We start from the raw sequence: 72,089 nt of genomic DNA, 5'->3' as shown, positions 1-72,089 counted from the left end.
TCAATTGTAAAAGTGGTGAAACATTAGGGGAAAATTTATAAATGTGCTTAAATGTGTGTTTTGGATTAAATTGAATAGAGAGATTATTAAATAAGTTAATATTGAATATATTTAGATCAAGAAAAGTGGAATTCGAATCTAGATCGGGGGAAACTAAAGTTATCAACTAATCGACTTATTTCATCATTTTCACATCCGAGGTAAGCTCGTATGTGATAAATTCCATTATAAGTGTATTTTAAATGCTTTGATATTGTATAGGTTATGAATACGAGACTTCGAATAAGTTCGACAATGACTCGATGGTAATTCAAAATTTGAAATCCCGGTTGAACCTTAGGAATTGTTTAGGATACTAGTTACATGTCATTAGGGAACATTGATTTGGCTTCAGGGCATGGTCTTCGCACTTTGGGTGCAGTTATACTGATTTGGATTTGGGCCATGAATATCGGCTGATTTGGCTTCGGGCCATGATGTCAGTAGTTCAGATATAAGTTACCTTGATTTGGCTTTGGACCAAGGTATAGGTACTTAGTGTGCGAGACTCCTAAGTATCCGACTTCTATTCCGAATGGTTCAATGGGTTAATGAATGATGTGGTTGAGAATGGAATTTGTAATAGATGGTAAAGGTATGTGCGTAAACCATATTAGCTTAAGAATCAAAGAATTGGTAGAGAAAGTAAATAGTTTTGTGAAAGAGTAATTGAAAGGTTGTTAGTTGATGTGAATTCATGTACTTATGATCAATTGTTGAATTATGTGTTTATGATTATATCGAGTCTATTTCATACGAGCTTACTAAGCTATAAAGCTTATTTTGTTTATTTCTTTCTATGTTTTATAGTGAATTCAAAGCTAGCTCAGATTCGAAGATTCGTCAGAGTCCGCTTCACACTATCCATCTAACACTTGGAACCTATGAACTTTGGTATTTTAATTATATGGCATGTACAGGGACTTGGTCTTTTTGGTATATATCTTTTGGCCATTTGTATTGGCTTGTAAATATTAGGTTTGGCATGTAAATTTATAGCCATGTGAGTTGGATTATAATGGTGAATTTGATGATGTATATTAAGTGTGAAAATAACATTTTTTTTAGTTTAGTAATTGCCTTATAATTGTTAGTTACGATGGTATCTGGTGCTTGTTGAAAATGGATATGGTGAATATCAAATGGTTGATGAATTGGTAATTAGTATGCTTATGAGTTTAGGTAATTTGATACATGTTTGAAAATAACCATATTGATGAATGAAAAGGGTAAAATTTGATATGTATTTGAATTGTATATTGTGGTATGGTGAGTCTTTTAATTGTTGATATTGAAATGGAATAAATGATGCTTGGTTGAAGTAGATTGAATGCTTATTTATGCCTTGTATTGGTACCAATTGGTTTGATGTAGGAATGCACAAATTTGGGTGGCAAATTGGCTTGGTAAATAGCCTATTTTCGTTCACACGGGTGTGAGTCTCATCCACGTGTGACACAGGGTTATGTTACACGGCCGTGTGTCCCCTAGTGTTGAAATTAAAATCAAGTCAGTATGCTCCACACGGCCTTACACACGGGCGTATGACTTGGCCATGTGGCATAAGTTAGTATGCCCTACATTTTTGGCACGGCCTAGCACACTGCCTCGGACACGGGTGTTTATGGCCATTTTTAGGGCACACAGCTAGCCACACGAGCGTGTATATTGGTCGTGTGACCCAAGTCAGAGAGTTACACGGGGTTGGACATGGGCTGGGACACAGTCATGTGCTGTCATTTTGAATGTCCACACGACCAGTGACACCGGTGTCTCTATTGGCCGTGTGAGAGACACAGCCGGGCCATACGAATGTGTGTCCCCTATTTCGAGAAAAAAATTCTAAGTTTCTTAAAAATCTCATGAGCTATCAGTTTAGTCCTGAACCACTTCCAAAGCATGTTTAGGGCCTCGTAGGCTTGTTATGGGGACGTTATGCTTGAGTTTGAGTAATGTTTGCATGAAATGTGAAATTATATGTGAATTGGATGTTTAAATGTTTTATAAGTTCGGTAGTACTCTGTAACCCTATTCCAGCGCTGAATATGGGTGAAGGGTGTTACATTTATTGGTATCAGAACTACAGTTTAGTCAATTCTAGGACTAACGTAGTGTTTGTGAGAGTCTAGCTATATATGCCATATATAAACTGTGATAGTGTGATGACTCCTAACATTTTAAATTGTGTTTTCATATAGTAAATGGATCCCAATCAACCTATAGCTAATATGGTTAAAAGTAATGTGCTCGCTCTCGTTCAAGGGACAGCGCCGTCTGATTCTAAACTTGTGTCGAGTAGCCAGGACGGAGAGGCTAAAGAAGCCTTCATCCAAATGATGAACGAGTAGTTCACTCAATATGTTTGGACTAATCCGGTTGCTCAATAACCTCCACCCCCACCTAATCCCCAATCGGTTCTCATAACTCCTTTTGGTTTGGAACCTCTACTATTGAATAAGCCACCTATTGATAGAATTATAAAGTATGAAGCTGAAGAATTTAGAGCTATTGTTGATGATGATCCTAAGAGAGCCGAGTTTTGGCTTGAAAAAATGATTCGAGTGTTTGATAAGCTTTCTTGCACACCAGCTGAGTGTTTAAAATGTGTTGTATCAATTCTGAGGGACAGTGCATACTAGTGGTGGAATACATTAGTATCAGTGGTACCGAGAGAGAGAGTCACCTGGGAGTTCTTTTAGACCGAGTTCCGAAAGAAATACATAATTCAACAATTTCTGGATCAAAAGCACAAAGAGTTTTCAGAACTAAAACAAGGTCGTATGATCGTAACCGAGGGGGATGAAAATCCCTAAGGGGGAGAGTTGTAACGGCTCGATTTTAGTCAAATTAGAATAGTGGTTTCGACACCACAAATTTGGATTCAAAATAATTATTTTATTATTTTGAGGTCTACTGTATGATAATATGATTGTGTGAAATTTTCATTAAGAAATTTTATCATTTGAGTACTTAATTTGATAAAAAGGACTAAATCGCGTAAAGTGCAAAAGTAGTGTTCTATTAGTTAAAGGTGTCTAATAGCTATAGAACCTTAAATTTAAGATCCTTAAGTGGTAATTAATCCATTTGAGAGTTAATGGATGATAGTGGCTTGGTTTATGGTGTGAATATTAACTATTTTAAAGGTTAAATATGTAAATTGTTTAATAAAGGATTTATTAATAAAACAAAATCAAAATTTTTTCATTCATCTTCAACCTTAACTGATTTTTAAAGAATAAAATAAGCTATATAGGGTTCTAAACATTTGGCCACTTCAAGGTTCAATTGTAAGTCTATTTTTGTCCCGTTTTTAATTATTTCTATGTTAGTGAGATTGTTGCAGCTAGGTCTAGCTAGTCTAGAGACTATTTTGCAAAATTGGTAAAGATTTTAAATGTTTACATTGATTAATAAGCATGTATTTTGAAGTTTTTTGATAGATTATGAATGTTTGTTGTGAGTTATACAAGTTTTATAAAGTGATTTTTAGTGAAAATGCAAATTAGGGATTAAATTATGAAATGTTGAAACTTTGTAGTTAAAATGTGAAATAATGGAAAGTAGGAGTTGCACGGGACTAATGTGTAAATTGGCTAGCATGGGTTAGCATTAAATTTCATTAAATTTGTGTTTTTATGAAATAAGGACTCAATTGTAAAAGTGGTGAAACATTAGGGGCAAATGTGTAAATGTGCTTAAATGTGTGTTTTTCATTAAATTGAATAGAGAGATTATTAAATAAGTTAATTTTGAATATATTTAGATCAAGACCGGCAGAATTTGGATCTAGATCGGGGGAAAACTATAGTTATCGACTAATCGACTTATGTCGTCGTTTTCACATCTGAGGTAAGTTCGTATGTGATATATTCCATTATAAGTGTATTTTAAATGCTTTGATATTGTATAAGCTATGAATACGAGACTTCAGATAAGTTCACAATGACTCGATGGTAATTCGGCATTTGAAATCCCGGTTGAACCTTAGGAATAATTTAAGATACTACTGACATGTCATTAACGAACATTGATTTTGCTTTGGGTCATGATCTTAGCACTATGGGTTCGAGTTATACAATTTGGCTTCAGGCCATAAATATCAATTGATTTGGCTTCGGGCCATGATATCAGTAGTTTCAATATAAGTTACCTTGATTTGGCTTTGGACCAAGGTATAGGTACTTAGTGTGCGAGACTCCTAAGTATCCGACTTCTATTCCGAATGGTTCAATGGGTTAATGAATGATGTGGTTGAGAATGGAATTTGTAATAGATGGTAAAGGTATGTGCGTAAACCATATTAGCTTAAGAATCAAAGAATTGGTGGAGAAAGTAAATAGTTTTGTGAAAGAGTAATTGAAAGGTTGTTAGTTGATGTGAATTCATGTACTTATGATCAATTGTTTAATTATGTGTTTATGATTATATCGAGTCTATTTCATACGAGCTTACTAAGCTATAAAGCTTATTTTGTTTATTTCTTTCTATGTTTTATAGTGAATTCAAAGCTAGCTCAGATTCGGAGATTCATCGGAGTCCGCTTCACAGTATCCATCTATCACTTGGTACCTATGAACTTTGGTATTTTAAGTATATGGCATGTATAGGGACTTGATCTTTTTGGAATATATCCTTTGGCCATTTGTGTTGTCTTGTAAATATTAGGTTTGGCATGTAAATATATAGCCATGTGAGTTGGCTTATAATGGTGAATTTGATGATGTATATAAGTGTGTAAATAACCTTTGTTTGAGTTTAGTAATTGCCTTATAAATGTTAGTTATGATGGTATTTGGTGCTTGTTGAAAATGGATATGGTGAATATCAAATGGTTGATGAATTGGTAATTAGTTTGCTTATGAGTTTAGTTAATTTGATTCACATTTGAAAATGACCATATTGATGAATGAAAAGGGTAAAATTTGATATGTATTTGAATTGTATATTGTGGTATGGTAAGTCTTTTAATTTTTGATATTGAAATAGAATAAATGATGCTTGGTTGAAGTAGAATGAATGCTTATTTATGCCTTGTATTGGTACCAATTGGTTTGAGATAGGAATGTACAAATTCGGGTGGCAAATTGGCTTGGTAAATAGTCTAGTTTTTATTCACTCGGGCGTCAGTCCCAACCATGTGTGACACACAATTATTTGCACGGCCGTTTGTCCCCTAGTGTTGAAATTAAAATCAAGTCAGTGTGCTCTACATGGCCTCACACACGGGCATGTCACTTGGCCGTGTGGTATAAGTCAGTATGCCCTACTTGTTTGGCACAGGCTAGCACATGACCTAGCACACAGTCTGGCACACTGGCGTGTATGGCCATTTTTAGGGCACACGGGCTAGCCACGTGGTCGTGTGTGTTGGCCGTGTGACCTAATTTAGAGAGTTACACAGGGTCTAACGCGGGCTAGGACACGGCCATGTGCTCCCATTTTGAATGTCTATAGAACCTGTGACATCGGTGTCTCTGTTGGCCATGTAAGAGACACGGCCGGGCCACACGGACGTGTGTCCCCTATTTTGAGAAAAAATTTCTAAGTTTCGTAAAAACCTCATGAGCTATTGGTTTGTCCCGAACCACTTCCAAAGCATGTTTAGGGCCTCATAGGCTTGTTATAGGGACGTTATGCCTGAGTTTGAATAATGTTTGCATGAAATGTGAAATTATATGTGAATTGAATGTTTAAATGTATTATAAGTTCGGTAGTACTCCGTAACCCTATTCGAGCGTTGAATACGGTTGAGGGGTGTTACATCTACTGAATTTGTGATTAAAGTATCGAACCCCTTTAGCAAGTATGTTCTAGTTGATTAAGTTTGCAAGAACTATCCTTTAATGACTTAGGGTTACTGTTTTTCGGTTGATTTGATATTATTACTATTTGATGAGTTAGATGTTATTCTGGGTATGGATTGGTTGACGTCCCATGCTGCTATTGTGAATTGTGGACAAAGGACTATTGAATTGAAATGTCAAAATAGTGAAATTATTAGAATTGAATCAGATGAGTCGAATGGGTTGCATGTTGTGATTTTGCTTATGTCAGCTCAGAGATATGTAAGAAAAGGTTGAGAAGCTTATCTTGCTTATGTACTGGATATAAAAGTGTCTAAATCAAAGATTGAATTAGTTCCAGTAGTTTGTAAGTATCCAAATGTGTTTCCTGAAGAGTTACCAGGGTTGCCACCATTTAGAGAGGTTGAGTCTGCTATTGAGTTGGTACCGGGAACATAACCAATATCTATAGTTCCGTATAGAGTGGCTCCGACAGAGTTGAAAGAGTTGAAAGCTCAGTTGCAAGAGTTAACAGATAGAGTCTTTGCATGACCTAGTTTTTCACCCTGGGGTGCGCCAGTGTTATTCGTAAAGAAGAAAGACAGATCAATGAGAATGTGTATTGACTATTGTTAGCTCAATAAGGTTACTATAAAGAACAAATATCCATTGTTGAGAATAGATGATTTATTTCATCAGTTGAAAGGAGCAACAGTGTTTCCAAAGATTGATCTGCAGTCTGGTTACTATCAATTGCGAGTGAAAGATTCGGATGTGCCTAAAATTGCATTCAGATCAAGGTACAGACATTATGAATTTCCTGTTATGCACTTCGGATTAACTAATGCTCCTGCTGTAACATCCCGAATTAGGGCTAGTCGGAACAGTGGTTTCAGGACCACAAATCTATCGTAATAAAGTTTATTTTTAATATATTTTTATGGTCTACAATTTCACGGGATGATTTCGTGAAAATTTTGTTCAAAAATTTCGACGTTTGGGCACTCAATTTGGTCAAAAGGACTAAATTTTAAAAAAAATGTAAAAGCTGAGTTCTACATGTTAGAGGTGTCAAATTGTTATGAAATTTTAAATTGGAGGTCCTTAAATGGTAATTAGACCATTGGTTAATTTTTGGACAAAAATAGACATGAAATGGGTGAAATAGAATATTTTAAAGTTAGGGGCATTTTGGTAATCTAATAATGAAAAGAATTAAAAAGGGAAAATAAGCCAAAATTGCTCATCTTCTTCCCCATCCAGCCGAATCTACCATGGAAGCCATGGCTAGGGTTTGGCTCAAGCTTCCAAGCTCATTTGTAAGTGATCCCGAGCCTCGTACTTAATGTTCTTTAAATTTTTAAAGTCCCGGTAACTCGATTTACCTATTTTTACCATTATTTTGAGTTAGGGTTCATGTTTAAAAATTTACCCATGAGTGATATGCTGGTATTTTGAGGTTTAATGGTAGATTATGCATGTTTATGGTTAGAGGAACGACTTTTACTAAGTGATTTTTGATGAAAACGTCCGAAAGAACCGTTTTGTAAAACTTACAAAATTGATCATAAAAGGGTGATTTAGTGGAAACTAGGCATTGCTATAGTTATGAAAATGATTTGGCTTCGCTTAAAATGCAAGGAAATTGAATAAAAATCACTTTACGAGCCTAGGGGAAAAAGTGTAATTTTGACAATATTTAGGGGCAAAAACATAATTTTTCCAAAATATGATTTTTGGATCACATTAAATAATGTGACTAATAATTAGACTAAATGTGATATTATAGATCAAGGAAAACGAGGATTGGACCTAGATCAGGTGAAAAATGGAAAATCGACGGTTAGGTTCCTTTTTGCTATTTTGGTGCCGATGTAAGTTCATATGATTTAATAAGCATGTTATTCATGTTATTGTGTGTTTATTGGACATGGGAAAATTGATGGAACAAGAGATTCCATTGAAACAAGTAAGTTTGTATGTAAATAATTCATTATTATGTTATTATGAAATTAATGCTTTGATATGGTATAAAATGTATACTTGTGTATGTATGAGTTGTTAGGCTTGGTTATGTGATTGATAATACCTGACGAGTTACGAGGTGATGAAAACCCTGGTTGGACCTTTGGAAATACTTAAGATATGGGTATCGAAACACCGTTGTGATGTGTGCTAGTGTAAGACCATATCTGGGATATGGCATCGGCATCAGTGTGAGGACCTATGTAAGACCATGTCTGGGACATAGCATTGGCACCCTATCATGTGTGTGAGATTTCCTGAACATCCATTGGTGTTTCAAGTGGTTCAACGAGTAGTTCAAAGCTTGTGACGGAAACGAGAATGTAAGCGTATGAGCTAGTTAGAAAGGTACAAATATGTACTTGAAGCTCAAGTGTTATTACGATCATGAAAATGATGAATGCACCTCTGGGAAGGACACAAATAAGTAAGTTATGTATATGAGAATGAAATGGTGATGACCTTGTGAGTTTGGGTCTATGATTATGATGTACAAATATGCATTTGTACCATGAAGGTGAAATGGTTTGTAAAAGCATTATAAGTATAATTACCATTACATTGCACTGAAACAATTTGGACAGCAGTAGTAGTCCAACTTTGAAAATCCACCAAAAATCATAAAAGTCTAATTAAAGGCTAAATAAAATATGGAATTAGATATTATTGAGTCTAGTTTCATGTGACAGCCCTAAATTGACCCTAGTCGGGAAGTGGTTTCGGGACCACAAAACCGAGTTAAGAAAATAATTAATTGTTATATTCTATGCTTATTATGTGTGTACATGCATATGTGGAAATTTCATTCCCTAATTTTGCCAATAGTATGAGGAATTATTAATTAGGGATCAACATGAGACATGGTGAAATATGATAGGCTAATTTTAAAGGGCTTATTAGTGCATGTCAACACAAAGGTGGACTTGCATGTCAAATTTGCCCAATTCCCTTATAGTGGCCGGCCAAGATGGATTGATGATGGGCAATTTATTTGTTGAATTAGATTTTATAATAGGAAATTGGGGTATTGGAGACATAATGAATAATAGAAAGAATGGGAAGAAAACAAAGTCTTAACTTTGTTCTTCTTAGCCGAACCAAGAGGGAGAGAAGGGGGAGCAAACATTCGGCCATTGAAACCTAAGGAAGGTTAGTGAATCAAATTAGATTTTTTTTGAAATTCTAGTTTGTTTTAGGTTACTCATCATGCTACTTACTTAGCCCATGCCAAAACTTTGAATTTGGATGGTTGAATTGAACATTCGGTTATGGTAGATAAGGAAGGAATTTGATTTTTATCTTTAAGTTTTGATGAAGAAATTGTTGATGAAAGAAGTTGATCTTGTTAAAAACTATAATTTCTAATACTCATGTGTGTAATAGCCGAACCTAGACCTTGCTTAATGCCTTGAGCAAATGCCGATTGGGTGTATTGAAATGGATGAATTAGGTGCTTGATTTCCTAAAGGTTCGGCATAGTACATGATATTTTGTTAGTATGCTTTCGAAGAATTTGAGTAGTGTTATGTATAAGTAAGATTATTACGTACGGTCTTGGCGGTATATATGTACAATTGATCAATAGGCATTAAAAGGCTAAATGTGTGAATTTAAGGTATAAGAACCTATAGGTAATTACATAGATAATGTTGGAAATTAATATAGTGTATTCGGCCATGTAGAGTATATCCTAGAGATATTATGTTTAATTCTCTATAATCGGCTAAATGAGTGATAATGGGTTATAATGTTGAATGGAATTATATGTATAAGTGGTTAGCAAAGTGATTAAACTACCGAATTTAATTAGTAAATGTGTTCTAAGCTTGATGAATTTTGAGATGCGATTGGGAGTAAATTTGTCATGAGCATACTTTGTTAATAATAAAAATGATAAATGTACATATATATATAGCTGAATGTGATATGTGTGAATTATATGTTAAATCAAGGCTTGGTAAGCTAGCTATTAAGGTGAAATGCTAATGTTAGTATTTGATTTGGTAATAATCTGTTTGGGGACAGCAGCAGTAAGGTGATTTTGGAAAATCGCCATAAATTGTAGGAGTTGAATTAGAAGCTGAGTGAATTATGTCATTAAAGCTTGAAGAGTCTATTTTCTTACAAAAGAAACTATAAAAAACAAAAGAGTTACCGATCTTGAGATATTTGAAGTATTGTGGGGCTGAGTCATAATGACTGCTGGATTCCCTGTTCTGTTTTTAGAAAATCATTATAAATTGTACAAAAATGATTATAAGATAAAATTTATATGCTTAGACTCCTTAATGAGTCTAGTTTCTAATGAGATCAAATACAACACATTTTGAATTCTGTAGAGTGAGAAATTGGATTCGTAGTGAAGAGTGGTCAGAATAGTCAAACAGTGAACAGGGGAAATTTTAAGAAAAATCTGGTATTGATTGGCCAAGCCTAAAATTCTGAAAATTTTATGGATGGAAGATATACGAGTCTATATTCAGGGAAAATTAACGGCAAGTGATTTGGAGTTTAGTAGCTCCAGTTATAAATAATTTAGTAACTACTGCTCAGGAAAACAGCTCGTAGTGAATATGTGATTTTGTTGTAAACATTAATGAAAGTTTGCCAATGAATTAATTATTGATTATTATAAAGCTTACTATAATCTATGTGTGTGAAAGTCGGATCAATATATATTATTCTGAAAGTAATACTTGAATAGTCGATTAATGACTATTTTAAATTTTGTTGAACTTAAGCTCAAGAGCAAAGGGGAACTAGATCCGATAAAGGGAAGGAAAAAGTAATTGAATAGCCGTTGAAGTCGTTCGACGACATTTGAGGTAAGTCTTCGAGTAATGACCCTACTTGAATTATATTGAAATGATTAGTCATATTATGACGGATAGTCGAATGTGCTTAGAGACTATGTTATAAAGCCAATTGAAATCATGCTCTTTGTGTGTGGCTATTGAGCCGAAATTTGAAAGGTTTAATAAATGTTTGTGTTTGAGCCTTAGTAACGAAGAAATGATATGGATGTGTAATGATTATTGGTATATGTGTGCATGAGCATTGGATTATATCCGGGCTAAGACCCGAAGGCAATTATGCGAGTTGATATATCCGGGCTAAGACCCGAAGGCAATTATGCGAGTTGATATATCCGGGCTATGACCCGAAGGCAATTATGCGAGTTGATATATCCGGGCTATGACCCGAAGGCAATTATGCGAGATGATATATCCGGGCTAAGACCCGAAGGCAATTATGCGAGATGATATATCCGGGCTAAGACCCGAAGGCAATTATGCGAGTTGATATGTCCGGGTTAAGACCCGAAGGCAAATGTGTTTGCGGCTGCATTCGGTTAAATACCGAAGAAACTTGGGTTTGAATGTGAGCGTTTTGTGCTGTAACTAATTTAATAATTATGCTTGACCAACCCGAATGATAAGGTATGTTTGCATGTGCATTGGAAAGTCGGTTCGTTTTAAATGGTATTCGTGCGATCGGCTAACGAATTTTCGGCTTTTAGAAAGGTTGATACTTTGTGTATATATGTTGATGGAGTGTGAAGTAAGTATGATTGTGAGAATGTGTGTTAATAAAGTGACTTAGTTAGTTATGTGAATGTAATACTGTAGTCAAAGCCGATATCATTACTTGAGACTTACTAAGCTTAAAATGCTTACCCGGTTGCTTTGGCTCTCTGTTTTATAGATTTTGTTCGTTAGCTATCGGATTCGGGATCAGCGAAGTCGAAGTCATCTACACTATCAAGCTCTTTTGGTACTCTTTTAGTTGAACTCTGGATATGGCATGTATAGGACTACCCCCTGTTGTTTAAGTTCTTTTGTGATGTATGTGTGTAAAGCCATGCGAAAATGGCTTGTAGATGTGGAGTTTGGCATTAGACCATTTGTGTTTATGTATGTATATATATATGGTTTCACGATGTGACTATGGATTGAAATGGAAGTGTTGGGCTAATGATCAGCCATTGGAATGGCTAAATATGATCACATGTGGACCTATGTATGGCAAAACCCTAGTTGGTCCATGGTAACCACCAAATAGGTAAAGTTTATCTTGAAAACAGATTTTGGCAGCAACAGTGGTGTAGAATTGAAAAATCACATAAATTCGTAGGAGTGGAATTAAACAGTGAATAAATTATGTAATCGAACCTTGATGAATCTACTTTCATATGGAAGTAACGAAACAATTATAGGAACAGTACAGAAAGAGATATTCAGGTTCTTGTGGAACAGGGCCAGAACAGTTTCTGGATTCACTGTTCCGCCTTTGGAAATTCACTATAAATTGACCAGAGATAATTAGGGGTCATACCATATATGTATGGACTCCTCTCTGAGTCTAGTTTCCATAGAAGCAAACGACACTAGTATTGAAGCTCTGTGCAGAGAGATATCCCAGTCGTAATGGGAAAAGGTCAGTGTAGTCGACCCCTGTAACATGAGAGACTTTGACTAATAAACTGTACTAATTGACCCGACCAAAAATTCTAGAAAAAAATATATAGGTGGGGACATGAGTCTAGTTTCAGGGAAAAATCACAAAACTTATTTTCGAGTTGTGAAACTCAAGATATGATTTTTGAAGCGACTAGTACTCAGACTGGATAGTGTCTGGAAAAAAAAAATTTTAAAAGTCTGTCAACACCTCGTATTCGACTCCGGTGACGGTCTCGGGTTCGGGGTGTTACATTTCAGATAAAGGAAACAATATAAACAAAGGAATCTCATATTATGAAATATTTGAAATTTTGTGAAACAAAGTTAGAATGAGTTCATAATCCCCTGTTTTGACTTGGGAAAATCACTAGAAATTGTAAAAAAAATATCCATGGGTTATAATTTCTATGCTTAAAATAATTAATGAGTCTATTTTGAAGATAAATAGATGGGAACTTCATCCGAGTTTTGTACTATGAGATAATTAAGTTTTAGTGATGAGAGGTTGGAACTGTCAGACAGTGAAATAGGGGAGACTTTAAAGAATAAACTGTACTTATTGGCTAGACCAAAAATTCTGAAAATTTTATGGTAATAAGATATGTAAGTCTAGTTTTAGGGAAAATTAGCGGATTTACATTTGGAGTTTTGTATCTCCAGATATAAATAAATTAGTAACTATGACTCGAGAAAATAGCGTGACCAAAATATAAGGAAAAGTGTAATTATAGTTGTATTACTTTGAGAAGCATGTTGGCATATTGCTTATTATTTTTCATGCGAGCTTACTAAGTGTAAAGCTTACTCCCTCCTTTCCATTTCTTTTAGTGTTGTTAGGTCGGCTCGGGGTTGGAGATCATCGGAGACAGCATCACACTATCAAGATATCACCTTTGGAGTGTTAGCCTGTATAAGTTAAGCGTACACAAGTGAGTGGAATGTATAGGGATTTGGTTTTATGTTAGATGTTGTTATGATTAGCCAAATATATTGGCTTATATTGATTTATTGTATATAGCCATGAGATGTGGCTTATAATGGTTATGGCTTGTAAGCCTATTTATCCATGCTATGTGTTAATACCTCGTGATGTGATTATGTGAATTACTATGAATGGGTAGTGTATGCCACATGTACATGATGAATGCCTTAGGACCATTCGAGGTAGTCATGGCTATGGAATAAATGCGTAAATTGGCATTAAGTTGTTAATGATTGAATGTAGACATTTGAAGAATAAGTAGAGATTAATTATTGGGTAATATGTTATGGTTGGTTGTTAAAAACGTGGCCTTAGTGAGGCATGCTAAATCATTAATTGATGCTATAATATGTGTCTTTAAAGTGGTTAAGTTTGTGACAGATTAAGGCAACAAAAAGGCTTGGAAAATAGCCTAAGTGTTGGCCACACGGGCAGAGACATGGCCGTGTGTCTTAGCCGTGTGAGGGACACAGTCTGGCCATGCGAGCGTGTGGTACTGCCGTGTGACCTTACTTTGATGATGATGTCATAGTCAGAGAGTTACACGGCCTGATGACATGGGCGTGTCCCTTAGCTCACACGGGCATGTGACTCTGTACTTGGGAAATTTTCTCAAACCTCTTTAACATTTTCGATTTAGTCCCAAACCTTTTCTAATGTATGTTTTAGGCCTCGTAGGCCCGTTCAAGGGACATCATTCATGTGTTTGAAAATTTTTAATTTGTACAAAATTTTATGTCCTACTTTTATGAAATGGTGTACGTTTAAGCCCGATAACGCCTCAAACCCTGTCCCGACATCAGATACGGCTAAGAGGTGTTACACTTGCAGTTTTTATGGATTTGATGAATCAGATTTTTAGACCATATTTAGATAGATTTGTTGTTGTATTCATTTGCGGCATTCTGATCTATTCACGAGATGAATCTGAGCGCTGAGCATTTTAGAATTGTGCTACAAACCTTAAGAGATAAGCAATTGTTTGCTAGCTTCAGTAAATGTGAGTTTTGGCTTCGAGAAGTCAGATTTTTGGGACATATTGTTTCAGGTGAATGCATACGAGTTGGTCCGAGTAAGATTTCTTCAGTTGTTGACTGGAAACCACATAGAAATGTATATGAAATTAGAAGCTTTTTGGGGTTAGCTGGTTATTATCGACATTTTTTCAAAGGATTTTCGATGATTGCTACACTGATGACTAGATTTCTACAAAAAGATGTGAAGTTCGAGTGGTCTGAAAAATGTCAGAAGAGTTTCGAACAGTTGGAAGCATTGTTATCTGAGGCACCAGTTTTGGTTCAACCCAAGTTGGGTAAAGAATTTGTTATTTTTAGTGATGTGTCATTGAACAGTTTGGGTTATGTTTTGATACAAGAAGGAAAAGTGGTAGCTTATGCCTCGAGACAGTTCAAGTCGCATGAAAAGAATTATCTGATGCACGATTTAGAGTTGGCCGCTATTGTCTTCGCATTGAAAATTTGGCGACATCATTTATACGATGAACAATGTCATATTTTTACTGATCATAAGATTTGAAGTAATGACTCAAAAAAGGTTTGAATTTGCGACAACGAAAATGGCTCGAGTTGTTGAAAGACTACGAGTTAGTGATTGATTATCATCAGGGGAAAGCGAATGTAGTTGCAGATGCTCTAAGTAGAAAATCATTATTTGTTTTGCGGCAATGAATACTCAAGTAACCTTACCTGATGATGATTCAGTTCTAGCAAAGTTGAAAGCTAAACTGGTATTTCTTCAACGGATTTGTGAAGCTTAGAAGTGTGATAATGAATTGCAAGCCAAAAAAAGTGTAATGTGAATCAACTAGTGATTCAGACTATCAGATCAGATCTGACAATTGTTTAATGTTCTAAGATGGAGTTTGTGTACCAAAGAATTCTGAGCTCATTCAAAAAATTCTACACAAAGCACACAGTAGTTGTTTATATGTTCACCCAGGGAATACTAAAATGCACAATGATTTTAAATAGTTGTATTGGTGGTCGAGTATGAAACGAGATGTTTAGTTTGTTAGCAAGTTAAAGCTAAACATCAGGTGCCTTCGGGATTGCTACAATAGGTGATGATACCAGAATAGAAATGGGATAGAGTTACGATAGATTTCGTATCGGGATTACCCTTGTCTCCGATAAAGAAAGATGCTATTTGGGTTGTCGTTGATCGATTGACAAAATCTGGACATTTTATTGCGGTACGTACAGACTATTCACTTGATAAATTGGCCGAATTCTACATTTCTGAGATTGTTAGATTGCATGGGGTGCCAATTTCAATTATTTCAGATAGAGATCCGAGGTTTACGTCGCGATTTTGGAAGAAATTGCGAGAAGCTCTAGGAACAAGGTTGAATTTTAGTACCACTTTTCATTCTCAAACTGACAGTCAGTCTGAGAGAGTAATACATATTATCGAAGACATGCTTCGTTATTGTGTTTTAGAATTTGAAGGCAACTGGGAGAAATATTTTCCATTAATTGAATTCACTTATAATAATAGTTTCCAATCGAGCATAAAGATGGCACCGTATGAAGCTTTGTATGGTCACAAATGCCAAACTCCATTGTATTGGACTGAGCTGAGTGAGAAAAAGATTCACGGGGTTGATTTGATCGAGAGACTAAAGATAAAGTGAAAGTAATTTGCGATAGTTTGAAACAAGCTTCAGATCAACAGAAATCGTATGCGGATTTGAAACGTAAAGACATTGAATATCATATTGGTGATAGAGTATTTCTGAAAGTATCTTTGTGGAAGAAAATACTTAGTTTTGGATGCAAAGGCAAACTGAGTCCACGATTCATCAGGTCGTATGAGATTATCGAAAGAATAGAGCCAGTAGCATATTGGCTAGCTTTACCATTAGAATTAGAGAAGATTCATAACGTATTTCATGTATCAATGTTACGCCAATATAGATCTGATCCATCACATGTAATTTCCCCGTTAGAGATTGAAATTCAACCTAACATGACATATAACGTAACAAAAAACCGATTAGAATTCTAGCTCGAGAGGTTAAACAGTTGAGAAATAAACTCATAGATTTTTTGACAGTTTTGTGGCAACGTCATGAGGTTGAAGAGGCTATGTGGGAGCCCAAGGAAGCTATGAGAAAACAGTACCCTAACCTCTTTTCTGGTAAGATTTTCGGGGACGAAAATCCCTAAGGGGGAGAGTTGTAACAACTGTTTTTAGTCAAATCAGAATAGTGGTTTCGAAACCACAAATTTAAAGTTAAAATAATTATTTTATTATTATTTTAATGTTTATAGCATGATATTATGTTTGTGTGAAAGTTTCGTTCAGAAATTTTATCGTTTGAATGCTCAATTCAGTAAAAAGGACTAAATCGTGTAAAGTACAAAAGTGATGTTCCAATAGCTAAAGTTATTAAATAGCTATAGAACCTTAAAGTAAAGGTCCTTAAGTAGTAATTAAACCATTATAATGGTGAGTGGACACTTATGGACACATTATTAGGTGTTTTAGATGTTTAATTAAAGGTTAATTTTGTAATTTGGTAAATAAAGTAAATTAAAATAAAAGAAACAAAAGCATCATCTTTAATGTTGTCTTCTACCACCGGAAATTGAAGAGAGGATTAGCCAAAGTTAGGGTTCTTCATTCGGCCATCTCTTTTTCTTCAATTAGGTATGAATTTTGTCTCATTTTTAATGATTTCTATGTTTTTGAGAACGTTGCAACAAGGTCTAGCTAGCCTAGGGACTATTTTGCAAAACTGTTAAAGATTTAGAAAGTTTCCATTGATGAATAAGCATGTATTTTAATGATTGATGATAGATTATGAATGTTTAATGATAGTTATACAAATTTTGTTAAGTGATTTTTAGTGAAAATGCAAATTAGGGATTTTAATTGAGAAATATTAAAAGTTTGTGGGTAAATTGTGGAATAAATGAAAAATATGGGCTAATATGTGTTCTAGAAAAATTCGGCTAGCATGGGTTGGTATTAAATTGTATGAATTTGTGATTTTATGAAATAAGGACTAAATTGTAGAAGTTGTGAAATACTTGGGGCAAAAGTGAAAATGTGCTTTAATGAGTGTTTTGGATTAAATTGAAGAGAGTTATAATTAAATAAGTTAAATTTGATTACATATAGATCAAGAAAAGCAAAATTCAGATCTATATCGGGGGAAAATAAAGTACTCGACTAATCAACCTATTTCATCGTTTTTGTGAACTGAGGTAAGTTTGTATGATTAATAAGCTTAATGTTATATGTGTTTATATGCTTAAACATTATAAACGTGATATTACGACACTGTAAAATCTATCGACAAAGCATTGACACTGTGAGAATCCCGGTTGAAATTTAGGAATAGATAGGATACTAGTGACATGTCATTAGGGGTTATTGTGATTATGTAATCCAGGTGTTGGTCCAGTACGTCCAACCTGTGGTTGAGTATACCAGCATGTGTTGCGGTTACTTGACAGCTTGTGTGAGCAACACTGTGTAGCTACGTCTTGACAGACAGCTTGTGTGAGCAGGCCCGTTGATAGCTCGAGAGTGAGCATATATGTGATTTGAGATTGAGATAGCATTGGCTATTTATGTGGCACTTTGATGTAAGATTCTCGAGTATACGATATTATTTTGAATGGTTCAAATGGAAAAGATGATGGTACATGGATGTAAGTAATGATACGGATGAATTCAAGTACTCGTGATAAGTTTGGCAAGTAAGTAATAATTGATAAGTTTATATGCAAAGTAAGTGAAAGTTGATGAATTTATACATGATACCAACAATTATGGCAATGTGAAAATTGTTAAATTGAATATATTTACTTATGCTCTTTAAATTGTGAATGAATTGGCACATTACACTTATTAATCATATGAACTTACTAAGCTATAAAGCTTACTCTGTTTATTTTTCCGTGTTATATAGTGATTTCAAAGCTAGCTCGGATTCGGGGATCATCGGAGACTTCATCTCACTATCAAGCTATTGTTTTGGTACTGTTGAATATATGTTTTTAGAATATATGGCATGTATAGGAACTTTGGTCATTTCGGTATATGAGTTGATAATGATTTTGGTCATTTGAAATGGCTTGTAAATGTTAAGTGTTTCTAGTTTTGTATATAGCCATGTAAGTTGGCCTAATTTGGTTAGTTTGGTTATGAATATATATGTGTGTAAATGGCCTATGTTATGTGATTGAGGTGGGATTTGTGATGCATATTGATAGTAGGAATTGTGGATGTCAAATGGTTGATAATAGAGAAGATGTATGCTTGTGAATTTGAACATAATGATGCATGTTAGGAAATGTTTAATTAGTTGAATTGTATATGTGAATTTGGTATAAGGTAATATCCCATTTTGTGACTTGTGTATATTATGGATAATGGAATTGAGTTGGCGTGATTTAGGTTTGATTTAGTTGGTTTGAATGCCTATAAATGCTATGTTTTGGTGCTATTTGGTTTAGTGTAGGTGCATACAAATTTGGGTGGCAAAATGGCTTGGTAAATAGCTTGTTTTTGTCCACACGGGCAGAGACACGGGCATGTGTCTTAGCCGTGTGTGATACACGGTCAGGTTACATGGCCATGTGTCCCCTGGTGTTGAATTAAAAATTAGGTCAATATGCTCCACACGGCCTAGCACACAGGTGTGTTATTGGCCGTATGGCTTAAATCAGTATACCCTACAGGATTGGCATAGCCTAGCACATGTTTTGGTACAGGGTGTGTGTGGCTTTTTTTAGGGCACATGGGCTAGCCACAAGGGCGTGTATGTTGGCCGTGTGACCCAAGTCAGAGAGTTACACGGGGTCGGACATGATCTGGGACACGACCATGTGCACCCATTTCGAATGTGCACACGGTTTGCGACATGGGTGTGTCATTGGCCTTGTGAGACAAACAGCAAGACCACACGGGCGTTTATCCCCTATTTTTGGAAAAATTTTCTAAGTGTTTTTAAAGTTTCTAAAGTTATCGGTTTAGTCCCAAACCACCCCAAATGCATGTTTTGGGCCTCATAGGCTCGTATTAGGGACGATATGAATGTTGTTGTTTGATGATTATAAGAAATTTGAAAATGTATGTGAAATGTATGTGTAATTGTATAATACGTTCTGTAATGCTCCGTAACCCTATTCCAGCGTTGAATACGGGTGAGGGGTGCTACAAAAACTATTAAAATAAAATTATTCTTGGAATAGTTAATCTAAAATAAAATTATCCAGTAAAGTCCCAATAGGAGTGTGATTCTTCCACTACTCAACTATCAAAGGACCACCTGCCGGCCGTTGGAATGTCGTCATTACTGGCACCATTGTGTCCGGTGGTGTCATCGTAGGTGCGACACCCTCACAGCACCCCAAGTTGGTTCGACTATTGTTGAATCAGTCCGGGCCTAGTGATGGCTCAACCATATACTTGGTTTCATATACCGAGCTCGGTTTGACTAGTTTTGGGTTTTGATCTCGGTTTTTGGTCCTCGTGCCCAATTTTTATATCATGTCTAATTTTCAAGTTAGATTACCCATTGGGTCAATTATCTAACTTGAAATTTAACTTCCAAAAATATCATATTTATTTTGATTAATTTGATTAATTTAATTTTACTTTATCAAAATTAATTTTCCCAAAAATCACTAATATTTTTAAAATTAAATTTTCAGGAAACTTCTTTAATCAATTTTTCTAGTTGAAAAATTCTTACTACTGCCTAATTTAATTCCACATCGAATAAATAGAATCAATTAAAGTATTTCAAAAGCCATAGAATTTTCTTCAGATTCAAATACTGTCTAATTAAGGTTTTGTTGAGCTAGTAGAGTGACCAATCAGACATATACAATCAGACTCTAGTAATTGCAATTATGTCCAGAAGTATCACTTTGATAATTCACAATTTACTTGTTCATAGAGTTGGTCCACAAGAAGTACCATAATTGAAAACTCCTTATTGTATACTCTTTACGAAAGCAATTCATCCAACAATTTTGTCCAATGACCTCTTCACGTATGTGTTACCTTCATATGATATCCTTGATTACTTTGATTTAAATTTGTTAATTCAATACAATCCTATTTTATCTCATTATCACCATTGTGTCTTCTTAATGATTAATATGATCACTGTCAACAAATGACTGTGATAAACCACATTCCATATTTATCAATCCACACAATGCCAATGGGAGAATATCGTTAACTCTTTAAACAAGCTATGATTTACATTGTTGCTAGTAAAGCCATGTCATAAACAAATCATGTACCTAACATATCGGCAATGGGCTCGATCATCTTTAGAGCATAAGCCTCCACTTATGTCAAAACACATGAGTTACATATGCATGGTCAGTGACTAACTTAGGATTTAGGTAAATTACACCATGAATGTCACAAATGAATTCAGAATTAATTCAACTTAGTTCCAATCCAATGTATCATTTTTCTAATGAGTACATCTATATCTCTACTCGTGAAGTCAAATGCTCCGATAGCCAAGACTAGACGTCTCCCCAATTGGAATTGTAGACGACATAATAATCCTTCTAAGTATTTGCATCAAATGCTCACTTTGATTCTTTTATGGGATTATGAGCTCGTTTAGATTATCTACTGAAGTAAGTTGTCATTCTCGCAATGTAAACATTCTTACAGTGCCACTTATAATCAATTTGAAGTTAGACAATCAATGAGCTAATATTTGCTTGTCACAATTTTGTTATGTATGCAAAACATGAAATACATAAACACAAAATATATAACAGTGAAATTTGAAATTAACTTTATTTATTTATTCATCATTCAAATACATAGAAAACAATTATATGTTTACTACAATATGAACACATTTCCCAACTGTGGCATGTTTATAAGGATAAGGTGTTATAGAAATGGTCATTTTCTTGATAGAATGATAAGTTTGAATTATTATTAATGGTTAAGTTGCATGTGAAGTTTAGTGTATATACTACGTGTTACTATTTAGTTATGTTTTCAAGCTTGCACATGAAATATATATATGCTAAGACTTGCCTATTGAAATAAATGGTAAGTTTTGAATGCTAAGCATGAAATGTAGCTTGTTGTATGTTTTGGTAAATTATAGGTCGAGTTCATTGATTGTTTAGTTATTATATTGCACAGATGTGAAGTATTTGAATTGGAAATGAAGCTAGTTGTTGTAGTTGATTTAATATCAAGCATTGATTATGTTTATACGTTAAATACTTGGGGAATTATGTTGTTGTTTGGTGTTAAATGAACATGAGCATTATTTAGTGTATATTTGGCATGAATCTACATTATTTAATAGTATGAAGATGTAGAAAGCATTTAGGTGGTTGCTTGAAAGTTTGGATTAGGTACCAAATGAGCTTTTAGCCAAAAACAGGGGCATTCTCACAACCACTAACTTCCAACATTGCAACATAAGGCTGAAAGTGAGTGACATTATGACGTCTGTAACACCTCCATGCCCGAGACCTTTGCCGGAGTCGAGCACAAGGCGTTAACAGACTTAAATTATCACTTAAACAATTTCAAACAATTTATTTCACCTTTCATAATAAACTTCCCATCTACGTCACAGTCGCTAAGAAAATTCATATCTCAAGTTAGGAAACTCGAAATTAAAATCCATAAATTTTCCCTAAAACTAGACTCATATATCTATTTACTAATTTTTTTCCAAAATTTTTTCTTGGGCCAATTAGTACAGTTTATTAGTTAAAGTTTCCCCTGTTTCAGTGTTCGACTACTCTAACCTCTGTTCACTACGAGTCATTATTCTCTCTATACAGAATTTAGATGACTATGCTATTTGTTTCTCTTAAAATTAGACTCAATATGGAATATATAAATATAAAGTATGATTCTAATTATATTTTTACAATTTTTAGTGAATTTTTAAAGTCAGAATAGGGTATTTAGAAATTGCTCTGACCCTATTCTACCAAAACTCAAATTTCTCATAAAATAAAACTCAGTTACCTGTTTTGTTTCTTCCATATAAAAATAGACTCAATAAGATTCAATTTTATATTTTGTTCATCATCTAATTATATCTCTACTATTTTAAGTGATTTTTCAAACTCACATCATTGCTGTTGTATGATAGTGTTTTATAGCAATTTTCACCTTTTTATGAATTTCCATGGATTAGATAGCACATTAAGTATACATAACACCAAATATGATCTTGATTAGCCATTCCAATGGCTAATCATTACCGAGCATTTCCTTACCACCCAATAACCATATCATAAGATCATATACACAAAATGATTATAATGCTATACATGCCATACTCAAAATATACAAGCCACTATACCAAAATGGTCCATAGATAGTGTGAGCGAGTCTCTGACCGTTCCCAATTTCCGAGCTGACTTGTCAAAACTACAAAGAATGGAAAGGAGGGAGTAAGCATAAATTCTTTGTAAGTTCACATGTAAATAGCAAGTAACATAATCATGCAATCCAACATAAAACATCATTTGTATAAATATCACCAGGACATTCATGTTACATTTGCATTTACTATTTTACCACGATTTCATCATACCAAGTTCTCAACCCGAGGGTTTAAGCGCATACCTATCCAAATTTTCTCATTCACCACACTTACCAACATGTCACCTTCATCTTAAGTATTCTCTTTATTCACTTAAGATTCACCCGTTGAACACATCGGAATATAATTTGGATACACGGATTGCATGCACATAAGTGCCATACCCGCAGCTAGAAAAACTCAATAGCCTGCGGAAATCATGTACCCAAGCTACCATGTAACCCACCCATAAGCGAACTCAGACTCAACTCAATGAGCTCGGGCGTTTGCATCCATAAGTGAACTCAGACTCAACTCAACGAGTTCGGATGCCTAGTTACATCTCACGAACTCGGACTCAACTCAACGAGCTCGGAACTCAAATATCCTAGTGACATGTCACTTGTATCCTAAACTATTCCCAAGATTCAAACGGGATTTTCCTCAATCACACATCTTTGCTGTCTTCCACAGAATGTCGAAACCGATACTTGATAGCATTTCATATTTATCAAGTAGCTCACATAATTTGCATATTACTAAATTATAATCCACAAAGCATAATATTTCATGATAATAATCATCATATCATATAAATAACATTAAATTACTTAAAATGACAATTATGTTACTACATTTACACCTAAACTTACCCCGGTACAAAATGTTAGAAATCGAGCCTATTCCTCGTAAACTTTATTTTTCCCTCGATCACGACTCGAATCTTGTTTCTCTTGATCCAAAATAAAAAATTTAGCTTATTTAATACTCACATTTATTAAAACAGTCCTTGACTCAAACTTTGGAAAAATTACATTTTTGCCCCTAAACTTTTACATATTTACACTTTTGACTCAAGGCTCGAAAATTAAACTTCATCCTACTTTCTTATGTTTCACGCTGATCATTTTTTTCTTCTATGGCAACATCAAATTCTTACTCTAACATGTACTTATGAACATTAGGTATTTTTACCGATAGTGTCGTTTTACTCGTTTTCACGTAAAATCGCTTAGCAAAAGTTGTTTAACACAATTTCAAGCTTCATATTCTACCATAAAACATCAAATAAACACATTTCACCTATGGGTATTTTTCCAAATATAAACCCTAGGTTAAATTACTGCTAGAATAAGCTTAATCAAGTTATCAAGACTCCAAAAATGTAAAGAACATTAAAAACAGGGCTAAAATGGACTTACAATCGAGATTGGAAGCTTGAAAAACCCTAGCTATGTCTTTCTCATGTGAAATTCGACCAAGGGGTTGAAGATGGACAAAAATTGGCTTTTAATTTTTTAAATTCATTTTAATAACTAAATGACCAAAATGCCCTTAATTAAAAACTATGGTGTTTTATCTTCCTTTAGGTATTTTTTTCCAAACTAGTATATTGGCATAATTACTATCCAAGGACCTCCACTTTGAAAACCCATTACTCACAAGTACTTAGTACCTTTGTGAACTAGAACACACATTTTACAACTTTTGCAATTTAGTCCTAAATATCAAATTGGACCCTCTATCGATAAAATTTCTAAACGAAATTTTCACACAATCATGAAATCATGCCATAGACCTCAAAATGATAATAAAATAATTATTTCTATCTCATATTTGTGGTCCCGAAATCACTATTCTGATTAGGCCCTAATTCGAGATATTACAACGTCGGTATGCATGACATCACAACGTGACTTAATGAGTTGGCAACGTCACGACTTGGAGATTATGAAGTCATGACGTCAATCCTGAACTTTTAAAATTTTACAATTTGGTCCTAATTCATTTACGTTTAACAAAAGAGGAGAGCTCGAAAATGATTGGAATGCATATTTAGAACGTGAATAACCTGTTCACATATGTGATTCGTCAAATGTTGTAAAATTGTCTGAATTTTCTCCAACAATGGTTGTAGTTTCCTGTATCCGACGATCAGGTTAGGAGAAGGGCGTTATATAATATTTTATTATTTATCTCTTAATTAATTTAAATTAATTAGAGAAAATAATTATGACACAATAAATAATGGCACCATTTTCACCCATGGTAATTTTTGGCTTCACCAATGATAATTTTAGATTGACATGTGGCACTTTGTAATTGGTTTAGAAATTTCTTCGTCTACAAGTATCATTAACTTGATGATGTGAATGTCACTCGATAATTCATATGTATTCATTGTTAATGTGACTATTTTATCTTATGTGCAACATCAATGATTAATTAAAATTTTTTAAAATTTTTTAAAAATTTTTAAAAAATTATAATGTAAAACTCACCCACTAAGACTTTAAAATGATAATAAAAAAACTCTGAATTTCTAACAAGGTTCAAAATATGCTCCAACTCCCTGTACTCTTCGTATATTTGGAATTTAATTCTTTTGTTTTTATTTTCAGTAATTTAGTCGCCTTACTTTTCAGATTTTAAAATTTAGATATAACTATTAACTCTGTTAAAATCCTCCTATCAAATTTGTTGGTCTGATATTTTAAAATAAAAAACTCACTTACTAATTATGTAACAAAAAAAGTATTGTAGTAAACCTCTATTCAACAATTTTTTTTAATAATATTAATAATTGAACTCACATTTTTAAATTGAAAAAATAGAATGACTACATTATTTGAAATAAAATTATGAGGAATAAATTTCAAATATATAAAATATACAAATACTTGAAGGATGTTTTAACATTCTAAATATTATTGTGTCCACTAATAGGAGAGATAGAAGAGGCATTGCCTCTCAATCAGTTTTTGGTAGCTAAAATTTTCGAACGAATACACATATAGAAAAGATGTTGTTAGACTCAAGCAAATTTCTCCCAAGCATGAGAGAGCAACCACTTGTATGTCTAAATGTTGTGTCGAAAGTTGACATATTTGTTGATTTATTGTTTGCTCGTAATTAAACAAGATTCCAAACTTGTCCAGTTGCCCTCTAGAGGTCGTCTTCCTTTCATATTGTAAGTCAGCTCATATAAACATATAGGAGTAGAGGTAAATGCTTCGCTCATTGTCTCATATACGAATGCATGTCTGCATGTGTGTTTCAATATTGCACATTCTCATACTTCTTCTTTTCTCTTGTAAACATATTCATTACAATCCTTAGCGATTCCATGGTTGTGATCAATAGACTCAGTCCGAAAGGCACATATTTATCATTACTTGGCGTGCACTTTCTGGTGGCTGATAATATTATTAGTACTTTTACTTCTATTTCTTTTGTGTATGTTAATCATATCAATAATTTTGTTGTGCACCACTTTGCTAGTTGGGTATGTAGTTGTGTAAATGTTTTGCATTTTGTTTTTTTTATCATCCAAATGTTATCTATGACTTTTTTATGTGTGATGCTATAAATGTTTAATGAATAATCTTTTTGTCTTATAAGAAATATTATAATCCTTTATTTTCTCCCATACCATTTATATTATTCAATTTTTATCTAGTTTAAATTATTTGTAAATACTTTAATGGAAATTTAGAATTCCAAATTTATTTTTCGTATATATATTATGTGAATGTAGAAGATAATCTAAATATGGTAAAGAGAATAGACACTCAAGATGTAGTATGAATTTTTTTTTATTTGTTTGCTTTGGCTCATTAATTATCTAAGGTTTAACTAATATTAAGTTGTAGCATGTAGTTGGATCGTGATGTGAGAAAATAACTTATATTAGTAGGTAATTTAAATGACCCGTAGTTTGAAGAATCAAAATTAAACAAATTGATTCAAGAGACTACAATGTTGTCTATCAAGTGCAATTGGGGAGATATCTTATCTTGGGCATCGAAGTGGTTGGCTTCCAAAAAGATAGAAATGTAAATGTAGTTATCCGATGATTGTCTAGATTGACAATACATTAGATAGGACCCAAGTTGAATTTATTACTTTTGATGTTCATGGTGTGACTTTCCTCAATCTTGAGTAAGTGATTGACTATGTGTATGTAACTCATATAATTTGATATATTAAAAACCTGAGTTCAATTGGTAATAGAGCCAAAAGCTGGTACATTGGGTGTATAACTTATGTATGAAAGAACTTGACTTACAGTAGTGCAATTCATTGCCCGATAAAGAGTAAACAATATCTCATTGACATTGCATGGTTGATGGAAAAGAAACATGATTATGTATCATGACTTTAATAAAATTAAAATTGAGTTGAGAGAATAATTTAATTGAAAGAATTAGTTATATATATTTTAGTTGATTTAAATAAATAATATTTTGAAAATAGAAAACTAGTTACTAGGTTGGATAAATTATATGAGTTTGCTAGTATGCTATTCAAAAACCCCATAATACCAAAAGAATATAAAACTATAAGCAAGGTTTACATAGAAGAATGAATAAAATACAAACATTGTAAAAGTTTCCTTCACATTACATCGTTATGAGAGGTTGAACTAGATGGGAAAGGAAAAGGGATAAGGAATTGTTTAGAAGTGCTTTTAGTCTTACCTAAAGTGAGAAGTTTTATTTAATATGGATTTACATAGAAATAATGTCATTAAATTCTAGAAGGATCTGGGACCCATCTATGTTTATGAGCTAATGAGTTTTTTTCTCCAACTAAATGAGTAAACCTTATCTTATTTGAACCTTTGAATGGGACAATATCTGGCGTTACTATTGTTTTTGTAAGATTTTTTAACTCTTTTCACCTCTCCAAAGGATGGGGACAATACAATCATCCTTTGCCACTTTGTGGTAATTACAGTCTTGGTAGGGCACTATACCTAACGTTGTTGGTGTTAAAATTGATAATATTGTTCTAAAAGTTAAGGAAAGGTCATCTCCTATCGTTAGGTAGTCAATGGAGATAGTTTTATTTGTTCCTCCGTCTCCTAACATTGTTAACACATTGGAAGGCTCCGGGTGGTTGAGCTCAATTCAAAGTAAGACTTTCCAATGAGGATCGGTGGTAGACAAACCTTGCATCCCATTTTGCATGGAAGTGATGAGTAGGTGCAGAAGTTGGTACTTCGTGCGATTGGATGATTGTTCTTTTAGGATTGTTGGGCTATTGACTTTGAGGCTACTTTAGGTTTGGGTTTTTTTGGACTGGCCTTTGTTTCATTTTGCCTAGGTCATTATTAGGTCATTATATTTTTGTTTTCTTTTTTTTTATGTACTATGCAATCTTGTATTTATTTATGGTGATTTTTGGAAGGCCTAGATTATGTCAGTAAGACTTATTATACTACATTCTTTACCATATTTGATGAAAGTTCAAGAAATGTTTGAGAGTCGTAAAATTTGGTTACAATTAAACATCTCTTAAGTTTCTACTGTGAAGGGAAAAAACTAAAAGACTGAAATATGAGTTAGTAACTAGGTCGGACATATTAGAATATGGTTAGAAATTGATAAATATAGACTCAAAATATGTGTTAGAAATCACAATTGTTTTTCAAGGTTTGCTCTGATACTCTTCTTTTATTGCACACTCCTTAAAATTTATTATACTAATTTGTAATGTTTACTGAACGTGCTCAAAAAATCATCTTTGTATATTAGTGTTTATAATTGATTTTAAAAATTGATATTATTAAAACAATAAATGGTAAACAAAATTTAATTAATATTTCAATTATAGTTAACAAAATAATATGAACTAATTAAGGATCATACAAATTTAAATGAAATTGTAAGGATAAGTAAATATATATTATATGAATCTTGGATTTAATTTAAATGATTCATTCACTCAATTTAAAATCTAAGACTCTAATAAGGTAAACAATGTTAGTTAACATTTCGATTATAAGTTAACTGAATGCCACAACCTCATTATTGATAGTACAAATTTTAATAAAGTTGTAAGGATAAAAAAACATATATTATATGAATCTTAGATTGAATTTAAATGATTCATTCGCTCATTTTTAAAATATAAGACTCCAAAAAGGCAAATAATGTTACTTAGTTTTTCAATTATAAGTTAACTCAATAATAAGACCTCATTGATTATGGTAAAATTTTAATGAATATTGAATCAAGTTTAAATGATTTATTCACTCTTTTTAAAGTCTAGGACTCTAATAAGATATAAAGGGTAAGCTATGTTTATAAATATTTCAATTACAAATTAATTGGATAATACAGTGACCATTAAGGTTTGGGCTAGTATTTGATACCTTGGTAGTGTAATTTTTTATTCCACAAAAAGTCTTTAAAAATTGTCACATGTCTCATTTTTTTCTAAATAACTATTTTTAATATTTTACTATACATTTATAGGACACTTGTCAACCCTCTGACCCTGCTTATTGAGCCTAAAAACTCCACTATCACTGTACCTAATATTTCATTTAAGTTTTAATGATGTTATAACAATTATTAAAGAACAAAATTTTTAATGAATTTATAATAATAAAGAAAGAAAAAAAAAGATGTTAAAATGCTTCCTCTGTAACACCCTCAACAGGACCCAGATTATCAGATCTAGATATTGGATGTTACAACTCAAAACCCTTAACAGAAAATTTAAAACTACTATTGAAAATTATATTTAAACATATTTATTGTTTCTTTTGAATTGCTTTTTAATATAAAAGAGGATATTCAATAATTACATTCCAGTATCAAACAATGTATATCGATACAATATATATATTTTAAAAACACTCTTTATAACGCAGAGAACTACACACCATATTCTTAAAATGTCCTCTGTATGCATAATATCCCAACTTGCTACTATCCTGGTGCATTCCTAGCTTGGCCCCTCCAGACGAACTCAATCTTATAGCAAAACCTGGGACAAGAACCAACATTTGTAAGTCCATGCAACTTAGTGAGTTTTATCCCAAATTACCTTGAAACATTTCCAATTGAACTTCTAATCTTGAAGATTTTGGATTTCATCTTTGTTTTTTACAGATACTTTGCTATATCAACGTATACATATTCATCAACTTCCGAACTTGACTAATCTATTCACAAATCACCTTTTTGACTAATCCCGGATTTCATTAATCACTAATAATTTCATTTCCTTCTCAGCAAATGTACTTCTCAGAACAATATCTATACAAAACCTATCATCAATGGATTCTTCTTCAAACAAACGTTGAATACTTTTCACATAGGATGGTTATTTATAGACACTATTCTTGGCGGATAATTAATCTAACTGATCTTTTAAGAAAAACTCTATACTGACCTTACCTTTGACAGATTCTCATACTGCTTCCAGTAACTATCAAAATACCAATTAGATCGTATCTCAAATCGACCCATTATCATAACTTATATTGATAATGAAACGTTCTAAATTATTTAAAAGAATTCCAAACAACTATATTACATATCACAAAAGCGTCCATCTTGACAAAACAACTCAAATTCCAGATGGCCTCTATACATGACGTGAAAATTATTTAGATTTGGTGGCTACCATATAAATCAGATTACTTCCTTGAATAACGTAGTCAAACTCAAGCCCAACAAACACTTAAACCTTTTATAACTACAAATACGCTAATTTCCTGTACTGACAGGCTAATATGGCAGATTAACAATTTAGATAACATTTCTAGAGACTCTTTCAGAAATTTTACTTAGATCATATTCAAATTCTACCCTAAGATTAAACAAGTAGATATATCATTAAACTTACCAATTCTCCATCATCACATTAGTTAGTAGAGAAGTGTTGAAGTTTACCCAGATCACGACACCAAAGCGTTCGATCAAACTTTTCCATAAGGGAGTTACAGAATACATAACATAAACATCACAAAATAAGCCACACAAGCTTCATCGAAATACACCATAAAGGCCTTACAAGTCAAGCCACGAAGGCATCCTAGAGAGTTACATTTTTACTGTCATGTCGAACCATCTCAGTTGTTGTTTTGGGGTTTCTCTCACATGGTCTTATACATACTCTCATGTCGTGATTTGTTAGTCTAGTCCTTATCTCACAAGAGGCATCACCATGAGTGTTTTTGTTATCATCGCGATCTTTCTGTCTAATTAGCAATGTCCTTGTCCTACTAGAGACATCACAAATGGACGTTGACTTATCCAACACAGTATAAACTTACCCAGATTCATTTCCATACCTGACTTGTTCATATTCTTTTAAAAAAATTCACTTTTCCATACTTGATTTCACATTTTTTTACATCACACATCATTTTATTCATACAGTAATTCATTTGCCTCAAATGTGAACATGTAGCAACATTACTATGTTTCACACATTTACTATTTAACATTATATATAACTCTACTTAAACATTTAACATGCAAGAATCAGGACAGAGACTCACCTAATACTCATATTTATTACAGCTCAAAGTTCCAAACCCAAACGTTCTTCTTGAACCAACAACAACTGCTTAAAAAACATAAAACTACCATTAAAACTCATTTGCAGATAGATTGCTAACATCTCAATTACAGACGACCCCTATGAAGGGTTTTTTATTCTTATCTTACTATTTATGCTTCATAATTTCTTTACTCATTAAAAAACTCAGCTTGCAAAGTTATTAAACTTACTAGAAGGTGGAACATCCACTGACCAACTTAGAAACCTTAGCTTTCAGCTTAATAAAGAAGAAAAGAAAATATAAGCTTAAGAAGAAGAACCAAAGAGAAATATTGAAAGAAGAAAAAGAATAAAAATCATCCCATCGTTCTCTTCTTATCATATATATATATATACACTCAATACCTCTTAATAGATCTTGACAAGTGTCAAATACTGTTAGGATTAACCCGATTAAGCAACGAATAAGAAAAATAGCAGAATAAATTGAGAAATTGAACACACAAAATTAACGTGGAAAAACCACTCCAAAGAGGATAAAAACCACGGGCAAAGATAATTTTACTATAATGGCAAAAGAACGAAGAGTACAAAAGATAGAGATAAAGACTAAACCCCAAAAACCCAAAAATAAAGAGCCCTCAAAACGTAAATACAAAATTATCTAAATGTGTTATGAGTTCTAATCTCTAATGTGTGTCTATTTTCTAAGGTTGTAAAAGAGCCTATTTATAGGCTAAATTCATAGATCAAATAATAATAAAATAATCTAAACTAATCAGTGTTTGATTGAAAAAAGTAAACAGAGTTTAACTAAAAGATTATTTTTAAAATTTGACTGAAAATAGGAGTCATATTTAACAAATCTCCACCTTGACTCATATTTCCACAACGCCATCTTTGCCAAAGCCCACCACGAGCCTATATTGAACTATGCAGAGAATTAACTGAGTCGAATTTATGCTTAGAAACTGGAAGACTTCTAGCCTTCGACTTGTACACAGTCAAATCAAAACTAACCCGGGTTTGATTTTTACAAACACAGTGCCCTAACTTTTCAAATCCTGCATCCAAAAGAGAACCTCTCTTCAACAAAATGATCATACCTTTTTCCCTCTTATGACCAAGTTGCCTTCACTCCAAACGAGTTGACTTCAACTCTGTAACAGACAAGGGACGTCCAATTTCACCGGTCACTGTAGAACCTTCTAGAATATAAAGACTGCTAGTTCTTTTACCTTCTAATAAAATGAGAGCTCCACGAGATACTTTAATACCGCTCGACTCGATGTTAATTTTGCATCCTTTCAAGTCTAAAATACTCAAAGAGATGAGATTCTTTTGTAAATCAAGTACATACCTGACATCTAAGAGTGTCCTAATCGTTCCATCATGCATCTTAATTTTAACAGTACCAATACCAATTACCTTACTAGATGAATTGTTTCCCATGAGCACAACTCCACCTTCAACCAAACTGTATGTGGAGAACCATTCTCTATTGGGACACATGTGGAAAGAACATTCTGAATCTAGGATCCACTCAGACGTGAGCTGGGAGTTATCGCTTGTTGACACTAACAAGAAATCATCACCATTTTTATTGGCCAAATTAGTACCAGCTACATCTTCCTCGTTACTCTCAGCAGCTCTTTTATTTCACAGTTTATAACAATCTTCTTTGATGTGACCTAACTTTTTACAATAGCGACACCTTTTGTCTCGTTTCTTTGATGTTACCAAAATGGAAGCTTGCCTATCTATCTTGCTATCCAAATGAAGCTCATTGTCGAGTTTGTCTCTACTCAACAAATGACCCTTTACATCTTCAAACGAGAGTTTGTCTCTGCCATAAATCAGGGTCTCCTTGAAAGACTTGTATGAAGGAGGTAAAGAGCACAATAATAGCATAGCTTGATCTTCATCATCAATATGAACCTCAACGTTCTTTAAATCATTTAAAAGAGTAATGAATTGACTGATGTGATCTCTAAGAAACTCACCTTTGTTCATGTGAAACATAAATAGACGTTGTTTTAACATTAAACGGTTAGCCAGAGACTTAGTCGCATAAAGAGTTTCTAACCTTTTCCGCAAGGCAGATGAGGTCTTCTCTATCAATACCTCCTGCAATACCGTATTCGCGAGGCATAACTGGATTGCAGACAAAGCCTTTTCATCAAGCTCTTCCCATTCTATTTTATTTAAATTCTCAGGCTTTTTCCCGGTAACAACCTTTTTCAAACCGGATTGAACTAGAATTGTCATCATCCGAACTTGTCATAGATTGAAATTTGTCTCACCATCAAACTTCTCAATTTCAAACCTTGTTGTTGCCATCTCTGAATAAGCTGATCTATGAAAATTAAACTAGCTCTGATACCACTTGTTAGGATTGACCCGATTAAGCAATGAACAAGAAAAATAGCAGATTAAATTGAGAAATTCAACAAACAAATTTAACGTGGAAAGACCCCTCCAAAGAGGATAAAAACTACGGGTAAAGATAATTTTACTATAATGGCAAAAGAACGAAGAGTACAAAAGATAAAGATAAAGACTAAATCCCGAAAACCCGAAAATAAAGAACCCTCAAAACGTAAACACAAAATTCTCTAAATGTGTTATGAGTTCTAATCTCTAATGGGTGTCTATTTTATAATGTTGTAAAAGAGCCTATTTATAGGCTAAATTCATAGGTCAAATAATAATAAAATAATCTAAACTAATCAGTGTTTGATTGAAAAAAGTAAACAGAGTTTAACTGAAAGATTATTTTTCAAATTTGACTGAAAATAGGAGTCATATTTTATAAATACATAGAGAAGTTGTCCCTTTAATGTCCTACAAAAATCAGAGAGAGTAACCAGTCAAACCATTCAGTTGACTTTCAACCAGTCATGCTACAGAACCTAATTTGCACATCATTTGAGTAAACTTGGCGTATCACACCTATGGCGAAAACTCGTAAATGGCATGGCCTTAAGGAGACTTTATCCCCTTTTAGATATAACATACACTTAGTAGGCGCGTCATACTCAATCCAACATTTTGAGGCGTACTATTGGCTTGTCGTACTCTTTCTTCAATTGTGAAATACTACGAGAATAAATCCTTAGATACTTCTATGGACGGATACTCTATGTGCCAAACATTAGTTTGCCAGAAGCCTATAAATTGGCAGACTAACTATCATAGTACGCCAAAATAGACAACTTCGCATCTATATGCCTTATTCTTGGATCTGCCAAATTTGGTGTGTGACATCCTTTTCCCATTTTTATTATGTTTGACACTATTTTACGATAAAAAAGCAAATATATATAAATAATTAAATAAATCAACTATAAATAAGTGTTTGGTGGATAAAAGTACCATGGAGACCCTTGTACTAGAAGTTAGATTACATTTTCCCCTACTAAAATGAATGGGAAAATTAATCCTTATACATTAGATCAAAGAGAAAACTAGTCCTTATGTTAAAAATTCAATCCATTTCTATTAATAAAAATTGGTCCTTGTATGTTAGCATAAGGTACATGTGCTACACCACGTGAAACTATTTGGTTATTCCGGCAGCGTCACCAATTTTTAACAATACAAATTGATGAAAATTTTAACAAGAAGAACCAAGTCACTCTTTGATCTAATGTACAATGATTAATTTTCCTATTTTTCAAGTAAAGGAGCAAAATACAATTCAACTCCTAACACAAGAGCCTCCATAATACTTTTACCGTGTTTAGCCATTAAGGAAATGTCAATTAAGAAATGTTTGAAACAAAAAAATACAAGAAAGAGAGAGAAACTGAAAACAAAGAAAGAGAGGATGAATGAGAATTAAGAAGAAAACTGTTTAAAAAAATCTCAAGAAGAAATTGACGACTTACAGTAAAAGTGCCAAGTTTCTATATTTTTCCAGAATATCCATATAAATAAATAGAGAGTAATTGCATTGCAACAAATAGCAATATTGAGGTGGGAAATAAATAAAAAGAGAGGTGAAGACAAAATCGAGGCTAACCCATTTAAAGAGTCTGAAAATGCAGAGTATCCAATTGGTTAGAGGCTAGCCATGATACCTGCTTCTTACCATATTTGTCCGTTGTTTCCATTATAATTATGACTATAATCTTTCATAGGAAAGTTCGCTTAAATATCTCCAAAAACATGCGTTTCTCTTTTATTTTTGAACATTATATAATCACTTATTTTGCCTTGTCAAATTTCACTACAATTCAAGTTTCAGATACGCGCCGAGTAAAAAGAAAAGAGGGGGAAACAAAACATAAAAAGAGTTTGGGGGTGCTTATATAATCGTGTCTATTTCCCTTAAAGGCTTCACTCCCTGTTTTCATCCTCACTTACGGTATAACCTCTTTTCTTTGATCTTCTTTTGTGTTAAGTTTGAGTTGTTTAACGAATTTAGATTTTATTTTATGGTGTCTATATGAATTTTTCTTTTTACATGATTTTTTTGAGAATTCTATGACTTAACTCATTAATAGGCTTGATTTTATATAGGATACAGAAGTTTTAAATTGTGTTTTGCTCGATTTTATTTGCTTTCATCTGCACTTTTTCATCCTTATATTAGTTTGAATTAATAAATGTACTTACTAGTGCAAGTTGATAAATTTTAATCAATGGTGAAAAAAATAAAACAAAAACAAAATGAGGGTTGATGTTTTATTAGCCAATTGTTATATATTTGACATAGTGAATAACTCATTTTGGTATTGTTTTCAAATTTTCAGCTTTGCGTTTTGCCCATCCAAATCGTTTGAAACAAGTTTGTGTGTGTATATATATATAAGAACCCTTGAGAGTTTAATCATTAAGTTTCTGATTATCTTTTGTCTCTTAATCCCATCCTTATTAGGTGATTGTGTGGTTCAAGTTGGCTAAATCTTCAAGTCCAATTTTTGGGTACATTGTTTTTATTTTCCTTCATTAATCTTACACTTTTTTGCTTAATTTTTAATTCTTTATTCTAACCTTTATTTTTTTTTTTGTAATTTGGGGTTAATTGAAATTTATTAAATTAGTTTGTTTAAATATTCACACACAAAAGCCCGCCTCATTAGTTTTTAATTTTCACTCTATTTTGATATTCTTTAGAATTTGATATTCAAACTTTCTTGATGTTGTTTTTACTTGGGCGGAATGGTAATTAAAATTCTTATCAGATACGGTTTAGCATGAGTACAAATAGTGCTACCTCATCCCCTATCCCTAGTATTGTAAAAAAACGTTCTTGATGTTAATATATTTTTTTCATATATTTATTTTATACATTATATATACATATTCTTATGGTATTTTCACTACAGGAAAATAGGGCTTTAACGGCGTTTTTAGTGGCATTTGGGTAAAAAACGCCGCAAATATTATACATTAGCGGCGTTTGCAATAAAACGCCGCAAAAAACTGAGCAATAGCGGCGTTTTTGGTCCAAACGTCGCTAAAAACTGAACAATAGCGGCGCTTTTGGAAAAACGCCACTATAGATCGAGGTTTAATGGCGTTTTTCCAAAAGCGCCGCTATAGATCGAGGTTTTAGCGGCGCTTTTAGAAAAACGCCGCTATAGGTCGAGGTTTTAGTGGCACTTTTGGAAAAACGCCGTAAAAAAGTAATTTAGTTTATGGGGTTATGGTTTAGTGTTTAGGGCCTAGAGTTTAGGGTTTGGGGTTTAAGGTTTAGAGGTAAATATGGTAAACTACTTAACTTGTGTATCTTGGATTTTTTTTTATAATATAAATCTAAATAAGATAAATATAAATTATTATTTTAAAAAATATATATATCAAAATGGGTTAAATCCCAAAAGTATACATGAATAATGGTTTAGTGTGCGATGAGTTAAATCCCAAAAGCATAAATTATTAACATAATTATTGATATAACATCATTTTATATTTATATATTGCATACATAAATATTTATATTTATTCAATATAAAAATATATTGATGTATTTATTTTTTAAAATGTGTATGATTAAATCAAAATTAAAGTTTCAATTATACATTTAAACCACAATTAGAATTTCACATCTACAATTATACATTAAATCGAAATTCATATATAATTCTGAGATGTATCTCTATCAAAATTTAGGTGTGTACATATAATTAAATATCTAATTATGGTTTAAGGGTTGGGGTTAAGGGTTTATAGTTTATGTTTTATGGTTTAGAGTTTAGGGGATAGGGGTTATGATATAATGTTCATTATTTTGGGGTTTAGGATTTATAATCTAGGATTTAAGGTTTGGCGTTTGGGGATCAGAGTTTAATTTTTAGCATTTAGGGATAAATGTATGGGGATCAGGTACAATTGTATATATGAACTTTAATTTGATCTAGTTCTTGTAAATTATTAACACAATTATTGATATAACATCATTTTATATTTATATATTGCATACATAAATATTTATATTTATTCAATATAAAAATATATTGATGTATTTATTTTTTAAAATGTGTATGATTAAATCAAAATTAAAGTTTCAATTATACATTTAAACCACAATTAGAATTTCACATCTACAATTACATATTAAATCGAAATTCATATATAATTTTGAGATGTATCTCTATCAAAATTTAGGTGTGTACATATAATTAAATATCTAATTATGGTTTAAGGGTTGGGGTTAAAGGTTTATGGTTTATGTTTTATGGTTTAGAGTTTAGGGATAGGGGTTATGATATAATGTTTATTATTTTGGGGTTTAGAATTTATGATCTAGGATTTAAGGTTTGATGTTTGGGGATCAGGGTTTAATTTTTAGCTTTTAGGGATAAATATGGGGATCAGGGTAAAATTGTATATATGAACTTTAATTTGATCTAGTTCTTGTAAATTATTAATACAATTATTGATATAACATCATTTTATATTTATTTATTGCATACATAAATATTTATATTTATTCAATATAAAAATATATTGATGTATTTATTTTTTAAAATGTCTATGATTAAATCAAAAATAAAAAACTTAAAAATTTAATACTTAAAATTTTAGTTTATATTTCAGTTAAAAATATCAATATTCAAAATTTAAAAAAAAATTCAAAAAATGATTATCTCAACAAAAAAATTGTGAAAGGAAAAAATAGGAAAAAATATGTTAAAAATGAAAAGGATATTAAAATTGAGTTATAGTGGCGTTTTTATTAAAAACGCCGCAAAAAATCTGAAAATTAATGCCAATTTTTTAGAAAACGCCACAAAAAGCCATTATTTTTTTATAAAAAAAATCCCGCTCACCCCAAAAAATTATTTTTTGGTTCCCCACTCGTTAACCAAATCCCCCAAATAAAATTTATGTACTTAGGGTCTGTTTGATTGATGGAATTGATTTTCCGGAAAATCATTTCTAACTTTTCCAGCGTTTGATTGGCGGAAATATTTTCCATTTGGAAAATAAACTCCAAAACAAAGGAAAATGTGTTACATTTTAGGGAAAATGCCTTACCCTTTCAATTTCCGTAAGACATTTTCCGTGCTGTCCTCTCTATCGCCTCATTCATTCCTTCCTTCATTTCCGGTAGAAAAATGCTTCTGTTTATCGATTTTCCAGTAACTTGTTTTTTTAATTATTCAATACTTGTTTTTTTTAACACAATTATAAATAATTTATTTGATATTATTTTTTTCAATTTATAACGATTAATATTGTAGCTTAATAATTGAGTATTATTATAAATAAATCATTGCAATATATGTAAAAATAATTTAAAATATAAAAATTTATTAATATATATTAATATATGTAAAAAAACTTTTCCGAAAAATATTTTCAAAAAATCTGCCAAGCAGCAGAAAATATTTTACACAGATTCAATCAAACACCAGAAAATATTTTCCAATAAATCATTTTACAGAAAAGTAAAACATTTTTCAAAAATCATTTTACGGAAAATATTTTACTGGCAATCAAACAAACCCTTATTTCTTTTCCCCGTTTACTCTCAAAATTTGCCCCCAAATTCTTTTTCCTTTTCATTTCACTGCAATGAATTCACCCACCATAGCCACTCCTTTTCTCTCGATCTGTTAGGGATTTAGAGAAACAAATGGAAGTCGAAGAGAAGGAGAACGAAGAAGAAGAAGAAGAGGAAGGGAAGAGGGGGGAGGAGGAAGAAGAAGAGAGTGAAGATGAAGGGACTAAAAAGGTCAAAGGTAGTAGTAGAAAGGGGAGTTCTAGGAAATCTGGTCGAGATTCGGCTGAGAAGAAAGAGCCAGTGACGCCTAGCAGTGATAGACCTACAAGGGAGAGGAAAGTCGTAGAAAGGTATTCAGCTCCTTCTGTTGCAAGGTCTTCCTCGTTTAAAACTGTCAATTGAAAAGGTATGCTTTCTTTTCTGGGGTTAAGGCATGGGTTCATCGACTGCACCTCTTCCGTCCAACAATGGTACTGCCATTGATCAAGGAATTGCTTACATTCTTCTTTTACTTGCTCTGGCGATTACCTATCTCATCCATTGATGATCTTTTTTTATATTTTATTTTTATTGGGATATGAGCTATAAATGATTTTTTTATGTATTTTCTCCATATATCTAATGAGAGAAATTGCAGCAATTTTGTATTTTCTTCTCTCCTATCTCTGTGTTGTAAATCTATGCAGAAAATAAATCCAGTTGAGAATTTGAGATCACATAATCATTTTACTATATATTTTTTTGCTCCTTGTGGAATTTGGAATATATTTAGATTCATATGACCAAATCGATAGATCAAAACGTTTGTATATTAGCAGATGATTCTTGCCTTCTTATCCCTCTTTTTGTTTTTAAATGAGTAAAGAGTGCATTTTATTTCCCTCTTTATTCTTGCATTTGCCATAGAGAGACCACCTTGTCGAGGAGCTGATTGGCTGTTAATGTATAATTAAATTTATAAGATGTAATATTTAGCCAATTGCTTAGTCTTGTAACTTGGGCCATTTTTGACTTCATGTACATATTTTTGTTAGATTCTTTTTTCCTTACTTTTGTTTTTTATCTTGCAGGTTTTTATTGTGGCTGTGCTTGCCATCTTTCCACTTGTGCCTAAAAGTCTTTCAAATAGGGCTTATCGGCTTTCATTTATGGGCACTACTTGTTCTTCTGTATACTATTTGTATGCACTATATGGGGTAAACATATTTCTACTGACTTGTCATACATTTGGTAAATATATGATAGTTTTATGGATAAGGAAAGTGCCTGTTTGGGTGGCTGGGTTACATTGTTTCTTTACCTTCTTTTTTTTTGGGGGGGTTGTCTGTTTTAGTTTATTTTGTTTTGAGAGAGTCCAGGCCTTGTTTTAATTTTAATAATAATCCAGCCATTCTTTTTTTCAAAAAAAATATACATATATATGATAGTTTTTTCTGTTGAACCTATTCTATATGTTATGCAGAGGCCAAAAGCATGGACTTTACAAGCTGTTCAAGTGTATTTTCAATCAGTAATTGCAACCAAAGATTTTAACTACTTTATTTACTGCCTTACATTTGTCACTTCACATCTTTGCCTTAAATGTAAGTATTCTTCTGCTCATAAACACTTTTTACATTTTTGCTCCTGAATTCTCTTTATTATTATGTAGTATGATTAATTGATATGGACCTTCACTGCAGTTGCTTTGATTCCCATTTTATGCCGATCACTCGAACGCATTGCAAAGTTCTTAAGGCATAATTTTAGTCGTTCTACCTTGTACAGGTAGACCTTTATTCAGATAAACTATCTTCTGTATTACAGTGTTCTAGTTTAGTTTTTTTTTAATTAATCTTGTGATCAGACATTAATGTTTACTACAAGAAATTCAGTTAAATTTGCTGGGTGATACTTCTTACTTTTCATGTATTTACCTTTTTGTTTATTAGTCATTTTTTGGATGGCAATGGCATGATAGGTGAGTTCAGTACCTAGTTTGGTTATTACCTAAAAACTAGTATTGGAGAACATGACTTATCAGTTAGATACTTATGATCCTTTGGTCTTTGCTTATATATTAATGAATGTGTTCTGCTTGTGCTGTATGATTTTTATGCATCTTATTATTCAGGAATGAATTTTTTTGACCTGTAAAAAGAAAAAGAGTTGAAATACGAGTTATTAGTTCTCTCTTTTTCCATTTTTAGTTTTGAATGATTTTGAATATAAAGTTTCTTGAACTTGTTTATATTATTTTCTTTGCATATAAAGATTGGTATTTGATGTTTCTTCTTGGATTGATCTTCAGATATGTCCTTTCCCTTCCTAGTGCCTCTGTCCCCATTTTTCTCTCTTGCATTGTTCGTATCAATGATATGTTCAACTTCATATAGATCATGGAGCTGTTACTTCATTGATGCAAACAATGCTTTTAGTAATTTTATGGGGAAAAAAATTAAATACGAAATAGTTTTGTATAGAAAAATCTTTCTTAACATTGAATGTATTTCAAACGGTCTAAACCCTTTGTGCTTTGCTTTTATCCATTTTATTACATGAATTAAAATTCTTAGCTTTTTGTTATGGGTATCTAATAGGCAAAATGATTTGCATGCAGATATTTACAGATGCCAGACAGTATGTCATCCACTTTGGAAAGGCTGATCCCGTCTTAAAGACTGGTCCCGCTAGCATGGTAATTTCTGCATTAGAGATTGAAAGTTTCTAAGTCTTCTTTTGTTCATAAATTTATTGGTTTTGTTGCAGATCCAAGAGTTGGATGTAAGCCGTTCACTGACTCTATCAGAGCGAGCAATTGCTGTTGCTCTTGCTATTTCATTGGATAATGATTACTTCTCTAGGCATGGTGGCTAGTAAGAATCATTGTCAATAAATTGATCTTAGTATAACATTTTTTCCCTAGGCCATCACATGATTCGGGAACTTTTTGCTTCTATCTACTTGTCTTTTTCAAATGAAATCTAAGTTTTGCATGATATGTCTAGGCTGACATGTGTTGTGTGAGAGTCGTTCTCTGACATAATTAAACTAAGACCTTTTTTATTGGGTTCAAGAGAGAGCGTTAAGTTCAAACATAAGATCTCTAACCAAATATCCCACCTTAAGTATTGGAATTATGCCCCAAGACATTCGGAACTCTAGGCTTGAGATGCAACTACTGCAGTTAACATAGGAATGCAGTCTAAATGCACTACATATTAAGAAATTTATGTTGCATTTCCAATAGCTGACTACATTCAGTGAAACACTCCACTTGGATTATATTTTAGCTGTGTGGATGAGGATAAAGCAATAGAAAGTTAAAGATTTTGAGTACTAATTATGGCTATATTATGCATCATGTGTACCAGGGGAATCCCTTTTGTTGCAATAGGGGAGTAGATTGATTCCTTTGTTTCTCTTTTTTCAAAGAGACCAACAGTTTGGTGTTGCAACGATCAGGCGTTTTCTGTTCCATGGAAATAATGTACATATGCTACTGTTGCTACTATCATATACATATCAAAAACTACACCCAGTTTTGTAATAGTCTACTTGCATATTTGCATATGTTTAATAATAATCTCATGTCAACTAATTATTCTATTTTTTATTTAATTGTTTTGTTTTCAACATTTTATTTTTATTTGAGTTGAAAGAAGAAAAATACGAATTGCACTTTTGACTTCGAAAAGAGAATATTCATTAGCAGCTTAATCAATTTAAATAATCAATGTTGATATTTCACATGGGAATGGATATTTAAATCTTATATTTTACATGGTTATGATTTAAGTCCTTATTTCATTTAAGTAACTTCATTATAATATCTTATTTTATTGATATTTTTTTATTTAATCTAATTTTTATTATTTATTTTAGTTTTAATTCTAAATTTTTATTTTTATTTTAATATTTAAGATAACTTTGAGTTTTAACTTTTGGATTATAATTGTGTTATTAATTTATTATTTTAGATTTTAAATTTAAATTCATTAATTTTTATATTTAGTTTTTAAGATAAAATTTTAAAATTTTAACTTAATTAATATTTTTTATCCTTAAAAGTATATAGTTTAAAGTTCAAATTTCAAAAATAAAACATAATATAATATTTATCATAGAAATAAATATTATTTAATTAAAAATAATTTTTTAAAGGCGATGATCTTTAGCGGCGTTTGTGGGAAAAGCGCCGCTAAAGGCCATGATCTTTAGCGGCGTTTTTTTACATAAATGCCACAAAATGTTAGCTGCATCGTTTAGTTTTAGCGGCGCTTATAGGCTCAGAAAACGCCGCTAAAAACCTATTTTGCTGTAGTGTTTTTCTTATGTTATAAATTTCTGCATAATGAAATTTTCGTCTGGTAATTGAGTTTGTGACTTCAAGGATTTTATATGTACCTGTAATTTTATAGCCTGCTTGCATATGTACCATACTCTAAGCTAACAAGATAGTTAAAATTTCAGTGAGTTTGCCACATAAACTTTGATAGTATTAATATTTCAATATTATATGTATTACCTTTGCTTTTATATGCTGCTATTCCTCTTGAAAATAGACAATCATGTTTATAAATGTAGAGTTTAGATGGACTGGTTGGTTGTTTAATCTGTGTTTTTAGGAATTCTGGCAAGAACTTTTGATTCTTGCAAACATTTTTTTTAAGGTTTAATTATAAAATTGGCCTCAAATAATACTATTTTTCTCACTTAAGTACCTAAGTTTTTTTTAATTAAAAGTGACACTTGAACTATCAAATTTGCCTCATTTTACCTCAAAATTGAATGGTATCTAGTAAGAATGTGGCACATGGGACTTTCTTATTGACTGATATTGTGTTTGGGGGTAAAATGAGATGAATTAATAGTTTAAGTACCACTTTTGACGAAGAAAAAACTATAAGTACCTAAGTGAGAAAAATAATATAGTTGAATGGCCGATTTTGCATTCAAGCTTTTTTTACTTAGACTGTTATTAACGGTATAGTTCGAGGGAAGTACTTCATATCCATGTTTATTCCGCCATACTCATAGGTTTGTGTATAATTAATATTTTATGGAATAAAATTTTCATCATCAAAACTGAACCTAACGAAAACTATATCATCTTTTTTATGGAATTAGATAGGACGTCCAGACGACGTTGCGTGCATTATGATCATTGTTTCATAAAATAGAATAAGTTTTTACCTGATTATGACCAATCATTTTTTTCTGGTTTTAGACCTGACGATATATCATGTAATCGTTTCATTTAAAAGAGCATGCAAATCCTGTTCATTTTAGTTCATAATGTAAACATATAAGTAATAATTAATATTGAGGTAAGTGACCAGAGTATCTATGCTAAAGCTGGAAACTGGTTAGGTTGAAGTAGGTTAAATTAAAATGCTGAAATGTTTTAAGAAGAACAAGGAAAGAAAGAAAGAACTTAATGCACATGGGAGATCATTAAAGTTGATAAAACTAGCATATAAATATGTGTTAATTACTATATACTATTTCACTTTGACATTCAGCAACTGACACCTATTGCCCCTACTGATATCATGCATATCTTACATTGTTATCTTGCACTTGGACTATGGTAAAATCAAGTAATTACTTATTATTAAGACAATTTTGCTGACATTTGTTTTCAGGTCTTGCGGGACAAAATGCAAGGTCAAGGCAGCGGCTCCAATTCTTTCCCTTCCGGAAACTTTTACTCCAATGGTCATCTTAGATCTGGTCATCGTAATATGGTTCCAGATGCTTTAGTTCATGACAGAGACGGACATACTTCCATGAGATGGATTGGTCAACCCAATTCTAGTCTTGATACCCAAAATCATGCTGGCTTTAGTCAATTCTTGGGTGATGACTCTGGGTTTTCTCCTCTAGGTGATCAACTTGGCATGAACCAAAGGTCTGAGCCAACCATTAACCCTTTTCTAGAAAATAATTGCGGTATCGCCGGTAATGGTCATATCAGTAGTGAAAATGGTTCGACCGGCTCATCGTTATTCCCAAGGCGAGAGGCTGGTTCTGGTCTTCTACAACAACAACGTAACTTAGACCTGAATGCTGTGGTACATGAAGGAAGAAGATTCGATGCAGGTCAGGGTAATGGACCATACTTATCATTAGACCTTTTTAGAGCTAGAATAAAAACAACGGCAGGAGATCATGATCGCATTCAGACCTTCGGCGGTTCTTCTTCTAACCCAGCCATGACTTACTCAGGAATAGCGAGATATATTCTAGAAGAAAATAGAATGAGAGATGGCCTTCCAGGCAATGGTCAAACAAGGCTTTTATGCAAAAGAAAGGCGCTTGAATATGCTACTGGTGGCAGTTCAAGCTCCGCACGGCAAGCTGCCAATTCTCACCAACCAGGGACTAATATTGCCCAACATAATGTTAGAAACTACTTGAGTGCAGTTAATTCCTTCAATAGTGGTCATTCAAGACATGGGGCTGCTTTGCCGATGCCCTCTAACTTCTATCAAGTTCCAACAGAAGTTAGGCAAGCTGACAACTTTGGAAGAAATACTCGTTTGAGAAGGACTGCAAGTCAACCGGTTCCCACATCAGCAAACTTGCAGGCGTGGAACTCAAGCAATTCTAATGTACAACCTACAAGTCAATACCCCGTTACCCTTACAAGCTTAGCAACAGTGCCAGTTCTAGCAAATCCAGCCATGCAGCAGCAGACTGTGCAAGTCTCCAACTCGTTAAAAGCTCCGCTACCTTCTCGATATTGGAACGGGACAACCATGTCGAGGGTTGGTCCTTCCATCTCTCGTTATCAGACCTTATTGCGACAGGAAGACAACTTAAGAAACAATAGAAGGAATATGATGATTTCTTTGGCGAACATGCAAGTGAACCTCAACTTGGCCAATGAGAACTCAAACTTCATTGGAAACGTTGCCTCCCCTTCCAGGATCCAATCCGGCCCCGGCATGCATCTACTGTATTCATCCATAAGGTCCCCTCATCCAAATATGATTGAACAATACAGAAAAAGATTGCAACATATTTCCAATCCATCAGACCCCTGGAGGCAGGGGAATAACAATCCGATACATTCTGGTGCTTCCCTAGTTGTTCAAGGCATGAACTTTTCAGTGAGAGATGGCAATCCTAGGCGTGCTCAGCTTCCTCTGAGGTTGGGACCAAGAGCTGAGGGACAAGCTGGTCATAATTATAGGCTCTCATCGACAGAACAATCTCAAACTGCTGCTCAAAGAAGTAGGCCGATATCTGAGGTATGTTGTTCCATAAGCTATAATATGTTTTGCAGAAGTGTATTGTCTTACTAGCTGCAACTAAACTACCTGCCTTTTCCATAACAGGTTCGCAATGCCTTGGGACATGTACGTAGGCATGGTGGCTTACGACCTGAGGTAAGACTAAAGTATTATTTATTTTATAAAGTTTTAGCAGAGTGGTTGTTCATAAATATTGTAATATATTTGTTTCTCTAGTTTCAATACAAAGGAAATTGCTGTTATATCAATTTTTATCTTCGGGTTTCCACAAACATGGCATGTATGTTAGGATGTAATGGTAATCGGATGTTCATGTTTTTTTTTTTTTTATGGCATACCTGAGGTGCCTGTTATTCTTGAGCAGATGCGCCTTGATGTTGATAATATGTCTAATGAGGTAACATGTAAATATCTTTAATCCAATGGATATTATTTCAAATTTTATAAAATGTTAGCAAACTGCTCGGGATGAAGCTTCTATTTGTTTATTTTCTAGGAACTACAAAATCTGGAGGAGCAAATTGGGAACTTTGGCACTGGGCTAAGCGAGGAAGCTATTGTTGGAGTTTGAGAGTACTTTAACCGGGTAAAATAAGAGTTGCAAACAGAGCACCAGCAGCAACGTAATATACCCGGGTAAAATATGGAGGAAAAATGCTTGAAGTTCAAGCTTTAAGAGCAGAAATTGGAAGGAAAACAAGAACAGAACTAAAGCAAAGAAAGAAGAAGCATGAAGAATAGTTGAGAGTATTGATGAAAAAAATATGAATTGTATTTTTTTCATACATCCATCATAGGCAGATTGCCATTACATATATCAGAATAAATAAATAAAAACTTACAAGTCAAATTTCTACCTAAACATACACCTACTTCCACTAAGCTTTCCAAATAACAAAAAACTTAACTTGTACATTAACGCAAAGCTGGTTAACAGCTCCATCAACATCAAATTACATCAATCAAAAAGCTTATAGCAAACTAAACTTCAAAATGAACAAAATATTAGTTCAAATCTAACAGCAACACAAAACCAAGGTTGCTGCATGCTTGTCACGAGCTTGCATGGCTAGCTTCCAGCTGCACTTGCTTCATACCAACTGCATGGAGATCAGCTTCAACACTCCTCCTTGAGCTCCATGCTGCAAACTCCCATGAGCTTTCTTAACTTGTTAAATCTCGACACACCAAGACCCTTGGTCAAGATATCAGCAATTTGATCCTCCGAATTGCAATGAACCAGCTTTATTTCACAAGCTTGCTCCATCTCCCTTATCACATGCAGCTTTATGTCAAAGTGCTTAGTTATACCATGGAAGACAGGGTTCTTTGCAATTGCAACAGCAGATTTATTGTCACAAAGTATCTCTGTTGCTTCTACTTGAGATAAGTTCAAATCAGCTAAGATTTTCCTCAGCCAAATAGCTTGGTTTACTGCACTAGCAGCAACTACATATTCGGCCTCAGCAGTTGATTGAGCCACCAGAGACTGTTTTTTGGAACTCCAACATACCATTCCTGACCCCAATGTGAAAGCATACCCTGATGTGCTCTTCATATCGTCTTTAGAACCAGCCCAGTCACTATCTGTGTAGCCTTTCAATCTAAGTTCTGCAGCCTTGCTAAACAAAAGACCATGATTTAGAGTACCTTTAATGTATCTCAGTACTCGTTTTGCAGCTTGAAAATGTTGTACATTGCAGTAGTGCATGAATCTAGAAAGTAGACTTACAGCAAACATGATGTCTGGTCTCGTTGCAGTCAAGTATAAAAGACAACCAATTAAGCTTCTGTAGGTAGTTTCACAGACTTCTTCATGACCCTCATGGCTTGATAGTTTCAACCCAGTTACAACAGGTGTAGGAGTTGGCTTGCAGTTTAGCATTGAAAACTTTGTCAACACCTTCAAGGCAAATGATTCCTGTTTCAAGAAGATGCCTTCTTGTGTCTGGCTTACTTCCATTCCTAGGAAGTATGTCATCAGCCCCAGGTCAGTGATTTCGAACATTTGCATCATCTTTGTCTTAAATTCTGCCAAATCAACTTCATCTCCTCCTGTCACCAATAGGTCATCAACATACAATGACACCACAAGCTGAGTTTCAGTTTTATTCTTCTTGACATACAACGTTGGCTCACTAGCACTTCTCTCAAACTTCAAACTAAGCAGATAAGAGTCAATTCTAGCATACCATGCTCTAGGTGCTTATTTTAGGCCATATAAGGCATTTCTTAGTTTGTAAACTAAGTCTTCCTTGCCAGGTACTTCAAATCCCTCTGGTTGCTCGACATAAATTTCCTCTTCAAGGATTCCATTTAGAAAGGCCGATTTCACATCTAGTTGATAGACATTCCACTGCATATGAGCAGCCAATCCAACAATCAGCCTAATCGTATCCAATTTGGCAACAGGAGCATATGTTTCAAAGTAATCCAGTCCATATTTTTGACTGAATCCTTTTACCACAAGTCTAGCCTTCAGTTTATTCAGACTTCCATCAGCATTCTGCTTGGCCTTGTAGACCCATTTTACTCCAATAATCTTCCTGTTAGCAGGCTTCTCAACCAGCTTCCAAGTCTGGTTCTTCTCGATCATGGCAATTTCATCTGCCATTGCCTGTTTCCAGCCTTCATGCTTCACAGCCTCTTCAAAACAGGTTGGCTCTACTAAGGCTAAATGTGCCCTTTCATAAATTTCAGCCAAGGATCTGGTACCTCTGATTGGCACATCATCAAAGTCCATATCAGGACTATTTTCTTCTGACTCTGTTTGATCAACCACAAGTTCTTCAGAGACAGCTTCAAGTTCATTCTTGTCCCAATTCCAGCTTGCTCTCTCATTGAACACAACATCTCTACTTGCAAATACTTTGTTTGTTGAAGGATCTAAGATCCTATAGCCCTTTTTCTCTGAGCTATAGCCTACTAGGATGCCTTCTTGTGCTCTTTTGTCAAACTTACTTCTTTTAACAGCTGGAACTTGAGAATAGCATAAGCAACCAAAGATTCTTAAGTGAGCCAGTGATGGCTTGAATCCAAACCAAGCCTCAAATGGAGTCCTTTGCTCTAAAGCTTTGGTTGGAAGTCTGTTTTGAACATAAACAGCAGTATTTACTGCCTCAGCCCATAAATTTTTGGGCAAGTTCTTCTCAAATATCATGCATCTGGCCATATCAAGTAGGCTTCTATTTTTTCTTTCACTTACCCCATTCTGCTGAGGTGTGTACACATTTGTTAGTTGATGTTTAATGCCAGCTCTTGGACAAATGTCTTGGAACTGAGCTGAAATATATTCTGTCCCATTGTCTGATCTTGTGGACTTTAGTTTACAGCCAGTCTCTGTCTCAGCCGCTGTTTTAAACTTCAGGAAGGCTTGAACAACTTCAGTCTTATTCTTTAAGAAGTAAATCCAGCAGTATCTGGTACTATCATCAATGAAAAGAATGAAGTACCTGCTGCCATTGAGTGACTCGGACTTCATAGGGCCACACACATCTGTGTGCACTAATTGAAGTTTCTCTGAGGCTCTCCAGGCTGTGTTTGTAGGAAATGGAAGCCTGGCTTGTTTTCCTAACTAACAAACTTCACACACATCTTCATTTTGAACAGATTTGATGAAGTTTTCAGCCATATCCTTGCTGACCATTCGAGCCATTGATTTATAGTTGGCATGACCAAGCCTTTGATGCCAAAGCTTGGATTCTTCTATGAAAGCAGCATAGGCACTATCAAGGTCCTTATTCCAGTCCACAACAAAACTCGTGTCGGACATGGCCACTGTCATGAGTATGGACCCTTTTTGGTCACTGATTTGGCACTCCTTTCCTTTAAAGACCACAGTATATCTTTTTTCCAGCAACTGAGCTATGCTCAACAAATTTCTATCAATTTCAGGTACAAACAGTACATTTGGGATGAGTTTGTTACCTGATGGAGTGCATATTATCACATCACCTATGCCTTCTGCCTGAATACAGTGTCCATCTCCAATTTTTACTCTAGTCTTACAGCTTCTATCTAGAGTTTTGAAGATAGTTGCATCTGGTGACATGTGGTTGGTGCAGCCACTGTCAAAGAGCCATCCCTTTTTAACCTTGCATTTTGCAGCTAAACATGAGACTGCAAACACTTATTCTTCACTGTCACTGCCTTGTTCAACTACTCGAGCCTCAGCAGCCTTATGTTGTGGTTGATTCTGGGCAGGTTTGTCTTTTTCTTTGCAAACCCTTTCAACATGGCCTCTTTTCTTGCAATGTTGACATATGACATCTGGTCTGAACCAGCATCTGGCCTCTGGATGACCGGGCCTTTTGCAGTGTCTGCATGGTTTGTCCCATTTTTTTGAGGCATCAGCTTTGGATTTATCCCTCCAGTTTTTCTTGCCTTTGTAGGCAACATTACTCGAGCTAGGCTTGCTCTTGGCCTGAAATGCACCCTCCTGGTGCTCATCAAACCTGTTGGCTCTTCTCTGTTCCTGAGCATAAAGAGCATTGATAAGCTCAGTCAGGGAGATCCTTGTCAAGTCTCTCGAGTCCTCTAAGGAGGATATCTTTGCCTCATATCTCTCTGGTAAAGTAGAGAGAACCTTCTCAACTATCCTTACTTCATCAAACTGCTCACCAAGGAGCCTTATACTGTTTACAACAGCCATTATCCTGTCAGAATATTGTTTGACAGTTTCCTCTTCTTTCATTTTCAGATTCTCGAAATCCCTTCTCAAATTTAGAAGTTGCTGCTGCCTAGTTCTTTCAGTGCCTTGGAACTCCTCCTTAAGCTTGTCCCAAGCCTGCTTCGGGGTCTTACAGGTCATGATCCTAGTGAAGATCACATCAGAAACACAGTTCTGAATACAGGACATGGCCTTGTGCCTTTTAGTCCTCTCATTTGCATGCTGACGAATCTGAGCCACAGTGGGGTTGGCCCTCAGTAGAGCTGGCTTGATGTCTGTGTTAACAACTTCCCACAGATCAAAGGCCTGCAAGAAGTCCTCATCTTAACCTGCCATATGTGGAACCCTTCACCATTAAAGACTGGTGGTGCAGCAGGGGAAAAGCCTGATGAAGCCATTTAATTTTCAACAACAGGTCCTCTAAGATGAAAGCTCTTGATACCAATTGTTGGAGTTTGAGAGTACTTTAACCGGGTAAAGTAAGAGTTGCAAACAGAGCACCAGCAGCAACGTAATATACCCAGGTAAAATATGGAGGAAAAATGCTTGAAGTTCAAGCTTTAAGAGCAGAAATTGGAAGGAAAACAAGAACAGAACTAAAGCAAAGAAAGAAGAAGCATGAAGAATAGTTGAGAGTATTGATGAAAAAAAATGAATTGTATTTTTTTCATACATCCATCATAGGCAGATTGCCATTACATATATCAGAATAAATAAAAAAAACTTACAAGTCAAATTTCTACCTAAACATACACCTGCTTCCACTAAGCTTTCCAAATAACAAAAAACTTAACTTGTACATTAACACAAAGCTGGTTAACAGCTCCATCAACATCAAATTACATCAATCAAAAAGCTTATAGCAAACTAGACTTCAAAATGAACAAAATATTAGTTCAAATCTAACAGCAACACAAAACCAAGGTTGCTGCATGCTTGTCACGAGCTTGCATGGCCAGCTTCCAGCTGCACTTGCTTCATACCAACTGCATGGAGATAAGCTTCAACAGCTATTCTGGAAAATCTGGGAAGGCAAAAATATCAGTCCATAAAAATGGGACCCCCAGCAGAAACTGAACCCTGCTGTATTTGTCAGGTATGTATGTGAATGTGATCCCTCATTTCTTGTTATTTCCATGAATAAGACATGTTTTGATTATTGAAAATAATTTCCATTTCTCTATGCTTGAAAACGATTTACAGGAGGATTATGCTAATGGGGAAGAGCTTGGTAAGCTGGACTGTGGTCATGACTTTCACTTCAGTTGCATTAAGCAATGGCTGGTGCAGAAGAATTCATGCCCCATATGCAAAAAGACAGCTTTGGCTATTTGAAATCAGGATCCTCATCCTCATGCCTCCTAATATTTGAATAAAAGAAGAAAAAACCATAAGCTGTTGAATTTTTGGACCTGCCGGTCACCTAGTATTTTGATACACATTTTGTTATTTTACTTTTTCCTTCCATTTCGGAGATTTTCATGTTAGCAAACAATGAATCATTCTACTTAGGAAACTATAATCGGAGGTCCAGTGCATTCAAATTGGGACCTTTTTTTAACTGCTCATATTCCAAATTTCTAAAACTTTAGGGTTCTATGGTTTTCTTCTTCAGCTATTAAGAAGTGTTTTACCTTTGAATCTTTATCACTATCTAGAATGTTTTTATTATTCAATATTTAAATTGAAATTGGAGATTGTATGATCTTATAACTAGCCTGTTCACAAATTAAAAGGAAAAATACATCAAAGTATTCTGCGGTGGGTTTGTTTCCTAAAAAATAATGTTTACATTTTTATATGTTTTTTTCGTGAAAAATATATTGGTAACTAAAAAATGGCAGGGACTTGCTAGTCAAGGAGATTAAACTCTTCTTTAAAAGAAACAATTAACATCTTCTTTTGGAAACGACCTTTATAACTAAATTAATTTTCAAATAAAATTAAGTCAAATATTATTATATTAAAAACAATTTTTACTTTTTAATTTTTAAAATATTCAAAAATATTAGAATATTAACCTCTAATATTATAATTTTTAAATATTATTCTAATCACATATTTATATTTAATAATTTATTAATAGAATTTACTATTATAATAAAATTGTTTAATACTATAATTTTATTTTAATAATAAGTATAGTTTCGATTTGTTGTCACAGTCTTTTCTTTTGGTCAATAAAATCACCCTTCACTTTCATATATGTAAATTCAAATTAAATTTTAATTACTATTTTTAATATGCATCGGTTATTATTAAGCTTATATAAAACATAATTTATTATAAAATATTATTTTATTATAAACTATTTTTTAAATTTTAATTTTTTTTATAAATATCGTGTTTTTTTTATTAAAAACAATTTTTTTTAAAAGAATGATTTTAGTAAAAAATTGTTAAACAAAAAAAAATATTTTAAGCAAAAACCCCAAAAGAAATAAACTATTCTAGAAAATAAATCAATTTTCAAAAAAAAATATTTTCAATTAAAAAAATAATATATTTTAAAGAAATCTATTTTTTAAAAGATTAGTACAAACAAAATATAAATACATGTCCAAGTAGAAGAATCAAAAAACCCCCACATGATGAGACTCGAATACCTAGAAACATAGTTGCACAATTATGTGTATAGGTTTTCAAGTCGCATCATATGCGGCTATCATTGGTAGGTTTTAGTTCAGTTTGTTGGCTTTAGTCTAGATTATACGTGAAGAACAAGGGAACCTATACCCATTCTCCATATTGTCACAGGTGAATCGTGTTGGAAAATATAAACATCACGTTTATAATACGAGTAATTACATGTTATTATTTATTATCATAAAAAATTAGCTGAAATTAAAAGTGATCTAATTTGGTTAAGGTTTATTGGGTTTTAGTTATTAAACAAAGTATGGGTCAAATATATGTAGATACTCTAGTAACTAATTTCTAATTGATGATGGCTGATTAGAAATTAAGTTTAATGTGCAAAAATTATATATTAAGGTTATGGTCCCCAAATTACACATACATAATTTTTCTGACATCCCATCTTCAGAAAAGAGAGAGTGACATCTAAATTACTTGTGTACTAATTTCGAAGATCAAAACTACAAGATCGAAGATTCCAATAAATCAATGGATTCAGGTATGCTTCCGCATTTAATTTTTCTCTTGATGATTTGACATGACAGATTCTAACTTATTAAGTTTTGTATAAGAGTTTTACGGTTCTAGCAAGAAGCATTCGAGCATCATCATGTTATATCATTGAGAATGAATTAATTCTCTATTACTTTTGGATTGATTCATTTTTTAAATTTTATAGATTTAATATTTTAATTTTCGATTATATATATTGATGTTTGGGATTCATATTGAAGTTTTTTATATTTTGATTATTATATTAAAATTTGGGGTTTATGAAACTTACAAATTAATATCAATTATACAACTTTGGATTTTCTACCGCCAAAATTATTATGTATATGCATGTTTGCCGTGTGATATCTATACTTAGTTCAATGTTTGTTTTTTTGTTCTTCTGAAGAAGTTGATCTTGATCTGTGATGATTTTCGGTTATAGTTCTTTCAATCTTGATTGTTTTGATTGAATTTATTTATTCATGGAAACAGAAGAAAGAAGATGGAAACTAATTTTCTACATTTGTTGTTCTGCTTTACATAAACTTCCTTTTAACTCTTACTCACTACATTGTTGTTGAGATGAAGAATCTTTTGTATGGGTTGATTTGTTAAGTTAAATAAGATTATTTTGAAATCTGACAGTGAAAGATTTATCTCTCGCGATCGAAACAAATATGATTTTGTTTCATTTAAATGTTAAGGAGCTTCTCAAATTTTAGATTAGGTCGTTTGCTTCTTTGATATTTTGAGTATCAATAAATCCTATATTTGAGATTTAAATTATTAATTCCTTTTATTTATTAATAAAAAAACTAGTCTCTTCACTATTCTCTCAAAATTGTTCGAACAAATTTGTTTTGTTTCTTTGATTGGGTTGTTTAAAGGTAATAAATTTGTTTCCACCTGCTTTGTTTAGGAACAATGAGGTTAAGGTTTAATTGAATGAAATTCAACTTATATTCTAGATTTTATGGGGTGATTGGGTAAATTTTACGAATTGTTATGTATATGCGTGAATTGCATTAATATTTTATTTATATCAAAATTATGAATACATGTGTTTATTAGTTATTTAATCTTAATTCATTACATTATTTCTATTTAGTTTTGACATATATAGTTTTAGAGCAAAAGCAGTATAAGATTTATGGATTTATGTTATTATTTAAAAAAATTCAAAGATTAAGGCTTTTTATTTTTTTATTACCACAACCTTACTTTGAGTTATTTCGGGAAACGCGACTCAATTAGACATTCCAGTTCTGACCAAAAATTTTAAATTTGAATACTTGTATAATTATATATATATATATATTTAAAATTACTTAATTGAAATAATAAGTTGTCAAAATGATCTTTGTTATTGAATTTATTTTGTTTTAAAATATAAAAGGTTGTGTGCAGGTAACTTAAACTACATTAATATTAATCAACCCAAAGGAAGGTTAATTTTAACAAAATTACATGTCCAATTGTGGTAATAAACATGTGATTATTATTTGGTTTCACGTGTAAGCAATAATTCGGCCCAATGAAAGATATATTGTTCGACATGTTTTTTATTGTCAGTCTTTAATTACTACAATAAGATATCACTTATAATTTAATATTTTTTTCCAAATATGAAATATTAATGGAGTGTCCATTATCTTGAGATGGGGTTTTCTTTTATTAAAATTATTTTGGTTTAAATTTGAAGTCTTATTTGAGTTTGTTTTGATTTATTCAACTATTATTATACTTGCCAACATCACTATATGCATTGAAACATTCAAGGTTATTATGCCTAATAAGATTACCATAATTAAAGAATTCATAGCCGACATTCAAAAGAGATTGGTCAAGAATGAAAAGGCTAAAATCTGTACGATCTTAATAAATCTAATTTCAATGTGATATATAAAGAGAAATTTTTTGAACAAATAAATTCAAATTTTGGCTTTGGGTCTTAATTAAGGATGTTTGATATTTTAAATAGATTGGTTGGAATAAAATCCGACCAAAGTGACCTATAACAGTCCGATTTTCAGTGGTGCTGGAAACTGTAGTTTCAGAACCCCATTCGAATAGTTAGTTAGGGTACAAGTGGTTTGACCTTAGAGTTAGGGGTGTTGGAAAATGAGGTATCGAGACCTCGTTTTTATAAATCGAACCTATAAATATTTTTATTAAATATTTACGGAGTTGTTATATAGGTGAATTGAATTTTGGTCTGAAAATTTTATTGAATTGATGGCCAATTAAGGTATAAGAACTAAATCGTAAAACTTGTAAAAGTTAATCACTATTAATTTTTATTAGTTAAAATACTTATTTAATAAACATTTAAGGGCCTAAGTGGAAATTAGACCACTTTTAAAAGATAGTGGGCGGTTTTTACCTATTTAAAAGATTATATATGTTAAATTTATATTTTCATGATTAATAATATATGTTAAAATGAAATAAAATACAAACATAATCATCATTTTACATTTCTTCACCGTTTCAACGACAAGAAGAGAAAAAAGGCGGTCGTTTTTTAAGCTTGAGATTCGACGAAACTCTTCCTTGCATGTAGGTGTATTTAAGGTCCGTTTTTAATACTTTTATGTTTTTAATATCGTTGTAACTTAATTTAGCAAATTTGAGTATTAAATCGTAAAAATGTTAAAGTTTTGAAATATTACCATTGACGGTTTTTGATGTTTTTATTGTTAAATGGTTTAGTTGTAAGTTTTAAATTGACTAAGGACTAATTTGTAAAGTGAAATTTACTTGTTTTGAGGTTACAAACTAAAACGAAAATATTTCAAAATTGACATGAAATTTCTGTAATTATTGAATTTAGAGGGCTTTAAAGGGACGAAATTGAATTGGATTGGACAACCAAGCTTGAATTTGAAATATATAGATATTTCAGTTTTAGGGACTAAATTGAATAAAATATTAAACTCTAGGGAATTTAAATGTCTTAATCATAAAATTGATTATTATAAGTTAATTGGAATTGATAAATTGTAATGAATTATTATAGATCGGGTGTAACAGCCCGTTTTTAGGTCAAATAGGAACAGTGATTTCGGGGGCACAAATCTGAAGTCAAAATATTTATTTTATTATTTTACTAAGGTTTACAGCATGATAGATTAATTACGTGAAAGTTTCGTAAAGAAATTTTACCGTTTAATAGATTAATTTGGTAAAAAGGACGAAATCGTGTAACGCAAAAAAGTTGAGTTCTATTGTTTAAAAGTATTAAATAGTTATGGTTTATTAATATGAGAGTCCTTGCATGTCAATTAGACCTTAAATGATACAGTGGAAGTTGTTGGCTTAGTATTTTTGAAATTATTAAAGTTCATTAAGGTTATTTTGGTAAAATGTCAATTAATGTTATATTAATAAAAGAAAATCAAATTTTTGTTATATCATTCATCTCCATTGCTAAAAATTGAGAAGAAAGCATAGAAAACTTAGGTTTTCTGTAACAGCCCGATTTTGGGCCTAGTCGGAACCGTAGTTTCGGAACCACTATTCTGAGGTCGGAGAAAATTATTTTAATTTTATTTTATGTGATATAGCATGTTTATAAAGGTGCATGAAAATTTTGGTATATTAATTTTAGCAATTTCTAGTCCAATTTCGAAAAAGGACTAAATCGCGTAAAAGGTAAAAGTTCTATTTTGTTGCCTAAAGGTGTTAAATTTCTTTTTATCTTAAATTGGGAGTCTTTAAAGTGAAATTAAACCATTAAAAGTGTGATGGTCGGTCAAGGGAGACAAGATTGGTCAAAAAGCCAAAATTTATGAGATATTAGGTGACTTTTTGGTAATAAAATAAAATAAAGACAAAGTTGTCATTTTCTTTCACTTTTCTTCTTCTCTTTCACCGAAATGGCAGCAACATGGGGATTTGAGATCTATAAAATTTCAACAACATATTTCCCTAGTAAGTAAGTGTTTTTAATGCATTTTCTTGATAATTTTTACATTTTTGGAACCCCTAAAGCATAAGCTTTTAAAACAAAGGACTATTTTACAAAATGATTAAGAGTTTAGGGTTTTGCCATGAAAGCATATGCTGAGTTATTATGAAAGAATATGAGTCTTGATAGTGTTATAAACAACTTTTGTGAAAGAAGTTTGCATGAAAACACCTAAAATGAGGTATTTTGCAAAGTTGTAAAACAAGTTGTAAATGTGTGAAATAGTTGAAATTATGAGTTGCTATAGTTATTAAAATGGTTCATCTAGGCTTAAGGAGTAAAGAAATTTAATAAAAAAAATTTTACGAGCCTAAGGGCAATTTGGTAATTTTGGCAAAGTATAGGGGCAAAATTAATTTTTTTCCAAAATGTGTCTTTGGACTAATTTGATTAGTATATTGTTTTAATAAGTTAAATGTGATGTTATAGATGATAAAAAACGATATTCGAGCTTAGAACAAGGAAAAACAAGAAATTTATGTTTAGGCCTCTTTTACCAATTTGGTGTCGAGGTAAGTTGTATGAAAACAATGCAATGTGCTGTTATTATTATATGTCTAATGTTCAGATATTGCATGAAATGTATATGTACATGTATTTTTTTATGAAATGGATTCATGATGTCTCGATGACATTCGATAAAGTTTCGATATGTGATCCCATGTAAAACCATATCAGGGACATGGCATTGACATCGATATGTGTGATCCCATGTAAGACCATGTTTGGGACATGACATTGGCATCGATATGTGTGAACCCATGTAAGACCTTATCTGGGATGCCATTGGCATCTCACTATGTGTACGAATTTCCCCGAGTATCCTTTAGTATTCTAAGTAGTTCAACGCAAAATTCAAATATTATAACAAAGCTGTGATAAGGAATGATTGTGTCATGAAGTAGTACAGGTATGTACGCAAAACTCATGAGAAATGATTCGGTCTATGATGCACATTTGGTAAGCATGCAAATAAGTAAGTCATGTTTATGAGAATGATTGTGTAATGACCTTATTGTTATGGGTCTATGTTCATGATGTATATAGTAATTAGTGAAAACTATGAAAATGGCATGATTTGGACTAAGTCTTTGATACTTGATGACATTGAGATTATGGGTCCATGCTTTTGATGCATAGCTATGTGTTATTACCATGATGGATGAAATGTTGTGTTATTAATTTGGTGAGCAATAATTGTGAATGAGTAAATTAGCCTTGATAGTTTTGGGCTACTGCTTTGGTGTAAATTTGAAAATACACTAAAAATAGTGGAAAATGAGTTAGAGGCTGAATAAAATATGGAATTAAACCTTATTGAGTCCAAGTTCTTATAAAAGAAATTGTGTAAGCAAAATAATTTCCTATAACGAGATATTTGAGGTTGTGTGAGGCACAGTCAGAACGATTTTGAAATCCTCTATTCTGATTTGAGAAAATCATTATAAATTATAAAACAATATTTATGAGTTATAATTTATATTTTTATAATTCTTAATGAGTCTATTTGCAAGAGAAATGGACGGGAACATAGTTCTAGTCTTGTGCTATGAGATAATTAAACTTTAGTGAAGAAGGGTCGGAACTGTCAGACAGTGAATCAGTGGAAACTTTAAGGAATAAACTGTTCTATTTGGCTAAACCAAAAATTATGGAAATTGTATTTTAGAAAGTGACATGAGTCTAGTTTTAAAAAAAATTAACAGAACTTAATTTGGAGTTTCGTAGCTCCATATATAAATATTTTATTGACTGTTGTACAAGAAGACAACTTATCATGAACTTGAGAATAGGTTGGGAACATTGATAAAAGCATGCTAATGAGTTGCTTATTGTTTTCATATGAACTTACTAAGCATAAAGTTTACCCCCTTCCTTTCCCATATTCTCTAATGTTGCCAAGTTAGCTCGGGTTGGAGTTCGTCGGAGATATTATCACACTATCAAGCTATTGCCATTGGTGTAAGTGATTTCAAGTACATTGAGTCTATGGCGTGTATAGGAGTTTAAATATTTGAGTGTGTGACATTTGTTTTAGCCAAATGTATTGGTTTAAATTAGCTATTGAGGTTGTAAACCTATTTATATATGCATGCATGTGCTATGGTCTTATGCGATGTGTTTAAAATGATTATGGCATGAAGGTAAAGATGTGAGTAAAATCTATGATATCTATTGCATGAGAAATTGACATGATCATAACATGTTTATGGATGTTTAAGTGCCCATGTATGCTTTGTTGTATGCTATTGTATAAGTGTGTGTGCGTATGTTGCGAGGGTGACAAAATGGCTTGGAAAATAGCCTTGCATTTGTCCACACGGGTAGGCACTCGGGCATGTGCCATGGCCGTGTGACATTTTAGGGATGTTGACGTCAGAAACAGAATACCCAAGTTTTTGCACACGAGCTAAGACACGGGCGTGTCGTGGCCATGTAAAGGACACGGGCGTGTGTCTGGCCATGTGAAAACCCCTGTAGGTGTGAATTAGAAATTAATTCCACATGGGTGTGTGCCCTATACCCACATCGGCGTGTGGAGTCTTAAAACATGAAATTTTCCAAGTTTTTCTTGAATTCTCGGTTTAGTCCTGGACCACCCTGGATGCATGGTTTGGGCATCGTAAGCCCGTTTAAGGGACAAAATGTATGTGCAATGAAAAGTTTTAAATTGATCAAAATTTTACGGCCCGATTTTATGTAGTTGGTTGAGTTTAAGTCCGGTAGCACCTCGAACCCTATACTGGCCTTGGATAGAGCGAGGGGTGTTACATTTAGTGGTATCAGAGCATGATTTAGTCGGTTCTCGGACTAACATAACGTAAGTGAGTTTAGTTATACATGCCATGGTACTACTCGTGATAGTGTGATATCTTCCGGCGCTAACGAAACTCTTTGCTAAGACAGAAAAGACTTCCAACCGAGCAAATCTTGTTAACGATAAGAGTAATATTGAGATGATTGAATCATGCTTGTGATATGTCTAATTTAGGAAAGGTACAAAAGGAAATTCATGATTTTTACATGAATTAATACTCAATATGTGATAATCATAAGTTAAAGAATGTAGAATCGTGGAATGAAATGAAAGTTAAGTTGTGATAAACCCTTTCATGCATATTAGTATTCATACGATGTTACGTGCCTAACTCATTTGGTCTAGTGATTATGAAAAGAAAACTTTACTCGAAATGGCAGAATGTGTGTATAAGTACTTCTATTTAATGATGTGTAATCAGTATGTACATGTGATTAACATTTATGTTTAAATCTCTGAATTAAAGATGTCATAAATGTTACGATAGAATGAAAACTGAAATGAAAGATCAAATTGAGTAGAACGTTGGAATTGAATACGATCGTTCGATTATGAATTGACGGATAAGACCATGGTTGGACCATGGCAGTATAGGTGATATGTGCATCAGTGTAAGACATGTCTGGGACATGCATCGGCTTTGAGACGAGAGCCAGCGTAAGACATGTCTAGGACATGCACCGGCCTCGAGATATGCGTACTAGTGTAAGACCATGTCTGGGACATGGCATCAGTATTGAGACGAGTGCTAGTGTAAGACGTGTCTAGGACACGCATCAGCCTCGATGATGATAGTTAGTGTAAGACCATTTCTGGGACATGGCATCGACTTGAGATGTGAGCTAGTGTAAGACCATGTCTAGGACATGGCATCGGCTTGACATCAGTCAGTGTAAGACCTGTCTGGGACACGGCATTGACACAGATGGACGAGAGTTAGTATAAGACCACAGTTGGACTATGTCATCAATTGAATGATGTACTCAAAACCGTAAGACTTTCTATAATTTGATAACGGTTGGTAAGTAATATAAGGCTAAGTGTTGAAACTTGATTAGACATTAATGATGATTCGAGTAAAAGAAATGAAATTTTATTTTGTGATAAGTTCACTGATGTTTGGGTAGTATTCATATGAAATAAAGTTGCATGTGTTACTAAGATATGTGAAAGTGTGTTCATAACAAGTTGGAATTTTGAAATGTTTGAATCGATGTGCATGATACTATGTTGTTGTTAAATGTGTATATGTCTAAGAGTCGAAAATTTAGAGGCTTTACAATCTTCACCCCTTTACCAGAATAGAGTTATATGAGGAAATTCACAAAAAATATGTTGTATAAACTTACAAATGGGAAACTAAAAAGTGCAATAATAGAGTATCATGGGATTAGTGATGACAGAAATAATTAGAGGAATGAGGTCGGATTTGCAAAGATGTTTGAGCATGACAGACCCAATTAAGTAAAATTTTAGCTATCTCTCTCTCTTGAGTATTCTGTATTTTCCTTTATCCTTGGGAATATATATGGTTGTTCATTTCCAGCGAAATTCTTAGTGTATGAGGATGCTAGCGACTGTGATATTAGACGAAAGCTCTGTTGATCCGGTTAATTTTGATCAACATTTCTCTGTCTTTTCGGAATTCTATTCTGATATGTCAGAATGAAATAAACGGTGAAAATTCATGTGAGACCATTCTGATGTTCCTATTGACTATGGTTTTATCTATATGCAGAAAATGTATTATCTCCGTTATGATGAAATTCGAGAGTGTATAAACAATAATTTCTTTCTGGTTTTCTCTGAAGGTACGTTCAGATCTTCTTTATTATTTTCTTTTGGGTTATATTCTCGAATTTCTAGTATAATGTTATGTCTTGGAATTTGTTATCATGATTTTTCATATCGTTCTTATTTCGAGAATTATCAGTCTGGCTTATCTTTAAAGGTATTCTTTGACTTGCGATAACAATGTCTATTATGATTATGCTACTAGTTCGATTATGGAAGTGTGGGAATTCTAGTATTTGGATTTCTCTAATCTTCGCGTAAAGGTTATTATCAGCAAAGTTAAATTAAGCCATGTGCATTAAGTTTATTCTCTAGTTCGGGAATAATTTTGTGCAATTACGGGTAAGTAAACATGCAGTCTAGAATGAAGAAATTGTATTCTTGAAAGTATGATATGGAAACATATTAGTTGGATTTCTCTTATTCGAGAGATGTTGTTATAAGTATAGTTGTCCTGATTAATAAAGAGACCACATCTATGAATTTGGAATCATTTGATTCATGTTAGTAAAGTTTCTAAACAGTTGATGACCAAAGTATAGAAATGTAGCTATAAGTGATAAATTAAACAAGTACAGCATGATTCGAATTTTAATTTGGAATTGCAGGGAGGATTTGATTTTTGGTTTCTGTTACTATTATTTTCGAGTAAGATTTGAGTACTGAGAAACTCTGGGTTATACAGAGAATTAAGTACAGAGTTCACAGCAGTATCTTGTCTATTCTTCAAAAGGATGTTGAATTGTCTACAAGGTAAAGCCGAATATCAAATGTACTCGAGATTATTATTGTCAGTGATGATAGTGGGAAGAAAATGAGAAAGGACTGTTATGAATTTCGTATCAGGATATCTCTCATCCCCGAGAAAAAGGAGGGATGCAAGTTGAATTGTGATAGATTGATGGTCCGCATGATTATTTTAGTATGTATAGATATATTATTCAACAGATTTGGCCGAGCTATGAATTGAGTTAATAGTTCTCAGAATGTCAGTCTCCAGTATTTCAAATTGAGCTCCGAGGTTTATACCTCAATTATGGAAAAGCTACAAGAAATCTTGAGTATGAGACTGCTTTGAACTGTAAATTGGGAGGAAAAGGTGAAAGTGACTTGTAAAAGTTGAAAGCAACTTCTTCTGGTAAGATTTTCGGGTGCGAAAATCCCTAAAGGGGGAAGAATTGTAACAGCTCGATTTTAGGCCTAATCAAAATCGTGGTTTCAGAAACACTATTCTGAGGTCAGAGAAAATTATTTTGATGTTATTTTATGTGATATAGCATGTTTATAAAGGTGCATAAAAATTTTAGTATATTAATTTTAGCGATTTCTAGTCTAATTTCAAAAAAGGACTAAATCGCGTAAAAGGTAAAAGTTCTGTTTTGATGCCTAAAGGTGTTAAATTGCTTTTTATCTTAAATTGATAGTCTTTAAAGTGAAATTAGACCATTTAAATTGTGATGGCCGGCCAAGGGAGACAAGATTGGTCAAAAAGCCAAAATTTATGAGATATGAGGTGACTTTTTGGTAATAAAATAAAATAAATACAAAGTTGTCATTTTCTTTCACTTTTCTTCTTCTCTTTCACCAAAAATGGCAGAAACATGGGGGTTTGAGATCTATAAAATTTCAGCAACATGTTTCCCAAGTAAGTAAGTGTTTTTAATGCCTTTTCTTGATAATTTTTACATTTTTGAAACCCCAAAAGCATGAGCTTTTAAAATAAGGGACTATTTTGCAAAACAATTAAGAGTCTAGGGTTTTTCCATGAAATCATATGCGTTTTTTTTCTGAGTTTTTATGGAAGAATATGAGTCTTGGTAGTGTTATAAACAACTTTTGTGAAAGAAGTTAGCATGAAAAAACCTAAAATGGGGTATTTTGCAAAGTTGTAAAACAAGTTGTAACTGTGTGAAATAGTTGAAATTATGAGTTGCTATAGTTATGAAAATGGTTCATCTAGGCTTAAGGAGTAAATAAATTTAATAAAAATCATTTTACGAGCCTAAGGGCAATTTGGTAATTTTGGCAAAGTATAGGGGCAAAATCAAATTTTTTTCAAAATGTGTCTTTGGACTAATTTGATTAGTATATTGTTTTAATAAGTTAAATGTGATGTTATAGATGATGAAAAATAAGATTCGGGCTTAGAACGAGGAAAAACGAGAAATTGATGTTTAGGCCTCTTTTACCAATTTGGTGTCGAGGTAAGTTGTATGAAAACAATGCAACGTGCTGCTATTATTATTATATGTCTAATGTTCAGATATTGCATGAAATGTATATGTACATGTATTTTTTTTATGAAATGGATTCATGATGTCTCGATGACATTCGATAAAGTTTCGATATGTGATCCCATGTAAAACCATGTCGGGGACATGGCATTGGCATCGATATGCGTGATCCCATGTAAGACCATGTCTGGTACAGGGCATTGGCATCGATATGTGTGAACCCATGTAAGACCATATCTGGGATATGCCATTGGCATCTCACTATGTGTACGAATTTCCCTGAGTATCCTTTAGTATTCCAAGTAGTTCAACGCGAAATTCGATTATTATAACAAAGTTGTGATAAAGAATGATTGTGCCATGAAGTAGTACAGGTATGTACGTAAAACTCGTGAGAAATGATTCGGTCTATGATGCACATTTGGTAAGCATGCAAATAAGTAAGTCATGTTTATGAGAATGATTGTGTAATGACCTTATTGTTATGGGTCTATGTTCATGATGTATATAGTAATTGGTGAAAACTATGAAAATGGCATGATTTGGACTAAGTCTTTGATACTTGATGACATTGAGATTATGGGTCCATGCTGTTGATGCATAGCTATGTGTTCTTACCATGATGGATGAAATGTTGTGTTATTAATTTGGTGAGCAATAATTGTGACTGAGTAAATTAGCCTTGATAGTTTTGGGCTACTGCTTTGGTGTAACTTTGAAAATACACTGCAAATAGTGGAAAATGAGTTAGAGGCTGAATAAAATATGGAATTAAACCTTATTGAGTCCAGTTTCTTATAAAAGAAATTGTGTAAGCAAAATAATTTCCTATAACGAGATATTTAAAGTTTTGTGAGACACAGTCAGAATGATTTCGAAATCCTCCGTTTTGATTTGAGAAAATAATTATAAATTGTAAAAAAATAGTTATGAGTTATGTTTAGAATCCTTAATGAGTCTATTTTCAAGAGAAATAGACCGGAACATTGTTCGAGTCTCGTGCTATGAGATAATTAAACTTTAGTGCAGAAGGGTCGGAACTATTAGACAGTGAATCAGTGGTAACTTTAAGGAATAAACTGTCCTATTTGGCTAAACCAAAAATTCTGGAAATTGTATGGTAGAAAGGTACATGAGTCTAATTTTATGGAAAATTAACAAAAATTAACTTGGAGTTTTGTAGCTTTAGATATAAATATTTTATTGACTGTTGTACAAGAAGACAACTTATCATGAACTTGAGAATAGGTTGGGAACATTGGTAAAAGCATGTTAATGAGTTACTTTTTGTTTTCGTATAAACTTACTTAGCGTAAAGCTTACCCTCTTCCTTTCTCATGTTCTTTAGTGTTGCCAAGTTAGCTCGGGTTGGAGTTCTCTAGAGATATTATAACACTATCAAGCTATCGCCATTGGTGTAAGTGATTTCAAGTTCCTTGAGTCTATGGCATGTATAGGAGTTTAAATATTTGAGTGTGTGACATTTGTTTTAGCCAAATGTATTGGTTTACATTAGCTATTGAGGTTGTAAACCTATTTATATATGCATGCATTTGCTATGGTCTTACGTAATATGTTTAAAATGTTTATGGCATGAATATGGTAAAAATGTGAGTAAAATCTATGATATCTATTGCATGAGAAATTGACATGATCATAACATGTTTATAGATGTTTAAGTGCCCATGTATGCTTTGTTGTATGCTATTGTATCAGTGTGTGTGCGTATTTTGTGAGGGTGACAAATTGGTTTGGAAAATAGCCTTGCATTTGTCCACACGGGTAGGCACTTGGGCGTGTGCCATGTCCGTGTGACATTTTGGGGATGTTGACGTTAGAAACAGAATACCCAGGTTTTATCACACGAGCTAAGACACGGGCGTGCCGTGGCTATGTGAGGGACTCTGGCCAATGACACGGGCGTGTGTCTGGCCGTGTGAAAACCCCTGTAGGTGTAAATTAGAAATTAATTACACACGGGCGTGTGCCCTATACCCACATGGGGGTGTGGAGTCTTAAAGCATGAAATTTTCCAAGTTTTTCTTGAATTCTGGGTTTAGTCCTAGACCACCCCGGATGTATAGTTTGGGCCTCGTAAGCCTCGTAAGTCTGGTAGCACCTCGAACCCTATCCCAGCATTGGATACGGGCGAGGGTGTTACATTTTCATTTGGCCAAGCTTTAATCTTTGATTAAGGTACGATTTTTGATCCGTTTTTAATGATTTCTACGTTTTTGAGCTCGTTGCAGTTTAATCTAGCTAGCCCGTACCTTTGTTTTTGAAACTGTTATGGATTTTGAGATATGTCATTGTTGAATAGTTGAGTATTTTGAAGTTTCTTGTTAGATTATTAATGGTTGTTAATAGTTATACAAGTTTTATAAAGTGATTTTTGACAAAAATGTGAATAAGGGATTAATTTGTGAAAGATAGAAATATTGTGGTTAAAAATGTGAAATAAGTGAAAATATGGGCTATTATAATACCATATAGAATTCGGCTAAGGTGGATTCTGCTTAAAAATGTACAATTTACCATTTTATGTATAAAGGACTGAATTGCAAAATAGTTAAAATTATGGGGGAAAAAATGTAAATCTCTATATATGTGAATTAGGGACTAAATTGAAATGAATAGTTACTGAAAATTTTGAATTTGATAAATTTAGATCAAGACAAAAAAATATTAGAACTTGATCAAAAGGTAGACGAGGTAAGTTCGTATAATTAGAATCGAACTTTTCTATACTTGTAATTGTTGAATTGAATGTAAATTATTGAAATAGCTAAAATATGAATGCCTAGATGCTATATTGTATTCATTACCGAGCCCAATTTGAACTATGTAAATTCATTGGATACGAGTGATGTGTTACTGAGATTACTGTATTGGTCGAGCTTCTACATTTGTTGCGGACTCACCATAGCTCGTAAGAGCTTACTATTTTAGCTCATTGGAGCTTACCGTTCAGCTCAATAGAGGTTACCGTTCAGCTCAATAGAGCTTGCCGTTTCAACTTAATAGAGCTTACTGTTCAGCTCGAAGGAGCTTACCGACCATGACTCGAAACAGCATGTATGATGATGAATTGACGGATTTCTGACATTGTTCACTCGATTATCGTTTGAAGTTCTAATAGGTTCAACAGGCTTAAATATTGGTTATTCGGATATGTTACAGGTTATAAGTGCTAAATATTTGATATGGACTTTAGAATTGATGCAATGTAAAGTATTAATAGATAGCTTTATGTATTTGTTAAATGACTAACATGTGATGGATACTTGTGATTAGGTGATGGTTAAATTGAATTGTTGGCATTTTTATTTATTGTTTGATAGTTTATAAATGGTAAGTTTAAATTCTAAATTATACGAGCTTACTGAGCTATAAGCTTATTCTATTTCATTTTCTATGTCTTATAGGGTTCGTTAGCTCGCTCGTTTCAGATAAGTCAGAGTTGCACGTCACACTATCCAATTTCCAATTGGTATTTTGAACTTATGAACTTATGTAAATATGGCATGTATAGGCTAGTTTGATGATAGTAGTTATGTTTTGGTATCATGGTTTAAGAATGAAATTGTATATAAGTTAAGCCATGTGATTTGGCTTATTTTGGTATCATATTTTGATTTCATATATTAGCTTAATGGTGTATGTTTTGGTATGGTAATATTTGGATGAAATTATGCAAATGAAGTCTTGATATATAGATGTTAAATGAATGAGTTGTATATGTGATTATATAGATATTGGTTTTATAAATGGTAAGTTTGGATAAAGTTTATAATGTATATTGAATTGGTTATTTTGGTTGCCAATTGAGTTGCATAATTGTGGTCAAATATGAATGTAAATGCTTATGTTTTAGGGTGGCAAATTTGGATTTTCAAAAAACCTATTTTTGTCCACACGGGTGGATACATGAGAGTGTGTCTCAGCCGTGTGTGACACACGGTCATGTTACACTGCCCTGTGTCCCTTGGGGAACCCTATGAATTAAAGTCAGTATACCCTACAGTTTTGACACTGCCTAGAGAAACGAGTGTCTCTATCGGTCGTGTATGGCACACGGGCGTGTGGTCGGTCGTGTGACCCATGTCAGTAGCCTCCCTAATTTTCACATGGCCTCGCACACAGGCGTGTCTTGTGGCCCTCTGGATAAGTCAGTATGCATGTCCTGTTTTGCCACGGCTTAGACACACGGGTGTGTCTAATGCCATGTGAAGCACACGGCCTATTCACACGGGCGTGTGGTATTTGAAATGTTGAAAATTTTATAAGTTTCTAAAACTTTTATATGTTATCAATTTAGTCCCAATTGCATAATTAAGACTTTGTATGGTTGATTTAAGTATATTTTGAATGTGAATGATTGATGGCTACTAAAATGTGATGAAATTTGTTAAGTGAATGTTTTGAATTGAGTTACAGGTCTGGTAATACCTCTTAACCTATTCCAGCGACGGTTACGGGTTAGGGGTGTTACATCAGGATTTAAGTCAATCGTAAATTAAACGAGAAATAGGAGAAATTGCATATTAGTCCTGAACACCTCGTGGTTGTTGTTTTCCCAGGTAAGTTCATATGGAACTTACTTTAATTTTCTTATTATGCTTGAATTGTGTGTTTATATATATAATTGTAAATTTAATGACTTTTGGTATCAAGTGGATTAAATCGTAAAATATGAAATACTTGATAAATATGAAAAGATACATGACAATGAATGTATGTGGTTGGATAACATGTATATGATGATGTTGTAGGTTAGAAATAATATGGAATTGGTAAAAGAACTAGTATGAATTCAATAAACGGTTTAGTTACGAATGGAAAGTCATTAGGGTTCTAAAAGAAAAAAAATGGGAATTGTGAATAGAGATTTATTTGATGTTCTAAAAAGCTTAAGTAAGTAGCATGGAATTATTATTTAGCCATCTGTGATGGCTGAGATCCAACATAAGTTGTGGATTCTCGACAGCTTGAGTGAGCAACATCAAGTTATTATTTAGCGATGGCTGAGATCCAACATGTGTTGCAGATTCTTGACAGCTTGAGTGAACAATATTGCATTATACCTTATCAATAGCTGAGATCCAGCATGTTTTGTGCATTCTCGACAACTTGAGTGAGCAACATCAAATAAAGTTTACTTAAATAAATCAACTCTACAGATTGTCGAAGCAAAGTAATTTCAAGTATCCAAATTTAAATTACTGTAGTTTTCTAGATGAAAACGTTTCTTAAATAGAAATGAAATGATTGGAAGTATTGAACATGAATTTAATTATAACGTTACAAAAATTAGTATGAGTTGAATATGAGTTCCATTGATATGTTTACATGGGCGATGTCGGAAAATCTTTTAGGGGTCAAAATTAAATTGTAATTTTTACGAAAGTAAAAATGCAATTTCATCATTTGAATAGCCTATATTTTTATAATTTTTAAAGGATTAAATTAAAATTTTATCATTTTTAGGGGGCCAAAGTGCAATTTTACCTTTACTAATTTAGAATTTTAAAAAATTGAAAGGCCTAAATTAGGGCTAAATTGTAAAAAAATAATAAATTGAGGGACTAAAATATGAAATAAATGAAATGTGTGGACTTGTATGAACACTAGGAGTATTCGGCCTAAGCATGGTGTGTGCAAATTTTACATATTTTGTGTTTTGTGCAATTTAGACTAAATTGTAAAAAGTGTAAATATTAAGGGTAAAATGGTAATTTTCCCATTTATGTGTTTTTGGGTGAATTTGATTGAATATTTGATTAAATAAGTTAATTTATATTAATTTAGATCAAGAAAAGAGAAAATTGGATTTTGATCGGGGGAAAACTAAAGTTGTCGATTAGCCATTCCGTTTCGATTTTTCATCGTCTGAGGTAAGTTTATAAGCAAATAGACGTACTTAGTTTTAATTAAATGCTAAATATATATGCTGAAATGAAATATGTAAATTTATATATGCTAAAGCTGAATGTGAATAAGCTTGGCTACTATATTTCCGAATTTGTTCCGACGGAGTTACTATATCTGAAAGCCCCGTATGAACCTTAGGAATAGTTAGGATACATATGTCATGACATAGGATTCCGATATATGTGTGTGAGTAAGACCATGGCATCAATATGTGATTCCGATATGTGTTTACGAGTAAGACCCTATCTGGGATAGTGGCACCGATATGTGACTACATGTAAGACCACGTCTGGGATGTTGGCATTGTACGATTTGTGTGATTATCCGAGTGTCCTATCCAATTTCGAATGGTTCATCAGCCAAAGGTAAATTGAGTTCAAATGTGCAAAATAAGCTATATGCCAGGTATGATTTAACTCGTTACCTATTTGAGGTAAAGTAAGTAAATTCCTTGATTAATTGTTGCAAATCTTGAAAGGGTGCAAATGAAAACTATATGCGAATGTGATATGTGTATTTGACTTCGTGAGTTAGTAACTTGTTTGTCTTGAATAATCTTTAAACATGTGCATATATGATTAGGTAATTTCGATTATATATTTAATATATGAATATGATGAATTATTTTGATACAGGGGCTTATGTAATCAAGTGTAATTGGCCTTGAAATTATTATTGAAATGAAACTTAGTATTAGGCATGCATGATTATATGTATTCGGCTTCATGGTTAATATATGCATATGAAACTATGCGATTACATATGAGTTTATATGTTAATAGGTATGTGAAGTAAGTTACAGTGACTAGTTGGTTGTGGAGTATAAATGATAATAATGATAATTTGGCTTCATGAGTATACTGCCAAGGTGATAATTGAGTATGAAAATATATATTTATAATGAATTTCATATATGTGAATATGATATATATTATGATACTATAATTTAGTTTAGTTTAAATAAGTTGATAATAATTTTGGGATGTTTAATTGCTTATGACTTACTAAGCTTCAAAAGCTTACTCTATGTTTTTATGTGTGTTTCTATTTTATAGATTTTGGATTCAAGTTACAAGCTCGGGGATCATCAGCAAATTCTATCACACTATCTACAGCTTCGGTATTTAAATAATCGAACTCAAATTATGGCATGTATAGGCTGGATCATGTTTT

General features: G+C 33.0%; 2 protein-coding genes across 17 annotated transcripts; one reads left to right on the top strand and one right to left on the bottom strand.

The window, feature by feature from the left end:
• Positions 1–39,136: 39,136 nt before the first annotated feature.
• On the top strand, positions 39,137–47,230 carry LOC107917473 (E3 ubiquitin-protein ligase MBR2). Of its 16 annotated transcripts, none has more exons than XM_041081597.1 (11): positions 39,137–39,533; positions 40,198–40,357; positions 40,590–40,710; positions 40,810–40,894; positions 41,727–41,804; positions 41,876–41,982; positions 42,481–42,596; positions 44,755–46,365; positions 46,453–46,503; positions 46,712–46,765; positions 46,865–47,230. In XM_041081597.1, exons 8-11 carry the CDS (start codon positions 44,770–44,772, stop codon positions 46,937–46,939), a joined length of 1,776 nt encoding a protein of 591 aa, XP_040937531.1. In that variant the 5' UTR covers positions 39,137–39,533; positions 40,198–40,357; positions 40,590–40,710; positions 40,810–40,894; positions 41,727–41,804; positions 41,876–41,982; positions 42,481–42,596; positions 44,755–44,769; the 3' UTR covers positions 46,940–47,230. The 16 variants fall into 16 exon arrangements, with proteins under 16 accessions (XP_040937531.1, XP_040937526.1, XP_040937538.1 ...); XM_041081598.1 differs by having other exon boundaries at positions 39,142–39,477; positions 40,198–40,323; XM_041081595.1 differs by having other exon boundaries at positions 39,142–39,533; positions 40,198–40,323.
• Positions 47,231–50,497: 3,267 nt separating this feature from the next.
• LOC121210000 (uncharacterized) lies at positions 50,498–51,435 on the bottom strand. Its single transcript, XM_041082059.1, has 2 exons — positions 51,390–51,435; positions 50,498–51,312 (listed from the first exon to the last, which is right to left on the bottom strand). Exons 1-2 carry the CDS (start codon positions 51,433–51,435, stop codon positions 50,498–50,500), a joined length of 861 nt encoding a protein of 286 aa, XP_040937993.1.
• Positions 51,436–72,089: the final 20,654 nt, after the last annotated feature.

This window comes from Gossypium hirsutum, chromosome A11, assembly GCF_007990345.1.
Source record: "Gossypium hirsutum isolate 1008001.06 chromosome A11, Gossypium_hirsutum_v2.1, whole genome shotgun sequence".
NCBI lineage: Eukaryota > Viridiplantae > Streptophyta > Magnoliopsida > Malvales > Malvaceae > Gossypium > Gossypium hirsutum.
The sequence above is the reverse complement of the archived record's forward strand: the minus strand, read 5'-3'. Positions and strand labels throughout refer to the sequence as shown.

What these genes read in the sequence shown, in the direction of transcription:
- LOC107917473 (XM_041081597.1), top strand. Translation starts at nt 44,770, where the DNA reads ATGCAAGGTCAAGGCAGCGGCTCCAATTCTTTCCCTTCCGGAAACTTT. An exon ending in GAAGTAGGCCGATATCTGAG is followed by an intron (nt 46,366 to 46,452) that starts GTATGTTGTTCC and finishes TTTCCATAACAG; the next exon opens with GTTCGCAATGCCTTGGGACA. An exon ending in ATGGTGGCTTACGACCTGAG is followed by an intron (nt 46,504 to 46,711) that starts GTAAGACTAAAG and finishes GGCATACCTGAG; the next exon opens with GTGCCTGTTATTCTTGAGCA.
- LOC121210000 (XM_041082059.1), bottom strand. Translation starts at nt 51,435, where the DNA reads ATGGCTTCATCAGGCTTTTCCCCTGCTGCACCACCAGTCTTTAATG. An exon ending in TGCACCACCAGTCTTTAATG is followed by an intron (nt 51,313 to 51,389) that starts GTGAAGGGTTCC and finishes TTGTTAACACAG; the next exon opens with ACATCAAGCCAGCTCTACTG.